The sequence below is a fragment of the Erigeron canadensis genome, chromosome 7 (genome assembly GCF_010389155.1).
Source record: "Erigeron canadensis isolate Cc75 chromosome 7, C_canadensis_v1, whole genome shotgun sequence".
Taxonomy (NCBI): Eukaryota; Viridiplantae; Streptophyta; class Magnoliopsida; order Asterales; family Asteraceae; genus Erigeron; species Erigeron canadensis.
The window spans coordinates 5514268-5583738 of NC_057767.1; the positions used below are offsets into that span (position 1 = coordinate 5514268).

The 69471-nt window shown below is 32.6% G+C and overlaps 2 protein-coding genes across 2 annotated transcripts; both read left to right on the top strand.

Annotated features, from left to right (window-relative positions):
* Nucleotides 1-1836: 1836 nt before the first annotated feature.
* Nucleotides 1837-40148, top strand: LOC122607791 (serine/threonine-protein kinase ATM). The gene is given in 80 exon segments (XM_043780839.1): nucleotides 1837-2010; nucleotides 2091-2199; nucleotides 2769-2900; nucleotides 3820-3981; nucleotides 4086-4281; nucleotides 4406-4562; nucleotides 4647-4786; nucleotides 4878-4965; nucleotides 5812-5915; nucleotides 7738-7836; nucleotides 8710-8766; nucleotides 8908-8992; nucleotides 9057-9073; nucleotides 9322-9388; nucleotides 9721-9762; nucleotides 9869-9939; nucleotides 10676-10724; nucleotides 11287-11358; nucleotides 12548-12703; nucleotides 12792-12881; nucleotides 13668-13855; nucleotides 15172-15763; nucleotides 15847-15918; nucleotides 16376-16540; nucleotides 16705-16878; nucleotides 17019-17146; nucleotides 17400-17556; nucleotides 18125-18171; nucleotides 18240-18303; nucleotides 19103-19177; nucleotides 19248-19367; nucleotides 19953-20138; nucleotides 20729-20850; nucleotides 20940-21009; nucleotides 21115-21242; nucleotides 21588-21729; nucleotides 21815-21955; nucleotides 22087-22185; nucleotides 22318-22364; nucleotides 22622-22808; nucleotides 22903-23124; nucleotides 23360-23431; nucleotides 24638-24707; nucleotides 25478-25595; nucleotides 25686-25809; nucleotides 25946-26080; nucleotides 26227-26328; nucleotides 26435-26482; nucleotides 26616-26720; nucleotides 26811-26897; nucleotides 27749-28063; nucleotides 28228-28343; nucleotides 28875-28941; nucleotides 29024-29098; nucleotides 29917-30036; nucleotides 31135-31299; nucleotides 31389-31487; nucleotides 31700-31851; nucleotides 31952-32153; nucleotides 32421-32468; nucleotides 32583-32666; nucleotides 32763-32846; nucleotides 33921-34001; nucleotides 34105-34194; nucleotides 34281-34343; nucleotides 34422-34562; nucleotides 34923-34979; nucleotides 35077-35136; nucleotides 35467-35561; nucleotides 35647-35755; nucleotides 36523-36612; nucleotides 36742-36821; nucleotides 36901-36979; nucleotides 37615-37661; nucleotides 37738-37837; nucleotides 38154-38285; nucleotides 38385-38519; nucleotides 38900-38965; nucleotides 39106-39252; nucleotides 39837-40148. Coding segments are annotated over 80 exon segments (9126 nt in total). The 5' UTR covers nucleotides 1837-1941; the 3' UTR covers nucleotides 39915-40148.
* Nucleotides 40149-59494: 19346 nt separating this feature from the next.
* Nucleotides 59495-64782, top strand: LOC122608822 (indole-3-acetic acid-amido synthetase GH3.6-like). Its single transcript, XM_043781903.1, has 3 exons — nucleotides 59495-59796; nucleotides 62958-63883; nucleotides 64196-64782. Exons 1-3 carry the CDS (start codon nucleotides 59495-59497, stop codon nucleotides 64780-64782), a joined length of 1815 nt encoding a protein of 604 aa, XP_043637838.1.
* Nucleotides 64783-69471: the final 4689 nt, after the last annotated feature.

A 69471-nucleotide genomic window follows, 5' to 3' on the forward strand; every position in this document is an offset into this window, starting at 1 on the left:
TTATTTTTACAATAATAACCACACCATCACCACTACCACTACCAACCATCACCACCAACATCACACCGTCGCATTGTGCGGGTAAAATGCTAATTTCTTTTTAGGAAAAGGTTATATGATATTAACATCATGGTAATCATAGTTGTCGACTCGTGAATCACGACTCGAATTGTAAGAATTAGGATATTTGAAAATATGGTATTTTATAATTATGTGCAAGTATTTATTATAGACATATTGTAATGTATTAAGCTAAAAATAGAAGATACTATTGTAATTAAATCAAATTTAAAAACATATAATAGAGTTTTGTTTAAAATAAAAAATAAAAAAATTATTTTGTGACTCGTGACTCGACTCGTGACTCGGACATGACTCGGATCGATTCGCACCACAAAACACGAGTCATGTTACGAGTCTAGAGTAAAGCAGTCATCCCATCGAGTTGCCTCGTTTTGACTCGACTCGTGACTCGTACGAGTTTGACAACTATGATGGTAATGCACTCACACAAATTTTTACACATGATAAATATCCCAACATGAATTTAAAAGTTTATGAGGAAACATCATATAACTAAATGATGTTAACATCATATAAATTATCCTTTTTTCTTTTTATATCAATTACTTTTACATTAATAATTACCATCATATCACTGCATCAAGTGGCATGCATTAGTTAGATAAGGGAAATGATTAATCCTCATAACTAAAGAGCCTAATAATTCTCCTAACCAGAAGATGGTTACAAGTGGAAAAATCAAAGGACAAGATTAGAAAAGAGAATTAGTAAATGTCAGATGTCACATTCGTATAGTTTTAAGAAGATTTTTAGGCTAATTTTCAAAAGAATTTATCACTTTCTTATATATAATTTAGGAAGGAAAGAAGTACAGTTAAACCTTTATAAGTTAATACTCGATAAATTAATATCCCGATAAAGCTAATAATTTGTCCAATCCTAACTTAAGAAACGAATTGTAAATTAACACTCGATAAATTAATAACCCATTAAATTAATAAAATATTCCGGTTCCAATGCCTATTAATTTACGAGATGGGTACCCGCACAATGCGGCGTGACGGAAACGGGCGGTGCTAGTGGCGGTGGTGTTAACGATGTGATTATTAATCTTAAAGTAATAGATGTAAATGATAATGTAGTTATTTTATGGTTAAGAGATGTATATTTTGTAAATAACTTTATAAAAATATAATAGAGATATTAGGTGGAAATATTTAAATCAATTAGTAAATGAAATAGATCGTTTGGAAAAATATGGGTATAAAATATTTTAAGAATATATTGGATAGATTTAATGTGTGAGTTAGGAATGTGTTAAAAATTAAGGTTAATTTGTTTATTAATATAGTAAAGATATAGATTTAAGAATAAAGGGTTTGGTGGTAGTGTAAATTAAAAGGGTAAATTAGGAATTTTAAATGTAGAGTGTTTAATTTGGGAAGGGTAGTTTGTTTATATAGAGAGTATATATATATAGATAGATAGAGGTCGATTGTTGATCTTATTTATTTTGGGTATGTTTGGCACAAAATCTTGGAGCTGAGGCTGTAGTTAAGGGTTTGGGGTGGAGCTTGACGTTGGCGCTAAGGGCTAGGGCTTTTTTTCCAACTCTCTTCCTACGAGCTTTTATTTTAAAGACTTTTTGGGGCTTTTATGAGTTTTTCGGGACTGGGGCTTTTGATTTCTTATGTATTACAAAATAGGGCTATAATTTTCAAATGAGCTTATTTTTAAAAGCTAAAGGCTTTTAAGCTTTAAAAGCTCCTAAAAAAACCCTTGCCCCAAAAAGTCCAAAAGTCCCCAAAAACCATCTTTAGACAAATCCATCCTCCCGCCACTTAAAACCCTCTTTGAAACCAACCACCGCTCTAGAACCCTAACCACCCTCAACCATCATCAGTCAATCAATGCGACATGTTTACTTCCGACGATATTCACGATATCGTTTCTAAACTCTCTTCTGATAAAGCCAAATCTCGCGAAGTACGACTTCTTTTTCATTCCCATTTTCCATATTTCTTTTTACTTCAATTTATTAATTATTATATCTGTTTTTGATACAGGAAGGGATTAAGTTGTTGAATACATGGCTAGAAGGAGAACGGCTCATCGCATTTTCTCGATACATCAGTCGAAAAACCGAAATGCTCAAACCACATGAAGTTCCAAATGGTAATAATTATGTTACTTAATTTTGTTTAATTAAGTTAGGGCAAATGTGCATAAAAATTAAAATGCGTGTATATATATATATATCTATATGTATATATAACAAATTAAGGATGGATCATATCATGTAATCGATCAAACCAGGGCTAAGTGTAAGAAAATGTATCCACCGCTTGTGTATCGAAAATTCATTATTTTTTGCTATCGTATGTCGTATTTGGTAACTACTTGTAACTTGTAAACCGCAACGTCCCTGGTTTACGCGAAGAAGTCGTAATTAGATACAACACGCGACAGCAATGATATGAAGTTATGATACGCAAAGTACACATGTGACAAGCCGTAGATACATTTTGGCGATCTTACGCTTTGTTTAATTGATTACATGGAAATACATTATATTTGATCTAGAGGTGTTAGGAAGCTTATGGTCCATGAATGAGAAACTAGTTGAAAGAAATATCATATTATTCGATGTCATATGTGTATAAGTTAAAAACATGTATGGTACATATATTGTGCCGTATGCCTTTTGCAAGTCTAGGTGAGTGACAATGTTGTTGTTTTTGCAGCTGAAACGTGGCCGTTTCTTGTTAAATTGCTCACTAAAGCTATATCATTAGAGGTACATGCAAGCAAGAGGCGCTTGCCTAAGTTGGCATTTGCAAAGACTCTTAGAATCGTGGTACAACGAGCAGAGGATGGTATGTATATATGTGAGTAATGTTAGAATATGACTATTAGGATACATGTGTGTAGACCCTTTATTTGGGATAATGTAGTGCCACTATGCTTCTAATATTGATTGTTTTACATACACTGAGTTTATTGTAAGCTATATTTCATTTTATGTTCAGTTCTTGGTGTTTGCATATATATTTTTTTTTTACAGTAATGGTCTACAAAGTTATTTACGTTCTATTTGTATTGATATGGCAACAAATATAAATCATAAATCACATGAGACGAAATCTTAAAACATGTTGATAAAGACAGTTTGATAGGGTATTAGGGTCTCCATGTGTTGCTTCTTTGATGACCCAAGCTATGTGTTCAAGAATCTGTGTGGATTAACAAAATTACATCACAGCTGGATAGATCGATTAGAGTGGAGTAATAAGTCAGATATAGTGTATGATATGCAAAATTGCATTTGCATTACCACCTGTAAAATATTGGAGTACTAGTGAGCTATATTCGGAATAAGGAAGCTGATATTTAACGGCAGGTTGGATGAACAATGATGCAAATTCTGAGGTCGCAAGTCGTTAAAAATACTCTTTCTACACCATGAAATGAATTTCTTAATGCCAGATTTATATTTATACCCAAGAGAAATTGTTGAAATGTAATCATAACATCGTGTAATTTTTGTTAAAGTTGCCTAGAAAACCGAATGGTGTCACCTCTTTTCCAGAATCCAGATGAACGATGACCATAACATCTGCACTCTTCATGAGAATTGATTATTGACCTTCAGTAGTCAGTACATGTTTCATTAGTTTTTGCAATAGAACTATAGAAGGATTCAGGATAAGCTCTGAATGCACTTTATGCGACAGTCTTATGTTGCACAGTTGCACCTAATAAAATGGCGTTGTCGTTTTTTGGATCCATTGACAGGCAAGAGTTTGCATCTTCTATCCGTGGCAAAGTTACTCTTTAATCATATATGGGATATTTTAAAGGATGTTCCAAGCTTCCAGTCAGAGTATGGAACTATTCTGCGACATCTTTTGGCAGTTAAACATCTTCAGTTTCACTTGAGGAAGCGTGTATACTATAGTGAGTACCTCTTTATTTGGATTGAAGGGCTACAAAGGTCCATGGTTTTACAGAAATAAATGTCCAATCTGCATTCGTCTTATAGTTTTTTATAATTTTGCAAGGTCTGGTACTTCTATATATGGAAAAGGTTGAGATAAGCTTAAGTGAGCGCAATGCCGGACAATTAAATCCCAAGGAAGAGGTCTTTCGGTCCATCCTTATGCTTCAATCACTCCTTGATAGTCCTCCTGGAGATTTTTCTGATGATATCCGGGAAGGAATAACAAAAGGTTTCATAAATATCTTTTCTAATCTAAGGTAATACAAATATACAATAGATAATCAGTGCTTCTTTGAATTTTTCTGTTTGGTATGCCCTTTGATTGGCGTTCTCTTCGCTAATATATTCGTTGGACATTGCATTATTTTGTGTCATTTTCAGGGACGAGGGGAAGCTTTTGCGAAAATTGGTGGAATGCATTAATACATATTTGATAAGGGATGGTCCAAATTTGGGCAGTTGGTCCTTAGAAATTCATGATGCTGTACATCAATTTCTTTTCCGTGTTTGGGTAACAACCCATGATCGTGGTCTGAAGGTTGTTCAATCATTCTTTATGATTTAATTTATAATAGCATGCACAGCTTTGAAATAAGGCACTGCTTCTCTTTCTTATCCACAGGATGCACTTGTTCTATACGCCAGGTTACAGTTAAAGTTAGTAAGAGGTGCTACTGACGGAAGTGTTTTATTGGAACAACTTTTGGACATTATAGTAAAGGAACTAGATCAAATTAGTTGTTCCAGCACCAGTCTGCCATGGTAGGTTCTGTTTCCAAGTATTTCATATGACCTTCATCTTTACTGCAGTCGTTGTTATGGTCATGAACTCATGAGTATGCAACCTATTTAGGAGTGAGACAACCAGGGATGATAAGCGTGGTACCTTGGCAAACTCACAATCTAGTTTACTGGAGCTTGCTGCTATCGTCTTTTGCCGGGTCCGTAATTGCCTATTTAATTAAGTTCAAAGTTTTACATGTTACTTATTTTCTTTCCTTCTGTCACTTAACCCGATGCAGAATATTTGTTTGCATCATTTTGTAGGAGTATTTGGATTGTCGTTTTCACTTGTATACCTACCAAATCTTAAAATTATTTTTTTCATCGTGTCTGATTTTGTGTATGTCTTAGGCATGTGATGGCATGAATTCTTATAACAGTTATTAGTCCAACTCAAATCATAGTTGTCAAAAGCGAAGGCGACCTCAAAGCGCAAAGACCCAAAATAGGGCGAAGGCGAGAGGCGCAAAAAAAGCGCACGTCCGAAAAAAAAGGGCACTAAGTAAATAAATATAAAATATTTATATATAGTGAAAAATAATAGTAAAAAAATCAGATGTCAGTTATAAAACCAAATATCATTAAAAAAATATAAGCTTTTCAACCAAAAACTTCAAATTATTATAAACATATAAAAAATGTAATAACTTTTCTTTCCCGCATTTTATATTTTCACTCTCTTCTTTTATCTTCTTAAACGATTATGGTCACTCATTTTGGCCGGAAAACATCAGATCTAGCCACGATTTGGCCAGATCTTGAATGATTTGGTCGAATCCTGACCCATTTGACCAATTTGACCGACGTTGACCGCCTTTTTCATGGTCGACTCCGGGCCTAGGGTTTCAGGCGCTGGAGGTGCGCCTTACCCGCCTTTTGCGCCTAGGCGCAAGAGGCGCTCGCCTTTGACAACACTGACTCAAATGCATCCTTATTCCAAGTTTTGAAACATGTTTAGGTTTTAAAAGATTCAATAAAAGTGACTAGTAACAAATTTTTTTCAGGCCTGCCTTATCTCATGTAGAGCACCTGTAGCTGATAAGCGAGCCAGGAGGGAGCATATTGTTGTCTATTTAAACGAACAAATCGTTAAAGGAAAGTGGGCTTGGTAAGTTCTTAATTGCTATCTAGTCACACTGCATATTAATGACTTATATGCTTTTTTTTTTCTGCTCGCATGATAACATTGTGTGGATTTACAAATTTCCACAGATCAGTCCTGGTTTAAATAAGACAAACATTAAAAGACTTTTTAAGAGAAAAAGGGTATAATTGAGCGAGTCCAAACGAGTGATATAAGTGAGTACCTGGGTAGCGGGAGCTCGACCAATGGGTAAGAGCTTAGTGGTAGAAGTGATTTGGCTCTCTGTTTAATTTTATTTTTTTTTGTTTCTGTTCCTCCTAATATTTCTGTGCAATAAGGTGCATTGTTGGGTTCAATATGGCAACAATGCAAGTCAAACCCTTCTGTAAACTACAAAAGATTCGGTTCATAGTAACAGAATTTACCCAAATTGCCCCGAACTTTCTATTTGGTTTGTGCGAACCAATTCGCGGTTTGAACACGATTTAGGTTAGCCTGGGTTTGCGATTGCAAGGCTTTGAATGGCGTGTCGGGTTGCACGAATTCAGCGACTTTTAATGGTGTTGGTTTGCAAATTTCACCAGTACAGAATGTGATCCAGAAGGTGTTGGTTTAGCTAACCAGTACAATTTTTTTTTTTTAGATATTAAAGATAAAATGGGTATTTTAGTGGAGAAATAGAGGCATAGCCATAAAAGAGAGTAGCTAAGATTTTACTCTTTTCTTATTTTTTTAGAACGGCATTTTATCATACTCTTACTCCTAAATTACACGCATACAATGTGGAAAATCTACTTTTGACCTTGAGTTACCGATGGATAAGGTTTGATTACATTTTACAATTTACGTTTGCCCTTGCTTTAAATAATATATATTAAATGAAAGAGCTAAACGGACATTATATAAGCTGAAAGTTGGTATGTACTATTTAACAGGAAGTTTAAACTAAAAGCCATCCTTAAATTCCCATCATAAAGTGTCAAAACGAGATATAGTATTTAAAATAATTATAAAAAATCATCACATAATAAGTATAAGTACATGAAATATTTCAGTTTAAATTATATTTTAAAAAATTATCACATTCAAGTAATATGTGTTATTTTTATGGAATCAGTTTTGAACTTTGAAGTTTAAAGACTTGTAATCTCTTTTGATTTATGAAGCATTGAATATACTTTTGAATTTTGGAGTATTGAAACTTCGAATCTATTATCGCATTACAACTTCGGGTACATCGTACCGGAGCGAACCGAAATGACCCTACCACCCCCTCAAACCGAATTTTAGGGACCTAGTAAATTGCGATTCTGAATTGTGAACCAGGTGACTATGGTTGGGATCATTATAAGAACTATCGTATATATTGAACATTCATCAATTTATTCACAAGGAAATACCCAGATTATTAGTATTAACATATTGTCACCAGAAATGCAGATGTGTGTATCACTCTGGTTAATTAACTTGTCATATCAGGATACCTGACATGCAATGGTATATGAATTAAGGCACTTTTATTTCTAGTTTTTATCATTTGAATAAAATACGGATCCAAATTTCTTTTGATAAGCAACTGTTGCCCATGTTGATGCTTGATAGTAAGGAGGGTGTGGGGGTTGGGATGAAAAGTAATGATGAACTGGAAAGTAGGTCTGCAGTTGGCATGCAAGTCAATTAACCACTGAGCTGATCAGTAACCTGGTGGGGCATGAGAAATGGTGCACAGTGCCATACATAGTATTAACAATGTTTGATCTGTCTACCCTTTATATTGGCTTATTTTTTATTATCAGTGTCTTCTTATAGTTTAAAATACATTCTGAGGATTTTGCTCCTATGACAGGAATGCTGCTTTTTGCTTCCTTGTTCGCAACTACTCTACTCGTCTAAAGTATGATCATATCATGTACTGGTTTGAAGGATTATCCACACACTTTGAGAGGTGAATTTGCTTGAATATGGCATTTATTATGCTAGCTTACCCCACCCCCACCCCCAAAGCCACACACACACACACACACAGAGACACAAAGGTGCTTAATATGAACACGATATGATGTCCAACTGTCCAAGAATATATACTCGATATCTCTTATCCTTGGTTTAGCCTAGTTGTTTTGGTACTAAATCCTTTATTTGGAAGGTGTATAAATTCTATTAGCACTTGGCAGTGCTATTGTTCTTACAATGCATTCAAACACATATCTCTGTCCAGAGTTTATCCACTGGAGTTATCTTCATTTTTTTAGATAGTGAAAAGTTAGCAGAACAGGTAGTGCTACAGACTTTTTGTACACTTGTAAGCTAGATGTCGTTTGACATTTACATGCACTGCTGGATAAGGAAATGGTACCTCTTTCATAATTCAATGGTCTGAATAAATGCCCATTTGCTGCCTTCTGTATCTTATTGTACAAAGAAAGAAAACTTGGCGGAGATAATAAAGTATGAAATTCGAATAGAGTCATATGGAAACACGAAAGAGAAATTCAACAAGACAGCAAACTGAAGAACTTCTTATGTTTTCGATATTCCACAATGTAATCCTAATGTATATATGTGATTATCTAACCCTTATAAATATTTTAGTTCTTCATCCTAAAGTAGATAAGAATGTCCAGGAATGAGTATTTTAGACATGTCTTTATGTATGCAAATGTGCTTTCATTTGTAACTGAACCTGCTATGATGATATTACTATTTTTGCTTCTGGTATAAGTTGCAGCGTTCTCTTTTTATCTGGTCCTCTAATCTTTATTGCCAGTCTTATTCCGGTGTAATATTGCTTGTATTGTAACTTTGTGGGTTATTGCAGAATAATGAATGCTGCTACTATGGAGCATGCTTATGATGGTTTTCTGTGGACTCTGCGGTATGCTGTCATTTAAAATTCTTCATGGCTGTTTTTGATGATTGACCAACTTGAACCATAACATTACAAACCCATTGATATATTATACCAAGATCCTAATTTTTGTATAAACTCTTGCTATTGCCCTCTTGCATTTCTTAGGAGTCTTCAAGGACTCTCATCGGTGCTACTGTGTTCTACTTATGGAGGCGATGGCTCAGCAAAAGTGAAATTCATGAATAATCAGGTGTAGTGTAATTTCTTTGCATTTAATTTGGCTGGAAAAAGCATGGCTGACAAGTTATGTGTAGAACTGAACGTTGTATAAGTGCATATATTTAAATCTATAAATTTTTTTAATTGAGTTCCATCTTTGTGCTTACGTTGACATTCTACTTACCATATTCTGTTTGTTGCTGCTTTTTTTGCCGCATTAATTCATTTGGCCTAGCTGTTTGTTAAAGCTATTGGTTTGAATAAGTTCTGATTTGGAGGGAAAGTATTACATTTTCGGCTTCTCTTCCTTTTTTTATTCTCTAATCGGCAACTTAATCTTGTAAATCTTCAGTTGGACAGAGGCTGGCATACAATATGGAACACTCTGCTACGTGGCTTACCTATGTTCAATAATGTTACATCAGTTGTAAGTAATATACTTAATATGGAAATGATAAGTTTGGTTTATAAACTGTGCTACATAGTTTGTCTGTATGAGATTGCATTTTTTTTCTTTTTTACGCCTTACATTTTACCATGAAATGAATGAATCACCTCATATAAATATTAAATAGTATATGTGGGCCTCAGCTGTTACAGATGAGTCTTCACCAGTTTGTTCCAAAATATAATGCACTGTCGGTAACTCGGTATAGATCACTGAACACAGATCCACGAGACAATTGAAATAAAAAAAATTATGGTTACATACTGATATAGGGCTATAATGTTATTTACTTGTCCCCCTGCTTCATTCAGGCAGATGCTGCTCTTATTCTCCTTGGAAATGTTAATCTAAGTGTAAGCATGCCTTTCTGATGGTCTTTCCCCTTTATTTGGTATCTCCATTAAAGGAGCATTTGCTAATTCTGTTTCTGGGGACTTCTGTTATGTATTTTACTCTTAGGATCCAATGAACAACTATATTGTAGCTCATGATGTATGGGATCTCCGCTTGTTCAAGAGTTCTCCATCATTGTAGGTTATTTACTTGTGGACCTTGCTAGTGTATATCTATTTAATTATTGTTACTCATCTTTCCTATTGCCACCACATGCTTATGTTTTTGCATGGTAATTTCGTTTTTAAAATCCATCTAAGCAGTTTTTAACTGTTTCCATGAAACCAAAGGAAGCAACACAACTATGTTATAGGTTTGACTTGGTTCACTTGTTTGATTTCCACATCCGGTCAATTATCTATTGCCCAATTTTACTTGAAACATGAAAAGATTGACTTAACGTGAGCCGAGGATTAGGTTTTGCTTATATAAATACCAAAAACGAGAGCATATGCACAATTTGATGTTTATTGGATATTTTGGATTGCTTTTGGCATTATATGCTCCGATTGTCTGAAGATGAAAAAGTAAAAGTAGAGCATCATATTTCTATTTTATAAATACGATAGCAGTAGTTAAGAACCACCTTTAGAATAGCAAGCACTTTAGCAAATTTACGTATTATTGATTCTCCGCACTGCGATTCTGCAGGTTCCATGGCTTATAATTCTCTATTGTTTTAACATAAATAATGGTTCAGTTCTAACTATATTTGGAAGCTATATTATCATCAACCAGTTATTACTATTGTCAAATGCTCTTAAGTTTAAACCTTACTATTAGCATTATTCTGTTCGTATACATTTGGGTTACCCTATTTCTTTAATACCCATGTTCTCACAAGTGTGTTGTTATAACAATAACAATATTCAGGTCTCTTCTACGCTTTATATCTGGCTATTTTTCAAAGAAAGGATCCCATGTAAGTGGTTTCCTCTAGTTGCTTTTTTATTCTTCAAATGCTTCGCATTTTCACATGGTCTACATTATGATATGATATTCCATTAGAACTTAGTCCCCTTGTCAGCCTGTTATAAAATTTGCGTAGTCCATATTTAAATCAACTTCTATGCTCAGCTCAATTAAATTGATTTGAACGCAAGACTAGCAGGAGTCTATATCACTAGCCAAAATTGGGTGACTTATTGCCTCAATACCGTCAATACTAAAGACAGGACCTGCAGGCTGAAGTTTCACAATTTACTGAATTTGAATTATGAGGGCTTATATCTATTATTATGAACTAATCCGTGGAAATGTGAACGCATTGACAATGAAAATTATATTAAAAAGGAATTGCAGAATTGTTAAATATATTATATAGCTCAGCATTTTCACTTCATGCATTCACATGAAGTAAAAATGAATATACTTAATACTTCATATAGTACGATGTGTACAATGCGCTTATATAGGTGGTCAGCTGATTGGCTGATTTTTGTGAGCATCGTTCTTATTTTTATTTTCTATTGCTAACTGTATAGGGTGATATGCGGGATGCTTTACACTTGAGAAAAGATCTCTTAAGGACAGTTATGAGCTTACTTAACTGGAAGGTTCGTTTTTCATAATGTGCTGCAGAATTGTTTTCTCTGATGTATCTTCAAAGTTGTTATTTGCTTGCTGCCTATATGCTAAAACTTTTTTATTGAATGCTGATCTTTTATCTCATAGAACGGTAAATATCTCTGTTCGGAGTCTGTTGCTCAGATACATGTGCTGATGACTACAAATTTGTTTTGGTAGCATATTGGTTCAGTCTTTTTTGGTCTACATAAGTTAACTACTTTGGGTTTAAGCTTGCATGGTTTCTGTACAAGCATAAATGCTAAATGGTACATATGAAGATGTCTTCAAGAGTATTCCAATTTGATTGTAGTTTGATATGATAGTAATAGAGTTGTCAGGCTCAGACTTTGTGAAAGATGATGTTAAACTATTTCCAGCTTCCAAATTCTAATTTCTAGCCTCATAGTCTTGACAGTTTTTTGCTTTCTTTTAAAGTCCCTATAAATGGTGACACATCTGTAGTCTTGCTGTTTCACAGACATGCTTTAAAGAGAAAATGTGAGCATGAAGTTAGATGTACTTTTGATGCATTGGTGCACGACATTAGTTATTTAAGCTTGCTAGTTTGCTGTGTTTATACGTCTTTCATAATATAAGTATGATATACAAAACCTTACAAATGTTTTAAGGTAGAACTTTTAGCTAACGTCAAATAACATACAAGCTACTGTTAGTGAATCACTTTTTACGGTGGTTAACTCATTTTTACCGTTAATGTATGTTGAGTTTTGAAATCAAATTAATGCATAATATGATTTCATGCTTATTAGGCAGATTGGTTTATTTAGGGTTATATTTAAATCCAAACAATCACCAATACTTACATGAAATGATCAATGCATATTGATTTTTCAAACCTAAATGACTTACATTTTCAATAATGTCTGACCTTTATTGGTAGGTCATGTGATTGATTGATGGTAGTGACACCCATTATATCATCAAGGAGACAGTTATATGCAACTGTCCACGATTACTTTTTAAGAAGCAATCCTTTGAAACATTGTGATGAGGACATGCTACTGAGACTAAATGCTTTGTAAAGTAGATCTAAAAAGTTCATTGTTGCATGTTGGTCTCAATTGTGTTCTAGGTGACAATTTGTACACTAATATGTGGTCAGTATACTAGTGGCAATATTATGGTATGATTAAATACTGGTGACATCTTATTCAGGAACGTTTGGTCTTCAATGAGCATATGGTTGCATTAATTCCCGCAGCTGTATTCTCTCTTTGTGTTGGCTCTTTTTCTTTTGCAAATTGTGACAAAGGATCTACCTTGGCTCATCTTATTATAGATATCCCTGTTACCGTCGATGACAACACGGAGGTACACTAATCATTGTTTTTCATTATGGATATCTAGTGTCAGTATTTGCCATCTTAGTTGCAAAACTGAATATTCAGCTCTCTTATAGGTTGAAAAACTAGAGCCGGAAAGTTCCCATGATCTGTTAGATTGCTCAGTAGAAGTTCTTGCTGATATTTTCCTCAATCTTCGTGCAGAGGTTCCAGCTTTTCACTTAATCTACTATCTTTTCTGCATAAATGCTTTTACCTGCAAAGTTTCTCTATGCTATGTTGACATCTAAATATAGTAGAGTTGGAAATTGAAGCCTGTTTACCTAGAAAACGGTTTATTCGGGTTATATATAACCCTCTAACGGGTCAAATGGATAACCTTTGGAGCATGGAGCCTCATTTGTAATTGTGTCAGATTGATCCAAAATGACACCAAATGCTTACCTCTTAACTTACTTTCAAAATAAATAGATTGTACTTGCAAGTATATGCAAAAGCTGCCCTTTTAAAACTATTATTCAAATAATATATTCATGCTAAAGAGGTAAGTTTTAGATTTTAATGTGCATTAAATGCTATTTCAGTTATTTTAAGAAATTCTGAGTTCATTAATTAACATATGTTTTGGGGGCAGAAATTATCAACAACCAAACACATTTATGTACCCATACCCTTTATTAATTACCATTATTATTATTATATTTATCTAGTTAATTGTGTATTCAATGCCAGGGAAAAAGTTACACTTTATCATTTAAAAGCTTTATTATGTAAATCTATTTTCAAAACAAACCACGATTATTATGGGACACAGGGAGTATTATTTTTAATTTACGAACTTAGGACAAAAGTTATCGCGGGTCAACCTGGCTACCCCGTTCACGCATACTAAAACCACCTGTTTTAATGTAGAAATTTTAACACATTACTTGACACTCCCGCCCTGTCATATGCCCACCTTGAAATTACGCTTATCATTTTATTGTTTTCAGGTAGCTCAATTTCCCTCTGACCAGAAAGTGCGGCTTCCTCGTAATATGAGGGACTCACTTTTTCATGAAATGGAGCTCCACATTCTTGAAGTTATAGCAAATAAAGAGATTGAAAAGATGCTTCTCTCTGATTTATTTTTCTTATGTGCTCTTTTTTCGAATTTCATGTATGGCACATATGTTATAAGGTATGTTCCAATTCTCGTAAATTTCTGTTAATATGTTCATTCTCATGCAATGTTTAATACCTAATATACTAGAACAGTTTACACTGTCGTATTATCCGCACAATCTTGATGTAAACCTCTGAAGCAATGGGCTTCCCCAATACCTTCATATGAAAAGTTTATAACTAAAATCATGGTGGAAGATATTGTGATAGAAACCAGAATTTGATTGATTAAAATAAACAACAAGGATAGTTGGCCTGATTAGAGATAGGCATATCTCCAATTACAAACAAGAGTTTGCTAACTTAAGTATATAAAAGACAAGACATCCTAAAAAGTAAAACATGCTGGCCTATATAAAGAAAATATTGGAGCAGTTATGCTGTAGTGGGGCCGGGCAGTTATTGTCAATTGAAATTCTTCCCATTCTGTTTCCCTCCATCCGGCGCATATAACTTCCTTTCTGTTTTCCCCCAATCCCAGCACATAAATGGGTCTAGTCCAGCATCCCGGGTTGACCCACAGTTCTGGGTTCGTACAATATTGGTAGCCCACAACTTAAAGCTTAAAAGAGTCTCAAGCTTCTATTCTTACTTTAATGTGGTACATGTTATCACAAACTCTTTCTCTTAAACTGTTGACATTCTTGTCAAGCTTATACACCCAATATTCTTCCCCAAGAGATGCTTGAGTTTCTGATACCGTTAACACTCCAAACCCCAAAGTGATGGGCTGGTCCAATACCTTCAGATTACAACAAAATCATGGTAGAATATATTGGTAATCCACAACCTATAGCTTAAGGGCCTCAAACTTCTTCTTTTTATTTCAATGTGGGATGAGTTATTTCACTTGAAGTACCAAATAATGCTACTAATTTAAATGTCTAGTTGTCCTCTAGGTTCATCTTTGGATATTGGTTTATTTTTTCATGTGGCATGATGGTGGATAGATGCAAATTTGACCCGTTAACATATGAATCTTTCAATTTCAAATGGTCCAGTTATAAAGTCAATGGAATGGGTCAGATTGGCAGATCGCGTTGCAAAGTCTCTCAAAGTCCATTTCATTTCATGCTGCTTTTTAAATCAATTTATTCAAAATTTGTTTATCATTACTATAGTTTTGTTATCTATAATCATATATAACACGTACCCAGCAATTCCAACCCTCCCATCATGCCACCTCTAGTGGTTAATTTGTTAAACTGCTAATTTTCCACCTCTTTCCTTTAAATTCTTGGCATATTGCCATAAAGTGGATAATCATCAATGCTGTTTTTTTCTTCTTCTCATGTTCAATCATCCACTAATACTTGCTTGTGTTGTCATCAGTCTGAAAGAGGAAAAAGCTGCTTTCCTCTCCAAAGTCGGTCAATACATCTTAGAAATGCTGGGTCACGCTGTTTCCATTATTGAAAAATGTTCCAGTGAACTACGAAGTGGTTTGTTTGGCTTCAATGCTAGTCTTGATGGCATGGACTCTATATTAACTTCTTTAAAAACTTTTGTTGGTTCGCCAATCTTCAGCTATCAGGAGGGTGATTCTATTTTCTATAATGATATTGTCCAATCAGTCAAGAGGCTTTTGAAGGCTCTGAGTAGACTATATGAAGGATTTTTTGATAACACAAATGATATTCTGTCTGAGATAGATCAGCCAGATTGCTTAAATTTGGACATTTCTTTTCAAGAATCTCGCTCATCAAAGATCAGTAAATCGGCGGTTTTGGATGAAGAGTTGGATGCAAATGACGATTTAAAAGATGTTGAAATTTTGAGTATGGGTGGAGAGACTTCCCGAGTGTCTCCTATTGTTAATTTGAAGCTGAATATTATTTCGTTAACTACATCCTTTTTCTCGGTTCTTCCAGCGGTTACATGGGATGTTTTATTCAGTTTGATCCGAATAGAAAATGATCAAAGGGTAAGTTATCACGTTTCTTTTTTGTTCATGCATTTGTGTAGGTGTAATGTTCATGATCTAATATTCTTTTTGTATTTGTTCAGCTAATTGAATGCCTTCTGCTTAACCTTTGTCAACATCCTTGCTGGTCGTCTTGCCAAGGGTTTTGTGACATGGTATTCTCTTTACAGAATATACTGGGCTTTGAAGGTTACACTTTTGACCCATCTACTTATGGATGGGTCATTTCGGGTTGTGTTGTATCGCCAATGGTTTGTGTGGGTAAATTAAAGACTTAGTTTAGAAAGAAGGCTAGAATTCACGCATAAGTGTATATTTAATTCAGGCATTCACTTAATTGTTTTTGATCGTTACCAAAATAATAGTCTATTTAATTATATTTAACACACCAGTTATTTTTATTTAATTTTTGACAAATGGTGTTAAGGGTCAACCTAACATGTGTTCTATCTATACCAAGTTTTACCTATTTGATCTGAACACATTACCTATCCTGCCCATTTTGCCTTCTCTACTGATTTTGTATGCCTGAGATGGACAGTCAACAGCTCATGACTTATATGCGTGAAATATTTCTTTGTCTAGCTTTTAACTTGATTTATGGTTTTGCAGGTTTCGTCACTGGACAAAATGGTTGATATGCTTTCAGACATTAAACTTCAACCAACTAAGATACTGGCTGCTATATCTGTTCTGTTACAGACATTGGCATCTTTACAGAGAGTTCAAGTAGAAAAAGATCTGAATCGTTCTATTCATTCAGGATTGTCTGAACAGGTTTGGTGCATTAACTTGTAATATTAACGTTTGGATGCACATAACCTAGACAATAACAGACAAAATCTCAAGTCAGCAAAATCTAGCACAATCAGTATATTTATGCTATACTACCTATTGGTTGCTTTCCATAAATTTGTTGTAAATTTGCTAATGTCTAATAGGATGCATCACGAGCTTCCATGGAGTTAATTCTTGAGAATGAGCCTGAGAGTTTGGTATCATTGGGCGATCTTCTTAACAAAATTGCTGAAAATGACCAATTTGATTGGTTTGATCGTGTTAAGATCATTGATTGCATATGCAACTTTGTATCACTCAGTCCTCAAATCGGTCAGGTGCTTACAGTTGTCTTGCTTTGATAAGTATATATTTCCCCCGTCTTAGTTAATAATAGTATTAGTGCCATGATTACTGTTTTAGTCGTTTATTATTCATTTTTGGGTTGCATGGTAATTGTTGTCTCATTTCTAAATAGACCATGATCGAGAAGCTGCTACTGATGCTCCGAGATCCTGACTTCCGAGTTCGTTTTTCCCTAGCAAGAAGGATTGGTGTTCTTTTCCAAACATGGGATGGCCATGATGAGCTCTTCCAAGATATATTGTATGATGTCAAATGAATATTACTTTCTCATAAGTTACCTTGTTGTATTAACAGCTTGCATTGTTTGTCACACAGTTTTCTTGATTCTGGGAATAAATATCGTTTTTTTAGAAACTTTTTAATTTTTGGAAAACCGAGTATCATACAGTTCTTATAATCAATTAATCATGCGAATTGTGTCATATAGTAGCTACTTATCTGTTTTTATTACTGAAAGATTTAACATTCTTATGTGTGTTTCTTCATGTTTCAGGTCAAATTTTAGTGTAAAACTGGTAGTGCATTTCAAGGATAGGCTTGTTAAAGCAAAGGAAGTTTTAGCTGCTGGTCATCAACCGCGTCCTATAATGGAAACCGTTATTGTTACCCTCACGCATCTTGCCTTTTACAGTGATAAAATTGAGTTGGAGGTATTTGCATCCTTGATTTTAGGAAGAATTTTAATTTTATTTTTTTATTAATAAAGTAGACACGCTTGGAAGACGAACCAGCTAATGTTTAGAAAATAGGGTAAGTGGGTGGGAACCCTGTGGTCCCATTTACCGTCTTGGTACCCAGAGCGCACACCGCATAGAGCTCATGCACGGTGACTCACCGTCCTCACACATTAATCACAAGATATAGTTTCTCCACTTGCCTTTGGCAAGTATCGAACCTGTGACCTGTAGCCTTTATCTGTGGGTCCATGTGGTCGCATGGTGGCGGTACCATTGAGGTTTCACCCCATTGGTAACCAGCTAATGGTTTTTGAACTCCTGAAGTATATTATATTCAATTTTAAATTTTAGAATCTTCATTAACATAATTCGCCGACTGGTCTTTTTGTAATTGGTTAGTCTAGCTTTTGATTTATGTTAAAAGTATAATCGTTGGCATTCAGCAAGTTACTGAGCGGACTTCTCAGTCTTAAATCGTTGTGTATGGACGAGGTTCTGTATGCTTCTGTTGACATTAATCAACTTGTGATGGTACATGCAGGCTGTTTTTATGATCTGTGTTATTTCTGCAATTGATTCTTCTCAGAGGTAGTACTCTTTTACTTTTGTACTAATCAGCAAAACGCTATATATTTACTGTAATGGTTTTACTCCAGGGAACTGGTTGGAGCGGTGCTTGATAATCTATCTGGAAAGCTACTCTACAGCTCCAGATCAGAGGTTCTTTTTGCAGTTTATCTGTAATTGTTATTTTTTTGATATTAATGGTGAAAAATGATAGATTGGCCTAAATTGTGTTCCCAAAGGTGTGCAGTTTACAATCTTCTAGTTCACCGTATTAAAAAGTATGAATTATTAATTTATTATCATCTTAACAAGGGTAAACTGCATGGAGTGGTAACATAGCTTGGTTGTGCTGGAAAGTTTTTTATTTTAAACAAGAATTTAATGTTTAAAACTTCCATTTGTGGGTAAACTGTATGGAGTGGTAATTGTGCATGAAAATATGTTCTATTTGCATTAGAAGAATAATTAATTTTATTTGGTAAAAGTAACAGGTTTTCAGCTGCCACCTATCGTTTTGAAAAGGCAATGGGTGATATATCCATATGTTGAAAGTTTGATTCTTTTTATTAATAGAACTTTAAAAGTTTTTTTTTTTTTTGGAGGGAGAAATTATCGTATGCACCAGACTAGAAACTTGATAACAGATCTTATGATTTTATGCAGTTTTCTCTACACAGCCAACTTAGTTTTTATAATTCTCCTTTATATGGAAAAATTGTTGACAGACCCAACCCAATCCAACCCATATGGACCGATATTTTTTTTACTTTTTTTGGCCAGCTACTCAACCTCCCTGTTTTGCCACATCTAGTGTTGTCCATCACTGAGTTGATTTTTTATACACAAATAGTATTTAGATATCTGTACTTGTATTTATACTTAAATAAATACCTAATTTTCTGAGGTTATTGTATTTAAAGGCGATTGGATTAGAGCTTTTAATTTTGTGCAGTACATTGGAGAGCTTATAGCACCAATTGTTTTCTTCTGGGTCCATTGTGGCGTAAGCTTAGCAGCATTGGTAGAGGTAATATGGTGACAACTATTTCATTAAAATCATCATAGAATATATACTTAATCTCATAAAATTTTTGCAGACTCGGGAACTTTTTGTTCTGAATGTGGAAGCTAGTAATTTCATTCTATATTGCTGCCGTTGGCTTCTTCCAGCATTGGTTTTGCATAATGACATTTCCAGCTTGAACTGGGTTGCCAAGGTGGAATTTTATATCTCTGATTTTATTTTTATTTTAATCTTGGTTCATGGTGTACTAGTTGTTTTATTGTTGTTGGAAGTTTTATTCTTTAAGGTCTATACTCCATATCACACTAAGATGTGTGTTGGAGCTTAATGAAACTTGAGTAGGTTGTTGACCTGAACTTCTCATACTTAACATGTTTGAAGTCTTTATAGTTTGTGGTATTGGTTATAACTGGTAGGTTAGCATGGGTCGTATTGACCCTAACTCCGTTGTCCCTTTTTATTTTTATTTAAAAAGCTTTATATAATATAGTTTTGTGTTGAATGGGATAGAGTTATATTATTCAATAATAACTTTTTTCTACATAAAGTAATTCAGGAGGTTTACTTTGGGCAACTTTCGCTCTGTTAAACTCGTTTCCCTTCTAATCAGTACTGTCAGTTTGAATTTTTTTTGCACAATACATTCGAGTTTAAACATAATCTTGATCGGCCTATTCATATTGAGTAAATTGGTTGAAAGTGCAACCTTTAGTTCAACACTTTTGAAGGTTGAATAATGTTTTCATTATGTTTTTGCTGATATTCTTTCTGCCTGCAGGTTGCCGGTCAACCTTCTGCTTCGCTTACCAAAAGTCACTTTGTACCGATCTTTTCAGTATGCATAGCATTACATTGCAGTAAAAGGTCTGGGTGGGAATCTGGAACAACAGTACTACAGAGCTCAGTATTAAGTATATGTGGGATATCTGAGAATGAGAGGGACACTCTTATCAAGAGACACATGGTTTGATGCTATACCCTAAATAATGAATTTGTCATTGGTTTTCCTTCTTCAGTTTTCTGTAATGCTTAGTTGTACTTGAGAAAGTAATTTTTTTTAATGCTTATATGGTTTAAATAAAATCTAATAGAGCCATCATACGGACCTTGCTAATAGAGGTGCCAAAAGAGTTGGTTGCATAATAGGTCAAAACAGGTAGTTTCTTGGTAGTTGGTAAGGTCTGGATGGGTTGATCGGAGACACTTTTTGTTTTTATTTTTTTTAGAAAATGGAAGTGTCAAAATGGAATTTATCTTATTTTAGCTCAAATCTAACCTTTTCAATAGGACTCAAGATTTGTTATTTTTTGCAGTACACTTTGTGCAACTTCTGGCCCATTTCTTTATAAGTTGACTTTACTTGTTTGACCTGTAAGAGAAAAGAAAGTAACCATAATCATCCATTCATACCACATGAATCTTTAAATATTATAATGAAATATTGATCTCTATATGTATTTCTCTTCAGTATATATGTGTGTGTGATGATGATGATGATTATACTTATGTCAAAGTACCATCTTGATTGTAATCTTTCCTGTTATATGATTGCAGGTTTCAATTGTCAGTCACATCTTATCACTTGCTTCAGGGTTATCAGATCCTGCATTACCATTTTTCGCCAAGGATACAATTCAGTGTGCTATTCAAACAGTTGTGGATGGTTTTTTGAACATGTGCATACTTTCTTGTACAATTGGTGAATCTTTATCTTTCAAAAAAATTAGGAAGTTCTGTCTAACGATTATGTTATCTTATTTTGTAGGCAAGAATCTCCTTGCCGAGCTGTTGTAGTGGACAAAATTAACGTCTTCCGACCTGATAGAGTGTTTATGGTGATATGAGTTTTTGATCTTTTTCGTTTTTTGATATTTTCTTATATTTCACTTAAGCATAGGCATCTTTACAGCCTCACGACAATGGCCTTTCGTTGTGTGCAGTTCATACTTGAAATGCATCATAAAATCACAGCGTCTATTCACCATAGGCACAGATGTAACCGGTTGTCTGGGATTGAGGTGCTCGTTAATGTTCTTGGGCATAGAGCTGCAGTTCCAAGCACATCCAGGTTAGTTAATAAATGTGTTCATTAACGGGTCAGAAAAAATAGCTAAAAGGGTAATGGGTCAAGATGATCTAACAGAAAAATAGCGATATGGGCAATTTCACTACCAAGATGATCTGATAGCATAGGTTTGTAATCACATTTAATGCATTAGCTATTAACAATAAAGAGGAAAATTGATGTGGTATGTGATCTGTGGTATGAACAACCCGTTTCAATTCGAACTCTTTTGAGTAGTAGTTTTGATCCTTTATCCAAACTGTCCATATATCCACCTTTATTCATGAATAATGCATATCATGTTTGAGATGTAATCTACTAAGAGAAAGCTTCACTATGAGTTTGCAGTTATCTTTTTAATTTGGTGGGGCAATTCATCGATTATGGTCCTTTACAAGACCAATGCTGTCAGATTCTTTCTGCATTGCTCAAAACAATTAAAGATAACCAGTCTAAAGATAGTATTTATGTTCTGGGTGAACAACTTCAGGTTCGTCTTTCGTTTTCCTAAATAATCTTCCATGCTCATTATTATTTGTCATCATTTTCTAACTTATGCTATTCTTGTGATCCAGTTTTTAGTATCTAAGCTAGTCGAATGTTGCATTCAATCAAGATCTGATTTCAAAGATTCCGTCACTCAACCCTCTGAGGCATTGTCACTGCTGCATCAGCTTGTTGTGGATTCGGATTCATCTCTTCACAAGCATATCAAAGTATGATACTTTAGTTAGGACAAAATTATTAGAATCTTAAATCTACAGTCTTATACTATCTACAAATATATGTGTTGATTTTAAGAATGAATGTAAGTTTTGATCTACAATAAGCAAATGTGCTATTTCAGGAGCTCGGACCCTTTCCCCAGTCTGATATGTTTGATAGAATACGTAACTTTCACCATCAACTGTGTGAAGATTATTCTGCAAGAGACCACTTATTAGAGGTAAAATTGTGTACTTATTAAAATATATTTATTTTATTTGCTCCCCATTTTAGTTCAATTCTTAGTGGATCATTTTCGCAGTTATCTCTGTAAATGTTCTGCCTGCTTTAACACGTCTTTTTTTGCTTTCAGTTTGTGAGGAGATCTAGTCATCTTCCACCGCGGTTGGTTATATGCAGGTTGTTTATCTTGATATATTTGATTGTGGAAACAGAAACTCATAATCACTTGATTAATTTTTTTAGCATGCACATTTACATGAGATAAGTCAGTTACACGCATTAGTAGAGTTTACTTTCTCCCATGCTTTTCTTTGGTCACGAACCAAAGTCAACTATTTTTTTGCTTAGTCCAAAAATAAAGAAAAGAAATTTGAAGTGTTACTCTTCTGGTTTATCAAATAAATGCATGACTTTATTTTGGTTTATTCTTGCAGTCTCAACGCTTTGCACAGTATCATGTTCACAGGGTTCCGGTGTGAAAAGAATGCACAACATTTTTTTGGAGATGCCTTTAGGCAATATGATGATGAAATTGTACACGCGGTCTGGACTCTAGTTCGGATGGCTAGTTTAGATGCGACCAATAGTTTTGGACCATATGTTTCTGATTTCTTATCAATGGTATCATCACTAAATATCTATATCTTAAATATTGCATAATGTTATACTGTTGAGAGAGTTTCAGTTGATAGAGAACTGTCAATTCTTGTTCCAGATCGGTATTGGGGATCCACATCGTGTTGTTTTTCATCTTCCTGGAGAGTCAAACCGGATACATGTTTGCCGGCCACTTGAGTTCAATGGTGTTAATGGCTTTAGTTTTCATATGGATTCGGGTTTGTCCGAAGAACTCTTAATTGAAGTGATGAAGCTTTTGAAGAAGTATTTAATGGATGAATCTGTTGAGATAGTTGAGATGGCCTCAAGAGCATTACGTGTAAGTCAGTTACCATTTATGTAACCTGAAATAAATTATACTTGAATCTTGAGATATGTTTATTGCTCGAGTTACACATTGGCTACTTGATTTTGTACTTTTTAATATATCAAATACAGAGGATTCTCCGCAAAATCTTGTGTATGGCCGTGTGAGGTTGAGTTAAAGATTTGCAGATATATTGTTGCCCTATATTCATTTTTTAAATTTCGTTAACATACTCTTTCATTGGCAGGGGATACTTTCAACTGAAAGGGGTCATCGAGCTTTACAATCTCTTAATTCTTATGAGAGGTCTATGCTTGAGGTAAGAAATATTAAATGTCATTGTACTATATAATGCTGTTAGCTATAAGTCTTATTTAGTGGTTAATAACCCACATCTACTCATTAAACGACTTCGGTACAAGAAATTATCATGCATACAATCATGTAATTCGTTACTTTTAGCTTTAGGGTAGTGCAATGGGTGTTTCTGTTACCCTTGATGTTGCTTAGTTCAAATGTCGTCACAAATATGCGAATATGTGTGAAGTTACTGGTATATTTATAGATAATTATTTACAGAGATAAATACGTATATTAAATTACGATATAAATTTACATATACATGTACACATACATATATGTAATACTATTTGATAGAGATACTTTTTTACAGTGCAGTGAATCATAATTCGCTGTGAAACATAATTTGTAGCTAAAAATTGATGCTTTTATTTATACATTAATACATGTGTAACCAATAACCATATAAAAGAAGATTGCATGAAAAGTTGAAAGTGGCTGGCCGAAATAATTGGTGACTGGTAACGTAGGTTAAAAACTGAAGGCCGAAATTAATCAAAGGTTATATCATAGTAAGCGAAGCAAAAGCTTTCATTATCCAGTGTTGTAAATAACGGCCTTAACGGTTGTTATAACAGCCTTAATGACTGTTATAACGGACGTCATAAAGGTAACGGAGGTCCATTGTCACGTGGTTAAAGGGGTTGTAGGGTAATTTGAAGGTCTGAGTCTATAACGGATTTAACGGAGCTTAATGGTCAAATAACGGGATTTAACGGTCAAATAACAAATTTAATGGTCAAATAACGGATTTAATGGTCAAATAACGGATTTAACGGCCAATAACGGTCAAAAGACATCGCTTTTGACTATTTTTGTTAGGATATTGCTAATATATATATTTTAAATAAATTCCTTTATATTTTACAGACTCCGTTATAACGCTGTTGTAACTCCGCGAAATGAGATTTAACCTTAAAGATGGTCGACTCCCGAGTGGCCACCGAACGTTATTTACAACCGTGTCATTATCTTCATCATTATTCATATCTTATAACCCCAAACCAAACACCTCCTTAATGTTAATCTTGTTTCACTCGATTTAGCCAACTTTTAAGAACACTTTGTTAATTTTTTATACTCAGTATAAATTGTTTTTCACTTGCGCGGGTGATTCAGATTTTAAATTTGGGGGTTGCAATTTCTTATGTTTCTTCACATGCAGGTTCACTCTAAGGGTGTTAATAGGGAGCTGGTTCAGAGTTTCCTAGTGGATTTAGAGAGGAAGTTCAATGGTAAAGTCCCCCGTGTTATAAATTTCCCCTCCTGAAAGATTAGATTGTGTATTTTTGGATTATATTGCTTTATCATCAGTTGGATGCCATAAAATATTGTATTACATAGTGCTTCTTGTATGTATTGCTTATTTCCCTTAATGTTGTCCTAGAGCTGTTTAAAGTCATCATTTCCATGTAACCAAAGTACAGCTAAACTAGACTACTGGTTGTTTATATGGATTGTAGAGTGTAGATACGGTCCCTAAACACTTCAAATTGAGAAAATACCTATCATTCCATCCTTGAAATTAGAGGCGTTCTTCTGTTGCATATAATGTGATTTTAGTAGCGGATCGATTTTAACAAGCCTTTTAAACTAATGCCTGGGATGTGGCTAATTGTTTACTCATGGTTTAAATGGGTCACTTTTAGCATGGGTTGAAATGGGACAGTTTTAATGGGTGGCACAAACACTTTTTATAATTTTATATGAATAATTATGCTTTAATAATGATTACAATTACAAAAGCATTTTTATAAGACGACTCTAAATCTTTGACTTAGATGTTTTAGGGGGCTGCATGAATTGAAAATATGCATCTGAATATCCGATGACTTCAACCGACTGACCTTTTCAATTAATTTGACCTATCAGCCCTTTGCTATTTTATTGGATTTGTTTCATTAGAGACTTAAGATAAAATCAACATTCGTAGGTAAACGGGATCTCTAGCCAATTTTTTTTTTTAATATTGATCATGCCTTAACTTGTTCAATGCTATTTTCAGGTCAATCAATTTCCATTGAGAAGTCTAATACATGGGAGACTCGTGACAAAACATTTGAGACATGGATCCGTCAGTTAGTTTATGCACTCGTATATTTTTGTGATGATACTATCTTAAGGTTCCATTCCTTACTTGTTTGCAAGTAATAGCTATGTCTGTTCATGTGTTATCGTTGTTTGGTAAATGTTTGCTTGGATATGGATAATAGGCTATGTCAGGATATTGTGCTGCTGAAAGCTGAAGTTGCCGAGCTTCTGCTGTCAAATGTTATGGTCAATCTTGCAAAGAGGAGAAGTTTAGAGATTGATCTTTGCAAGCTTATCTCTACGAAGGTTATCTATATCTGATATTTAGTGATGATAATGTGGTTTATGTGTTTGCTTCTTTATTGGATTCTTATGCATAAATTTGCATATGCTATCTGATATAATCTCAACAAGGTGATGCTGTCTTCAATTTTATATTCAGGTGGTGGAAGAGATAGTTGTTGAGTCTAATGGCTTAAAAAGATCAATTCAGGTTATTTTGGATGCACTGAATGAACTTCGACTCTGTCATGTGATGGAGAGAGCCACTACTCTTTCTTCTAAAACTGACTCAAAGGTAATGTGTGCTGTCTTTCATAGCCTTATGTTTGTTTGCTTGTGGAACATTATCTTTTGCATATGATCTTGCTTTGCTTCTTTTTCTTTTTGCTATTAATCTACTCCGGAAAAGAACGCTAATGCTTAATTCTGTATTATGCAAAGGCATCTAGTTATAGTTCGAGATCTCGTTCTACACCACATAAGTCAAAGGACTCTATTGCAACATCTGGTCAACAGCTGACATCTACATTGACTTGGGAAAAGGTTGGCGTTTATTTTACAGTTCGTTTGCTTGCCGTTATAAATAACTATGTATAAAAACTAACTAAATATCAATACTTCATTTTGTGATTTACTTTATATTGTTCAGGTTTATTGGCTTCCGATTGACTACCTTGTTGTCGCTAAGTCGGCTATTGTAAGTTAATATTACTATAAAGCGTTGATTGACTGCATACTATGATTACTGTCTATGTGATATTTTTTGTTTTCTTAACGTACACAAGAAAACTTATGCAACAATGTCCTGTCATGCTCTACACAATCGTTAGGGCTGTGGCTCATACTTCACTGCTGTATTGTATGTGGAGCACTGGTGTCAAGAGCATTTTAATAGCCTTACATTAGGGAGTCCTGATTTTTCTCATGTAGAGATGGTAAGTTAATCTTCTGACTTAATAAATTAATATTTTGGTTGATATAAAAGTTCACTCTTATTGAAATTTTTTTCTTTATATTGTTACCAGATGCCAAATCACATTGAAATTCTAGTCTCAGCAGTTACCCAAATAAATGAACCAGACAGTTTGTATGGTATCATCCAGTCTCACAAGGTACAAGTATCCGTGGTACACATATAGCTTTATATGCCGGATGGGGAAATGCTTATGTATCATGTCACCTTTATTTTAGCATCTATGCACACTTAACTATACTCATTTTGCTTTTCTTTATCAGTCTGGAAATGGGGAGAGGTTAAACTTCTGCCCCCTATTCTTTTCCTATAAATATTTAGCATGTCGAATATGACTTGCTACGTTATATGATTTCAATATTCATAAAGAGTAAGTTACATAGTTAGTCCCTATGGTAGGCTCAAAATAAAACTAACTGCCTCGCACACAAAATATTGTCATAAATCATTCCTACTTGCATTGCTAGTTTCTTACTTGCAAAAATGGTCCCTGTCTGAATGAAATGACCAAAATAGCCGTCACTTCTTCTACCTTTAACTTATTATTTTTCCTTACCTACTTGTCAAAATCTAGTTGGTCCACATTATTTTTTCACCCTTTTGTTTTAATTGATTTTTATATTTATAATTTCCTCCCTGTCTTCTCCAACAGACATGCACCTAAATTACATCCAAACCCCTGATTTATGTAACTTACTCTCTTTCAAAAAGAATATGATTTTTTGGAGGTTTTTATTTTTTAAATTTACTCTGACTGACCATTGAACCATATCCTCTTGGGCCTGTTTCTTGATTTTACCCTTTTGACCCGTTAAACAAATAATTCATAACCTCTTTTCTTAGGTTTAGCCTTTTGACCCGTTAATCTTTCCATCATGGAGGGAGGTTGCATGGATAAGTATTTTTAGACAAAGTTAACTGCTCAAATATGTAGGTTCGGTATATTATCAGTTCTCTAGATTGTCTTAGGTCATTTTTGATGGTGTGCAGTTGACGTCCCAAATAATCACCTTTGAGCATGAGGGTAACTGGAGTAAAGCTCTTGAGTATTATGATCTACAAGTACGGTCTGAATCATCAATTGGGGTGGGTAATTGTTCCAGGGATGTACCTGAAAATTATCTACCATCCTCATCTTTATCTTGTTTCAAATCCGAAGATGAAATGAGGCAAAGAAAACCACAGAAAGGGGTGATTAAATCCTTACAGCAAACTGGTTGTACTCATGTTTTGGATATGTATTCACAAGGATTAATGTATCGCAAATGCCGATTTCAGGATGATGTAGAGTTTAATGAGCTACAGGTTTGCCCAAAACCATCCATGATGCACATTTTTTCTCTTTCTGAAGGAGACCACTTACTTTTAAATTTTTATATTTTCGTTTAAATTGGTTCTTTTTTCCATTTAATTGTGTGTAGTGATGTTTGACTTCCTTTTAACTTGAATGCATGGGGTATTCTCTGTAGTTTGAAGCTGCTTGGCGTGCAGGAAATTGGGATTTCTCCGTTCTGTATTCTGGTTCTAACACTTCTATCTCAAGCCGACAGATCAGTCATAACCATTTTAACCAAAGGTTGCACAGGTATCGGATACGACCAAACTGTTTCAATGCTACAGTCACACTTTACAACAGGAATCTCTTTATGGGATGCTTAAGCATGTAATTAGATCTAAAAGTTAGAGTCACATAGAACTTTTATGTAACCCTGTAGATACCACTCACTGTTAGCTTGGTCTTTAGCTATTTGGTTAATGCGGGTGGATTTTGGTTTCTAGGGGAGTTCATATTCCTCATAGATTGCCTGACATGCTTGAGTGTTCTTTAATGTTCAAACCAGTTAACCGGAGAAGAATAGCCACACACTAGGGCAATGAGACAAGAAATGGTTAGGAGTTTTGCTGCCATAAATAAAGATATGAAATGTGCCTATAGGATTAATGACATACTGAGTTTAGTCTTTTTTTGATGCTATCTAGTTTCTACTGAATCAGCACATCATTAATTTGTACATGTATGTTGCTTGTTAGTACTTGTTAAAAATCATGAAGCACGTGCATCTTATTGATTTTGAGTTCTTTTTCGCAAAATTTAATCATTCTACTTGTGATCTAGCTGTTTAAGGGCTTTCCAAGAGGGGGATATCAATGAATTTAGCATGAACCTGAAAGAATCTAAGCAGGTACTGGTGGATTTGTACTGTAGTTGGAGCAAGTAAGGTTTTCAGAAATTCAACTTATGAGTTGTCCTCCATATTATTTTAGGAGCTTCTTTTTTCTATCTACCATGCAAGTGAAGAGAGCACGGAATATATATATTCGACTATTGTGAAGCTTCAGGTATGCTATTTTCAATTGGACACGGCTTTTTGAGTTTTTCGCTTCATTAGGCACCTTTACTATGATTGTAATAAATAAAAACAAGGAAAGGAGGACCATATTGGTAACTTACTATCTCACAACCAATATCTTTAAAGTGTGATCAATACTGTGGCAACTGGAATCAAAACTTGCACATGTGTTGAGCATGCGCCATTTTTGGTTTAATAAAATGCTGTTCATTATTTACATGCATGTCTTACGGTGTGATAATTATCATTACATTGTTTATATGTTAGTATGTTACTTTGTTGGGGAAGTATATTTTGTAATAACAGTAGACTTGGTTATTACAAATATGTTATCATTATATAATTATCATTACATAGTTTTATATGTTAGTATGTTTGTTGGGGAAGTCTAAGACTTCTATGTCAAATATGGAATGCAGATAGCTGTTATCTCTTCTATTTACAGTCTTCGACCTTTTTTGTTTCTTATACAAAATATAAAAATGATTTCCTGTTAAACCGAGACATTATAAAGAGATAAATATGGAAGGCGTGGTTCCAATTGTTTTTATACTTTATATTCCAAGAAGGAACAAAATATTTGTGATTTGAAGGTATAATATGAGAAGATTTTTTCTTTATATTCGGCAAACTATCGTACTTCTAGTCCTAAACTAACACAAATGCCTAGGATGAAACCTAGGACTTGACAAAAATACCCCCCTCTCCCAAGACTTGAACCTGGTGGGAATCCCCAATTATATAATATAGGTAGTAGCTAAATGAAGATCATGAACTTTCATATTTAATGGCATTATTTTTTTGCAGATTTTTTGTCATCTTGGGTTAGCCTGGGATTTGCGATGGGCATGGTTGGATGGGAAGAAAGAAAATCACACCAAGGCACCGACATTGTTATCTGGACCTTTAACTCCTACGATGAACCAGGTAATATTCTCAATTACTTATGCGAGTACTTATCTCTTATCAGAAGACATGGCAATTTCAACCCATTAACTTAAGAATGGTATGACTTGGGTGGGAACACGTAAAGTATAAATAAAAAAAGTTCAAATGTTGTCTAAAGTGTATCTATTATATAAAACCTTATAAATCAGCAGACATCATCTGCCTGGGTCTTGCTGTGTCAACAACGATCAAAAAAACTACCAAATGGAAACAGCAACTGACTATTGCTCTTGGTGGGCCCAGACAACGTCCTAGGCGTAGGGAGATCGGAGCAACAGGTAACGCCTGGATGACGTTTTCGTCATGGGCTGCAGTAAGTAGATTGAGTGGTCATTTTGCCCCTTTTCCCCGAATATGGGTAATATGTTCTCATACAATGTTGCTCCAATCTGACCTAGCTGCCAAACGATCCCAGTTCGCGACAGAGAACAAGATTAAAAAGTTGAACTATTGCTAAAGGAATACAAGTTTTTAAACCATTTCCAGCACTATCTCTTGCTAAAAGAATGACATCTTATTCTTTTTACCTCAAGCATAGACCTTGTCATGCCACCTCTACTTATTAGCATTAGATGCATCTTATATCCAAGCATTTTATTGCTTGTCATGAAGCTTGATTTATATGAAACATGATCGGTGATCCCCTTAGTTTTCTTAAGCGTTGTACATAGCAGAAGATTATTTCTGGCTGCTAACCTCAGACCTTTGGGCAGTATTTAGAAAAGCAAGTAATTGATAGAACATAAGAGACATGTAAGCATGAATCATCTGTTTAAGTTCCTCTTTAATGGGTTACATCTAATGTGAAAATAATATAGGTGATTGAACATTCGTAGATCGTCTAAAAGCTTCTATAATATACGTTTCTTGAACACAGTGATTTATTAACTACTGTTTCATGTAGAAGTGCCACAAAATGGCTGTTATATCTTCAAATCTGGCTGTACTTTTAATAATCAATCACTGTATCAGTTATTCATCAAAGTAAATGTTTCTATGTGGTAATTTGATTCAGTTGGGCAAGGTTGCAGGAAAGAGAAATATAATGCTTATAAGTTTATTAATTATTTTATGCAGTTGACATGGTTGAATATGGAGTGGAACTGCATTCTTAACCGTGCACAGTTACATATGAACTTGTTAGAACCATTCATTGCATTCAGGAAAGTCATGCTGCAAATTCTAAGCTGTAAGGACTGTACAGTCCAACACCTTTTGGAATCTTCATCTATTCTTCGTAAGGTATGCTTTTTCAATGTAATGTCTTTTTAAGTATGGAACCGCTCTTCAAGTGTTTATGATCGTTAAATAGATTTATCTGTATTTTGTAGGGATGCCGATTTTCTCAGGCTGCTGCTGCGTTGCATGAGTTTAAGTTCCTCTACATTGGCATGGGAGGAGAATATACTAAACTGTATTGGCTTGGAAGGGTATGCCTTGAACATTTATCAGTTAACTCACTTCTGTGTTCATTCTAACATCAATGTTTGTTACCATCCATGCTATTTTCTTAAACGGCGTTATAATTCTTCCAAGTTGTACTAAAGTGTTTCCATTTTCTTAAGATTTTCATTTGACATGTTACCTAACCCATCCGATTTGCTCATTTTTCTCACCTCGTTTTTTTGTTATAATTGTACAGGTTGAAGAAGCAAAGCTTTTGCGAGCCCAAGGTCAACATGAGATGGCAATTAACCTTGCAAAGTATATATCTGAAAGTTGCACGTTAAATGAAGAAGCAGCAGATGTACACCGGCTAGTTGGAAAGTGGCTGGCAGAAACACGCTCTAGCAAGTTAGTTATAAAATAAACCTGTTACTCGTTATTGCTTTGTCTCCATGCTTTCAATTGGAAAGTTTATCATTACCTTTGACCCTGCTATTTTACTGTGTAGCTCTAGAACTATCCTGGAGAAGTACCTGAAAAATGCGGTTAACCTTGCAAACAATGAACAGGCGACCGATAAGAAGTCTATTGCAAGACAAGGTCAAACACATTTTCATCTAGCTCATTATGCCGATGCTCTTTTCCGTAGTTATGAGGAACGGCTTACTTCTAACGAATGGCAAGCAGCATTGCGATTGAGAAATCATAAGGTACTCTTAATAATTTATAGTTCAGCTGGGTATAAGTTAGAGGCGGAAAGAACCTGGGGTGTGGGGGGTTCTGCCACAGCTTGAATCGTATTGGATTGTGCTGAAAAATATGGTTAACCTGTTTGAGTCACTAGACTTGTGTTCTTTTGAACTAGTGTTTTGATTTGGTCTACTTGACCTGAAATTGACGCCTCTACTTGAACTAAAGGGAAGGTTTTTGTTTGGCTATACCATATCTTAATGTTTTTTGATGGAGAGAATTCGTAGACAAAAGAGCTGGAGGCACTATATAGACGATTGAAGAATTCATCAAAGGCAAGTCAATAATTTCATACCTTTCTTGGTCATCTGGTCAATATAGTTTCAGAAGATACATTTTCTTCATTATCCACATATAATTTGTCATCTTTCTTTTTTTCATCTGTTTAGGGTGAGAAGACAGACTATTCAGCAAAAATACAAGAGCTGCAAAAACAACTTGCAATGGACCAGGAGGAAGCTGAAAAGTTGCAGGTATAAAGCCGGCTACTCTATTGTATGAGAGTGATAAGGATTTCGGTTAGGGACTAGTATAAGAATGTTTTTAACTGTGTTACCTTCATCTTTCAGCAAGATAGGGATAATTTTCTCAGCATAGCGTTGGAAGGATATAAAAAATGTTTGGTTATCGGAGACAAATATGATGTGCGAGTGGTATGATCTTATCCAAGCGAATCTCCGATACAAATGCATGATATATGCTTTTTTTACTTGTACCTAATTGTACGACCTTCTTTTTGGTGACCGAGTCCAACACCAAGTCAAAGAAGTTATAAAATGGTTTTTATATTAATAAGAGAATTGTATTACTACTTTATATTATACAAGGTTGGGGAACTCGCGACTCGGACTTGGCCCAGAGAGGGGCTAGTCGCGAGTTTTTGGCGATAGGGACTCGGCTTGGGGTACCCAAATGGAGGTTACATTTTAAAAAATATATAAAATTTTTAAGTTGTATGCAATGAAAGATATACACTAGAAACTTCAAATTTAAACAAAATTGTTCAAAAACGTGAACGTAATACTTCAAGTATTCAAACTTAACTGTTTAAATAAACCAAATACTTCAAAGTTCGAAAATATGAATATTATTTGATAGCTTAACAGAGAAAGTAGTGAGAAACACAAAAATAATTTGGTAATAAAACAAGAATAAGAAGATAAAATGATAATCATACTTAAAGCTTTATTTTGAAGAAAAAGAAAAATTTATTAAAAGATTCACCTAAGTTTATTCGAGTCAGCCAAGATTTACCTGCATTGACCAGCGTTTTACCCCCCGTTGTCCAGGTTTGTAGTCCGTGTCGGGATAACTCGCTCCGTTTGTCAGTCGAGTTCGAGTCCTCGGCCGAGTCAGCCAAATTTTACAACCATGATATTATATAGATGAATGGACTGATTTTGTTTCTTTTACTTTCTGGTTCAAAATCAAGCTTAAACAGATTAAACAGGTTTGATTTTGAAAGACACCCATCGAGGAATTTCTAATAACTATAATATAACTGTTGTGAATTGTGATCATATATGACACGCTAATTATTTATAACTTGTTGGAAAAAGGTTTTTTGTTCAACCAGAGCCTCTTTGACTGAGACAAAGAGCTTCTGTTTTGATTCAAATGCTTCGAGTTATAACACATTACCGAAGCTTCCCTAAATATTGCCACTTGCACTACTATAGAATGCCATTAATATTATTTCTTGACTAGTTGATAATTGTGTTTCTCAGGTCTTTCGACTTGTGTCTCTTTGGTTTGGTCTATCCATGAGACAATTTGTTGTAAATGGAATGCTCAGTACAATCAAGGAGGTACATAAAGGGTGACAATATTAAATAGTTTCCGTATCAATAAACAATTTGGACATGAGGAAATGATTTCAGATACATACTTGAGTTACATTTGTATTTACAGGTGCAGTCTTACAAGTTTATACCACTTGTATACCAAATTGCTTCAAGGCTGGGTAGCTCCAAAGATAGTCAGGGACCTAATACTTTTCAGGTTACTGTTTAATGAGTTTCTGCAATGTGCTATAATTTCTCTTTTTAGTTGTTTGTAATTCATTTAATTAGCTTTTCTACGTGTAGTTTGCTTTAGTTTCTCTGCTAAAAAAAATGGCAATAGACCATCCATACCACACCATATTTCAGGTAGCTTACATACTCTTCTGCACAAGTTTAGTCAATTCATATTGCAATCAAGTTTTATCTCCCTCCTTCTATCTCTAGCTTTTGGCACTGGCAAATGGTGATCGTGTCAAGGATAAACAACGCAGTAGAAACTCTTTTGTTGTTGATATGGATAAAAAGTATGCAGCAGAAAGTCTCTTGAAAGAACTATCTTCACATCACGGAGCTGTTATTAGACAAGTATACCTCATCTCTCTCTCTCTCTCTCTATATATATATATATATATACAGGAAAAAGTTAGATCGAGATTCAAGAACACCCCTTTTAAAAAGACCAAACGAACAATTCTCAGCCACACATTTTCCTCCCCTTTCTCCCGCTTCACTTGCACATGTGTAAGTGACGCGGAGGCATTTTTGTAAATAGTGACTCCTTTTATTTACTTACACATATGTAAACCAATGCATTTGATCTTGAACAATACTGTTTTACACGTGTGAAATTAAATAATACTGCTCACCCGTAAATTCAGTATCAGATATTATTCATAGTCCTGAAGAAAATTTAGGGGAATTCTTTATGCTTTGTGTATTGTATAGATGAAACAGATGGTAGAAATTTATATCCGGCTTGCTGAATTAGAAACAAAACGAGAGGTAATTCCTAATTCTCATCTAGTCATTTTCTTCAACTGGTGGTTGATCTTCTGATCAAATTTTCAATTGATGCATACTAATCAGATACTGTTAACAGGATACCAATAAAAAGATTGCGCTACCAAGAGAAATTCGCAGTGTTCGGCAACTAGAACTTGTATGTAAAGCATTCTGGTACTTTGGTACAGTGATATATGCTTTTAATAGACTCTACTTTTTTTGTTGAACCTATAGGACATTGACTTTATTTCGGATCATAAGATATGTAGCGACTAATAATATGATTTGCTAATCTTTTTCTGATGTTATTTCTTGGCATTCGACAATATATCTTATTCAAAGGAAAAGGTTTACTTTATTTAAATTTTCTTTTTGAATATATATTTTATTCCAAGGAAAATGCCTTGTAAAGTAGCCCTTCAGTGGCATATGTAGATTGTAAGTACTCTTTTATAACACTTTCTCTATGTTTTCATTATAAATGCAGGTACCTGTGGTGACATCAACTTTTCCGATTGACCCCAGCTGTCAATATAATGAAGGGTCTTTCCCTCATTTCAAAGGTTTAGCAGATTCAGTCACGTAAGTCCACGAATTGTGATCACTTTTGTGTATTTTTGCCAGCGTAACATGTTAACTTGGAGTTTGCTACTTCTAATATATTCAGGATCATGAATGGCATAAATGCTCCAAAAGTCGTTGAGTGCCTTGGTTCGGATGGTAAAAGATACCGACAGCTAGCGAAATCTGGAAATGATGACCTTAGACAAGATGCTGTATGGATAAATGATTCATTTACAATTTACAATATAAGAACTATATATACTACTGGTTAACAATATGATTTAAAGATGTCTCAAGAGTAGTTCTTTTGATATCTCTTCCAATAGATTATCCTGGTAATCTTTTTCAAATGGTTGGGTCGATTAACCAGAAATAGTTTCGTCAAAAGCTTTGGACTTCTAGCTTTATATATATATATATATATATAGGGAAAAGTTATTTTGAGTCCAAAAAGGGTCCATTGATTTTCTTTCATCTCCTCAAATCCCAACCACCTCCTACCACCACCACCATGATTTTCCGGCGACGGCGACCACCGCCACCACGACTTACACATGTGTAAGTTATATGGACCCTTTTTGGACTCAAAATAAGCTGGACTCTAAATAACCTGCCCCTATATATATATATATATAGGGACTCAAGTATGATTACACGTATTATTTCATTCTAAAATAATCAAGTTTTTGAGTAGATTAATTTAGGAAGTTTCATACATTTAAACTTCACTTTGGGTTTCTTTTTTCTATCGATTTATCTGCCACATGGTTTTTGTATGGCCCATCTGTTTTGTTTTTCTTTTTGTTGTAGCCATTTGACGCGTTAGAGTTAGGACATAGCCCTGGACTGTTTATAAATGAAAAAGCAAGAAAAGGGTGTTTGAAGAACCTTAGTATGAAACCTTTTACCCCCCAAAAAAAAGAACCTTAGTATGAAATATTTACTGGATCTGCCTATATGTATAATAAATCAACTGCAGGTAATGGAGCAGTTCTTTGCTTTAGTGAATACTTTCTTACAGAACCATCGCGATACCTGGAAAAGGAGACTGAATATACGTACATACAAGGTTCATTAATACTTGATTTTCTCAAATTGTTTACTTTACTGTAAATGTCACTGATGCTTATGAAGTTTTTAACTTGTATAATTTAGGGGTTAAACCATTACAATGATAGTAATGTTTTTTATGAAACAGGTGGTACCTTTTACTCCAAGTGCTGGTGTTCTTGAGTGGGTGAATGGTACATTACCTTTAGGAGATTATCTTACGGGAAGGTTAGTAGAAGTATGTGTTTTTTTAAATTACGCGGGTCACCAAACAAAGTAACATTTTATCATAATTGGCAATTATCAGTTCACGAAGTGGTGGGGCCCATGGACGTTATGGAATAGGAGATTGGTCATTTCCCAAATGCAGGCAGCACATGGCTACGGTAAGTTTTTGTTCATCCTAATTCAGTTATCAGTTGTTCGTGATTTCTTTTCTTCAATTCAAAAATTTTAGAGGGTAGTTATTGATAGTTCTGGGTGAATGAGAATATGTGTAGCAGTATGGCACCGTTTTATTTGATTTACTTTTATATCTATTTACTTGCTTTAAGAAACTTGACATATGCCTTCAAATGCTTCTGCAATTACACAACCCTCTACCAAGTCAAATAATATTTGAAAGCTATTTTGTTGCATGGAATTGAATTTTACTTCTGGATTATATAAAGTACCCAATTGGATGTGTAGATATATATTTAAAGATCAAATGATGCATTCTTTTCATGTTTATTTATTGTATCAAGTATTGTATAAAAACAATTTCTTTAATCTTTTTATTTAAAAAGGTTATATTTTGGGTTTATGACTGTTACTTTTTTAATTTATTTGAAACAGTTGTTATATGTAACCTTTTAATTTTGCACAAAGTGTTTCCTACCTAACCCGTTTTGACTCATTTAGAGTTTCTGGTTTGACGCATTATCAAATCCACCCGATCAGCACATTTTGCAACCTCATGTATAAAAATTTGTACTAATTTCTGTGATCAGTGTAGCTTACATATGTCTTTAATTCTCAGGAAAGTAACAAGCGCGAGGCATTCCAGGAAGTTTGTGACAATTTCAGGTTTGTAGTTTCATAAACTATCTGTCACATATACTTTATTCATTCATATAGTTTTTTACAATTCTGTTTTCTTCAGACCTGTAATGCATCACTTTTTCCTGGAGAGATTTTTACATCCAGCCGACTGGTTTGAAAAACGACTTGCATATACAAGAAGTGTTGCTGCCAGTTCAATGGTATCAGATTCTTTCCTTACGTGTCATTAGCTTGTTTAAAGGTTCTTACTGGCAAAAAGTTTTATTTTTCCATGCTAGAGTTCCAACGTGCTTCCCCAGGTCATACTAACATCACACACTATTTTGGCTCAAGTTTCTACCTTCTTAATGTGACAACTATGATTACAAATAGCATGTTAGCTAAATATTTACTTAATTATAGGGGTTGTCTAACGTGTGCCGTAAGTTCACACATAAGGTGCAATAAATAAATCAAACATCCGTCTTGAAAAATAGGATAACTTTGCTTATATGAATGTTTTCTTCTAAAATATAGGTGGGTTACATTGTGGGTCTTGGAGATCGACATTCCATGAATATCCTCATTGACCAAGCAACAGCAGAAGTTGTACACATTGATCTTGGGGTTGCCTTTGAGCAAGGTTTGATGCTGAAAACACCTGAACGGGTGAGTCTACCAATCCTTTTTTTTTTAATTTCTGCTTTCAAGCTTTACAGCTGAACCCTCATTAATATTATGTTTTACATATATAAATGCTGTGAGTAGGTACCATTCAGACTGACAAGGGATATTATCGATGGTATGGGAGTAACGGGTGTTGAAGGGGTTTTCAGAAGGTGTTGTGAAGAAAATCTTTCAGTCATGCGAACAAATAAAGAAGCTTTGCTGACCATTATTGAAGTAAGATCATCAGCGATTACCTTCAACCATGGAAACTAGTAGTGGCAATATCTACCCATTTATATAATTTATAAGAAAAAATTGCTACAAAGGAAACAGGGTCAAGCTGCCAATGCTCGCTTATAAGGTGTAAAATGTTTTAAGTCATTTCTCTAAGAATATTTGCTGTATTTAGCAAATATATAATTTTACTCGTATATGTATCACAGTTTAAAAAAAAAAGAAAAAAAAAACCTAAACAGTTACACATGAAATGTTTTATACATTTTAGTGTATCATGTACTGGTGGTGGGATTCTCTAGAATACTACTAGTCTAAACTCTAAAGGCCTTTGGTATAAAGATTGTTAATGTCCTCAAATGTGTTCAAATCCACTGCAGGTTTTTATTCATGATCCTTTATATAAGTGGGCTCTATCACCTTTAAAGGCTTTGGAGCGTCAAAAGGTGATTACCAAACCATATCTTTTGCTTGCTCTTTGTCATTTGTAAACATAGTATCTGGTTAATTACCCGTAACATTGAAAGTTTATTTTGATGAAAGATCATATCATAATTGTTCTTTTAACAATGCTGTTTTCTTTTAGGAAACTGATTATGATGATCTGGAGACAAGTTTGGAGGACTCTGAAGATGGATATGAAGGAAATAAAGATGCGGCACGTGCTCTTTTGCGTGTTAAGCAAAAACTTGATGGATATGAAGAAGGCGAAATGAGAAGTGTCCATGGACAGGTATTTATCAACTTTTTTAAGAACATCACCTGAAAGGATAATTAATAGAGTTCAGTTGATAACGAGTTATCATAGTCTCATAGATGCCACTGTAGATACTTGTCTATGAAATTTGCATGTTATAATTGGAGATGATATATTCAACCCATTTACTTATGCGTGCTTCAAATCAGGTTACCTGTTTTTTCTTTGTATAGGGTAAAAATGGGTAAAATGAGGGAAAGTTGAAACTCGCCTAATTTATATTATTAGTGTGACCCAAAATGATATGTTTAAACCTCCACATTCAGAGGAACATAATATCTTCAAATTTCAAATACACTTAATGTATACCTAAGATCAATAAAAGATGCAACACTTCATAGTAGTTAGAGCCTTAGAGGTGTTTAAATTAAGTGATGAAATCAAATCTAGTGTGATCAACTTTGATAGATGGGCTGCAGTTGGTAGTGTCTGGATGTGCCATGTTTAAAGTTGTAATAATCTGGGAGTCAATGGGTCTAGTGTTTCTGTGTTTGACAATTCGTATTCTTCAGCCACCTAATGTATAAATATTTTTTCGTGGTCGTGTTTTGTTTTTGTAGGTTCAGCAACTCATACAGGATGCAATCGATCCTGATCGCCTGTGTCAAATGTTTCCTGGATGGGCATCTTGGTTGTAATGGCCTGAATATTGGTCCATGCCACCTTACCAAAGTTTTGTGTACAGTTTTTTGCTCCTCCAGGCTCACCCATGTACATGATTTGAGGTTTTTCATAAGTGTATAACTGTTCGGCTGTTTCATATTTTACTCTGTATAGTCACTCTGATGTAAATTCACATGGTAGCCAATTTTGAACCACTGAATTGGCATTTTATTCCATGCCAAGTGAAAAAGAAAATAATTTTGAAGCAACTTTTTGCCAGTGACAAAATTACAACAGGTTTGTAGCTGTCTAGTATCACAGATGTTGCAAATTAAGACCATTGGCAAAATTTGCAGGTATGGGTCAAGGCAAAAAATAAGACCATTGGCAAAACAGGTATGGGTCAAGAATCAAGATACATATACATCTTGCCATCTTGGTTCTGAATGGGTTGACATTAAACATTTCTTACTAAATTTCTTTTTGCTAATGTTTAGTGTTCCATGCATCTATCTAACGAATTATATTACAGCTTTACGTAAGTTTAAAAACAATATGACCTATTATATTAGATAGTTTCAGTAATCTTAATTTGGTTAGTAAGGCGTCTAATCATCAAAAAATAAGTTCAAAATGTATAACCATGTTGGAACATATATTATATATGTTTAGGTTTACAGATGATGAATGAAAATATGAAACTGAACTAGTCCTATTACAAATGCTATATATTGGTTTTGTTATCAGGCCTAATGTTAGCCCATCTTTTTTTTTGATATAATTTATGTTGGTTTTCTGACGAAAGCATGAAACCAACATAAGTTACTATGGTTGATCAAAATATACCTGTATGAATCATGACCCTATCGATTTTTGCAATGGGGATATGGTAATTTCCTTAGGAAGCATGTACTTATCAACCATAGTCCTACATTTTATCATTCTTCAACATGTCAGGCAATGATAAAGAGTTTAATCAATTGCATGCATATATGTTTCAAAGTCGACAAGAAGATATTACTATTAGTCCCAATAAAAATATTATAACATATCAATAATCAGTGCTTAAAATCTTAAATTAGCGAACAGTTACATTTGACTTATACTTTATTAATCTTTAACCCCTGAAAAATTACAGACTATATAAGTTAGTAGTCTATAAGTATTTGAATAAATAAAATAAATTCAAAATTTTGTTTGTATAAAACACTTTGTATCATATTCATATCCTTTAATTTGTGAGGCATGGTAATTTTATATTTTGTATTCGTTACATTTATTAATCTTGGAATTGTTATAACAGTTTTAAAAATAAACTTAAAGTAACCAGGAATGTATACATTAGTCAATTTTATGAATATAAAGATAATTTATATAATGGAATTGTTGATATCTCAAAATGGGTATTAAATCATTTAGAGATGTTATTAAGATTTTAAGCACTGATTATTATAATGAGAAAAATAAGATAGTTTAACATTAAGATTAATGATTACATAAATTAGCTTTATCTTTTGGTATGAATAAATTTTGGCTCACCCAAAATACTATTTTATCACTTGTTGTGTTTGATAAATTCTTCAAGACTTCAACCTACTTTAGATCAAAATGTTGGCCTTCTTTCACTATGTTTGTATTCCAAGATATGATATGATATATGTTTTGATTTGGATTTTGATTAATTAAGACTTCTTGTTCCTTCTAGATGTCATTGTTTATTATATAGATATATGATAAATATGATAATAACCGGCTATAGATTTTGTTCTATAAGATTTTTATTATTTTGCCTTCTAGATGTTATGTGTCATAAATAATATCGTACATAAAAGGTAAGTTGATAAGATGCTTAAATAATTATAATACAAACACAATCTTTCCTGGGACGTAAAAGTTGATGTCGACCGCACATAATTGTATGTTTATGCTTTTGAGTTTTGACATGTAAATATAGAAACTGGCCGGAAGAGATTATATTTGAGTAGATAATAACTTTTTGTATTGTTTTCACTTAAAGTGATAAAACTATTACAAATTCTTTTTTGAACGTTGATACGTTTTACTATGATAACATTGACAACAAAATAGTATTTATGTTACTTTTTTTTTTTTTTATATTATTATTACTGGTATTATATATGTTAGCTTTACTTTATAAGTTGGTTTACCACTTGCACCGGCGAACAACCAAACCCTTGGGTGGCATTATTAGTTGATAAACACATAAGATTTTTGCACTTTATCTTATTTTTTATTTTATTTTATTTGAATATTATTTTATTTGATTTAACATATGTCATATGTGACGTCATAATGTAAATAGTTATTGATTGTTAATTAGTTATGAAAAATAAAATTTATAATTATTTATTTGAATTTAAATCTCTATATAACTAACATAACATAATATTGTTTTTAGTTTGCATATAAAGTTAATTATTATTTATTCTATTTACATGACATATGTATAATCATGTCATATTTATTAGTCAAATCATAAGTCAATTAGTTAAATATTTTGTCAATCAACTTCAACATAATTTTTAAAAAAAAATTCTTATTTAGTCTAAGCTTATTTTTAAGTTATAGGGAACTCAATTCGATTTTTTAACATCAATATCAATCTTTTGTTTATATTTATTGTCTATAACTTATAAAATAAATATGTTCAAATGTTTTGTCTTTTAAATTTTACCTCTTGTTTTATTGTCATTCAATGATTCTTTTTGTTGATAGATTTCGTTTTTTTTCCATGTTATGATCGATTCAAATAATGATGCAACCCTTGTGAGATGAAATATTATATTTAAAACTTTCGTTTTAATCACGAACTCAAGGTCAATTATATGTCTTATTTGCAAAAGTTAAAAATTAAAAATATTTGAAAGTTTTGGTAAAAAATGAGATCAGTTATATAACTAAAGTTTTTTTTAAATAAAATATTAGTTATATATAATGAACTTGTAAATTGTGATATTTTATTTTTAGTGAATAGTTATCTTAATTATATCTTTTAATCGTATAACAAAAAGGTTTAATCTAATAACTATTGTATAAGTGTATACTAGATTTTAGGCTCGTGTCTAATGTACGGGGCTTACAATGTTATCAATATTTGATGTTAATTTATTGTAGTTTAACATTTAATATACTATTTTAAGTAATAAAAAATTGATCTATATATCAACACTTTGAGATTTCTATTGAAATATTTTAAAAAATATATTTATCTAATTTGTTTAATTTTAAAATCTTAATATATTTATATTAAATTTTATTTATTTTTAATTAGTTAATTTTATTTTTATATGATAGAACGTACTATTCGATATATATTAGTTATTATTTTATTAGATAAATATTAGTTATAATTCTATTGGATATATTTTAACTATTATTATTTATCTATTATATTACGAGTAATTTTTTTGGGTAAAAAGTGTAAATTTGTGATGAAAAACAAAAAAATGCAAATTAAAGTCAAAATTGAAAACAAAAGTCAACTTTAAAAAATCAAGAACTGTGATTAGTCAATAAATTATTAGATTAATTGTGCTTTTATATAATGTGTTTTTGTATAATAAAAGATGTGAGGAGGCATGTGTTATTTAATGGACTAAACTTTTAATAACATATTATATATATATTATTTTTGTATAATATGTCTATTGCATGACTTGAACACATAATCTAGGTATTGATACCAATGAGCCAAGAAGATTAGTGACATGCCTAACTAATACCAAAAAGAAGAGTTATAATTAAATAAAAATAAATTCTAATAAAAATATATAAATATTCTAGAAACTATAAATTTTGTTGCAACCCCAAAAGGTCGAGAGAGGATTTGTTATACGAGTGCACTGAATGGCTCTACTTTTCCATATTGTAATGTAATACTATAATCTTATAATATTTTTTTAGTACCAATATATATAATCAAAAATGATATAATCTTAATAATATATCTACCACATTGAAAATAAATTTATATTTTATGAATACACGATGATCATATACAAAGAACTTAAAGTTCAATTTCAGTTGCCCACTGACCTATACGATCTTCCAAAGCAAAAGGACAAATGGACAAATCGATTCAGTATTAATTTCGAACAGTCTATGGGCTTTAACTAAGGAATTGCTCAGTACTGTCTTCTGCGGGTTTTGAGCCTAATACCTTGACGGTATATGAGGATGTTAAATTGTAGGCACTATAAACAATATTACATTTGTTCACATTTTTAGGTGATTATGAACAAATTATAAATTTTGTCATGCTTTTTAGTGTGTAGAAATATATTGAATTAAAAGTACATGAAAATTTCTACACACTAAAAAGTGTGTAGAATAAAAGTTCACACTTTAAATTTTAGTGTGAACTTTTATTTCAAACACTTTTTAATGTGGAGAAATTTTCACACACTTTTAATTCAATATATTTTTACACACTAAAAAGCGTGACAAAATTTTTAATTTGTTCACACTCACCTAAAAGTGTAAATAAATGCAATATGATTTATAGTGAGGCAAACCTTACCTCTACCTAAGTAGAGAGGTTGCTTTCATGTTTTACCTTACCACTGATCCAACCATGTTCCTTTTAAAATACATAATCTCTTTTAGTCATATAAAAAGAATTAAATTTGCATAATTACTAAAATTTAATGTTGTAGGATAGATTTTAGAGAACGATATGATGATAATATTAATTTGATTCAAGATTTGCACATTTTTTAATTTTGTTCAAAATGATTGCGATCTAATTTATTTGATTCAATATTAATTTGTACAATTTATTATTATATAATAATCTTGTAGGTTTACGATATGATGCAACCGACTTAATGTGAATAACAAATAATCGAAGAATTTATTTTTATTTTTTAGAAATAATTAATGATAATTAGGATTAATAAATAGAAATAATTTAAATGACATAGATAAACATATAACAACTTAAAGTTAGAAAATTAATAAAAAAAATGACAACTCATACAAAATCCTACATGTCATGCTCCTACAAATACCAACTAAGAAAAAACATTCCTCTCTTAGTTATATAGAGAGATTATGTAAAATGTTCAAAACTAAAATTTATGTGAAAACTAGAAAACTGACAAAAAACACTGTGATCAGAATATAACACAATGTAATAATATAAGGGTGGATGAGAATATAAGGCTGTTAGGTACCTAAGCTTAGATGCCGGACACTCATATATTAATTTTTTTAAACCATAAAAATCATGGGACTCAAACATTTATTCATTAAACAATAAATAATAAAATATTAGTATGTGAGAAGTTTCACACCTAAGCTTAGGTGTCGGACAACCTTATATTCCCTTTTCCCTAATATAAGTGTGTTTATATCTTTTTCATTCGGCTTTCATGGTGTTATCCAATTTGGGTCATTATGATTGTAAAAGACGAAGTAAGACAACATATAATGCAGAACATCCCACTTTTTTTCATTATTTTTTATCTTAAAGTTACATAAATTTTAAAAAATATAAACACACTTATATTATTACTAGAAATTTTTTAGAAAATACATCAGTATACCGGCCTAAAACTACATTAAACATGTGAAATTACAAATACATTAATAATAAACAAAAAATACATTTTTTTTTTGTCAATATGGAACAACGATCCTTGCAACATGCTTCACGGGATCCGTACGAAGGTTGTTGTGTGTGTCTCGTGTAATTCCTGTGTATTTTCGAAATTTACTTGATTTAGCTACGCAAAAGTACGTCGTTCAACCAGACGAGGTAAACGAACTTCGTTTTCATCAAAATTCTCAATATTACGACCTTCATTTTACGCATTAGTTATGCAATATGATGGGTTTTCAAATAATCACAATTCTTAGTGATTTTTTACAGTCCGAGCTCTTATTGGAGCTTCACCACGTATTTGGTGACTCCCTCAATATCCTTTCTTATATTTTTTTGCACCTTTTAAACTTGACCCAATTTTAACCAATGTTTGATAATGATTAATGATTTGGATAATGTTGACCACTTCCGTTGGATATATAATATGCCCTTTTTGTAGGTTAATTACAATGTTAACCTCAAATAGGCAGTCGGAAGCAATATCATTAAGGATATCAGTAAACAAATGAGAGATTAATTTTGAACATTGAGATGATTGTTAGCACCTACAACAAAAGGCAGAGCTTGTTTGAAATATTATTATTCTTATTGTTATTTTGGTTCTCGTGACAATTCCTTGATTATTCATGCTTTTCATCTCAAGTTCGCCACTTCTGCTACAACAAAATCATGCTATGTCAAATCCAAAGATAGTATAATGCAACGACTTCTGAAATTATTGTAGGAGAATTGTGATTACCTTCGTTTATTGAACTTGCCATGTATTGGCACAGTTTTTCACTCTCAATGCACACAATCAATGCTCCACTTCGATCTCCATTCATACGTCTTCCTCGTGTTGGTAGCCTCGAGCTTTCTTCTTCGTCGTCTGTTCACTCAAGGGCTTAATAGCTTGTTCAAACTATTGCGATGATTTGTTAATCTCTTTCGAATGAACTAGATGACGACGATAATGTTACAATATGATCACGTAAAATGAACGTATGTCCGGAAAGTATTTAAGCTTACGGGGTCACACCTCAACGTGAATGTAACTATAATTAATTAATATATTAAATGTAATTTATTAATTAATTTGATCACGAAGAACTAACGGAGGTCCGTTAAAAGGATTAATAGTTAACGGTACTTAACTAACGGACTTAACGAAGAAGAGTTGGAATTAGGAAACAATTAGGAGGCCCTCTAGAATGTTCCTAGAGGGGCTGGTCGAAATTGGGCTAGGAGAGGGTTTCACAAACCCTAAACTTGGTCATCAAGTTTCCTAAGTCTATAAATAGAGACCTAATCTAATTGTTTTCTACACACAATTCATTAGGTTTTCTAAAACCCTAAAAATCTCTTCTTCTCTCTTCTTGGTTCGATCAACATCAACAAAAACAAAGGGTTTCGGGGTTTTGGTTGGTTCGAATTAAAGAGATAGCAACAAGGGTTGTTCGGTTCGTGATCAAGTGCTAGCATACATACATTCCAACGTTGTGTGTGCAATCGTATAGAGGTTTAATTCAAACCTTCTCATTAAGGTTTCTTACTTAATTCTCTCCAATTTAAGGTACACATTCTATACTTTGGTTAATTAATTAAACTACATAGATCTTATCTTCCGTTGCGTGCTTTGTGATTTGTTTGATAATAGTTATATAACCCAACAGATAATTCAGTAAATGATTTTGAAAGAAATAAAAAAGAAAGAACATAGTAAAATGTGGTTTTGGATGCGTGAAAAATGATAATGGACATAACGATTTGACGACGGCTATTTTTATTTTTTTAAAGCTTACGTTGAAAAGCAAGAAAAATATATGAAGAAAAAAGAAAGAAAGAAACTGTTCAGTGTTGCTTTTTGCGGGTTTTGAACCCCAATACCTCAACGGTGTATGAGGAGGTTAAGATATAGGCAGACCTTACCCCTACCTAAGTAGAGAGGGTGCTTCCAGTTTCTACCTAAATGGTAGAAAAGGCCCTCCAACCTTCGCATGACGGGGAAGAAACCGGTAATGAACTTTACCATCTTGTTCCCCACCCATTAGGCGCCTAAAGGTCCGCGAGATGTACAATTACGCAAAAACTGGGGCCACCTTTTTCTCCGGGCACCCCGTATACAGTAAGCGTTAATATATATATATATATATATATATACACTAGATGTATGCTCACGTGATGCAACGATGATGGTGGCAACGACGACGGTATACCTGTAGGTAACGGCGAAAGTGGTGGTGGCGGTGGTGGTTAATTCGAACCACTAACCAACTAACACACCATTTAAATAAAAAAGTTAAAATGTTTATTTAAGGGTTGTAGGATCTATGTTGTAAGTTATTACATTAAGGGTATCATAGAAATATAGATAAAAATGTTTAAATTAATGAATAAAGAAGAGAGCTAATATGATCATTTCAAAATCTTAATTGCTTAGAAAGGGAATGATAGTTTGTTTTATATAGTACTCGTAGTATAGAAGTATAGATATAGACGAGCATGGTACCGTCGCAATGCGGTGGCGATAACAGTGACAGTGACAGTAACGTGGTGGCATCGATGGGTGGTGACGGCGGCGGCGACCATCGGTGGCGACAGATGCGTCAAGTGGTGTAGGTATTTGATATAAAGATATTTGATTTAAAAGAGTAGTAGATATCTTTTAAAAGATAATAGAATGATTGTGTAAGTTAATTTATTGAGGATAAAATGGTAATTTTGTATGTCTCGAAATTCTTAACTTTTTAAAATGAAGGTATAATTTTTATATAGCATATATATATATATAGGGATAAGTATCTTGTAATGTAACAAATTTTTATATAGTGTATATATATATAGGGATAAGTATCTTGTAATGTCTATATATATAGGGATAAGTATCTTGTAATGTAACTAAAGTTGTGTGTATTGTACGTAAACAACTCGAAAATAATGTTTATTGTATGTAAGAAAATGTATTCAATCAATTAAAATCAGACAAGTGACACCTCTATATGGTTGCCACGTATGTTTAGTCTTACATACAATGAACATTTTTTAAAGTTGTTTACATACAATACACAAAACTTTAGTTACTTCTTACCATAGACATTCGTTCAAAGTTTGTTACAATCCAGATTACTTATCCCATATATATATATATATATATATATATTTCAACATTTTGGTAAGTTTTTTCAAAAGGTGGGTGTTTGGGATGATAGAAGCATCTACTTTATGTTTGCTTCATTAAGATAAGTGTATATACATCTTATATTTGCTTCTAGAGAAGGCATTTTGATATTTTAATGCCAAAAATATTAAGATTCTAAGAAGCTAGGAGTGTATCAAAACAAACAAAAGATGAGAGTATGTAAATGTAAACTTGCTAAACACCCATGTGTCAAACTCTATTATTAAGCCAACAAAATAGGTTCGTCACTGATTACTGATACATAACCGTGAAAGCAAACAAATTAAATTGTACTATTTATTATCGTTATTATTACAAGAATATATATAAAGGCACCATCAATAAAATATAAATTATGTACTTTACAGTTATATATATCTGGCAAACGAGGATCCATGGAGTAGATAACCCACCAACAAGCGGCCACATCTCATTCTGTGTATCATATATTATCACGTTCTATGTAATGTGCATCATTCCTTTTCTTACTTTCTAGAAGCAACAATTTAATTAGCTTTCTAAACTAGTGACAACAGAAAATTAATGTTTGTAGATTGTAGTGTGATTGGAGTGGCTGAGAAAAGTTATGTTAAATTAATTTCTTAATGATAATTTATATAATAATAATTTGTGTTGGTTGGTAGTAAGCCTAAATATTATTCTGTAATCCCTTATGATGCGTCTGGTTCATATAATATTTTTGTAAAAAATAAAATCTTGTAACGGAATTAGATTCCGAAGCAATTAAATTTGATGCAATGTTTTTTGTTTTCTTAAAATTCAAGAGAATGAAAGAATCAAATTCCATCCAATAACCCCATGGATTGGAGATTCCATCATTTGAATCTCCATCATCTTTTGACAACCAAATATACCACGGAATGAAATTCAATTCCATCAGATTCCATCAGAATCTGTGAACCAAACACGCCCTTACTATTTCTGTCATTGACTATTTGAAAATTAAGTTTAAATGTACAAATAAATATAATCAATTAACTTTTTAAATAGTTAAGTGTAAATTATATGGAAATGATAAGTGTTACTTGTAGCATTATTTTTTTTTTTTATAAATTAAAGTACTTGTAGCATGATCTAAATTAGATGTTTCTAAGTCTAAGTAAGAAGCTAATTGTGTGATCAGTATGTAGTTAGCCCTTCTTCCTTTGTTTCCCCTGACTCCGGGCACCTTAGAATAGATTTGATTGGAAGAAGGGTGAGGAACGAAGACAGTGGTTTAACTATTGGGATCCCAATAGGCCCGTTTAAAATAGTTGGGAATTAAGAATATAACCTTTTTTTTTTAGTATACTTCCTATGTAATGTAATACGAGTAAAAGATAACAATTAATTATAGCTTGTCGTTATGGAAACCTAAAAGTTAAAAATCATATCATTCTAGACGTATTAAAAATTATTTATATACTTTTGAACCGTTGAAACTACACCACATCATACAACTAATTGACTCTCAGCTATATATATTCTCACCCGCATCCATTCAACCAAAACAAAAAACAAAAACAACATATATAACAAACTCAATTACAAGCCATCAAGAAATGGAGTCACCTAGCTTCAATACACATTGTTCCAACAATATTGCGGATATCGCCAATAGAGTCGTGCAAGAACTTCAAGTTGATAAGAAATTTAACGACCTTATTTCTTTTAGCGACGATGAGGTAAATGAAGCCGAAGAAAACACTCAAGAAGACGAGTTCGAGTTTCCTCTTATATTTTCTGGCTTGAATTTGTCTGATAACATAATCGACAATGACCATATCTCACCGCGATATCCCTTATTTGATAGAAGTTTATTGTTAGACTTAGATAGTACTTTTATTAGCAATTTAGATTCCAAATCAGCTCCAGCTCCAGCTATAAATGAAGATCGCGATACTCAAGCAACGCGGTTACCATTAGGCAAGCTTTTAAGTGAAGCTCGCAAATCTATTGATCAATCGTCATCATTGATTTTAGAATCAAACGATTTGAACACAATTTCGCCAGAAACATATTGTGTATGGAAACCACAAGAAAAGGAGCATCAACCGCCACCAAAGCAACATCACTCACGAAGAAAACATAAGAAGAGCAAGTCAATATCAATAAGCGAATTAGTAGTAGACACGCCATCTAAACGATGGAAGGTTCGAGATCTTCTCAAACGAAGCTATAGCGACGATAGCAAGCATACGTCGTGTCTTGCCACTTATTCACCGCCTTCTAAACGAAAAGATGGTTCTTCGGTTGTGGTTTTTTTACCTCCTATTTCGTCCAAACAAAATAACGAAAAGGTGAAAAAACCCGAAAAAGCACTTAAAACAACTGCTTCAATGGGTGGAAATTGTGGTGGTACTGATTGTACTACTAGCCATAAGCCGGAAAATAAAAGTCCGGCTTATAAGGCGAAAATAGGAAATATTAGGCTTCCGGCTTTTCTTCCATATAGGCAAAATCAGCATCAGTTAGATGCATTTGCTAATAATCATTATAAATGGGTCAAATAAAATTATGTAACCGTATTTTTTAGTGTTACATGTTTCTTTTGTTTTGTTTTATGTAATTTGTTGTTTTTCTTGAAAGACTTTTCTATTATGTCTTTTTGAATTAGTTTATAGGCTTCTGACAGTTATGAAATTGTATCTGTTGTCTAGCTACTTGTCTGTAATCTTTCATATGCTTTTGAGTCATGGAGAAATTATTGACTACATTAAAGTGTGGGGAAAAAAAATGTATAAAATGAAAAGGGAACTAAATCAAATAGACATACCCAACGTAAATTATAAAGTATGTAATTGAAAGTTATTCCCATATAACATTTTAGTTTGCATACAATGCATGTTATTATGTTAACTTGTTCATCTATAAATAAATAATAAATAAACTATATATATATATATTAAAAGAGTAGTTAACCAAACTTTCTAAAGCACTCCTCAAAACCAAAGCTATGTTCAAATATTGCCACATAAGATTTTAGCTTACATGGCATCTCCATGTTTTTTTATAATATTTATAATACATAAATAAATAAAATTAGATAGATCTTAAAAGATTTGGCAACAAAATTTTAATCCCAATTAATTTCAACTATATATTAAGAAATCTATATATATATATATATATTAAAAGAGTAGTTAACCAAGCTTTCTAAAGCACTCCTCAAAACCAAAGCTATGTTCAAATATTGCCACATAGGATTTTAGCTTACATGGCATCTCCATATTTTTTTATGATATTTATAATACATAAATAAATAAAATTAGATAGATCTTAAAAGATTTGGCAACAAAATTTTAATCCCAATTAATTTCAACTATATATTAAGAAATAAATTATAGAAAATTATCTAATCTTATATTAAATCACGTACTAACCAAAAATGAAGACTATTTATATTTATATCCATAATTACAAATGAATTGTTACTTAAATAATATTTAAAAAATATAAAAATTCTCTATTCTAACTTCATAGGTAAATTACTTTTTAATATTATTCATCTTAATTATAATTTTTAATATTTTTCATATTGTACTTTTTCTAACTAACCAAAAATGAAGACTATTTATATTTATATCTATAATTACAAATGAATTGTTATTTAAATAATATTTAAAAAATATAAAAATTCTCTATTCTAACTTCATAGGTAAATTACTTTTTAATATTATTCATCTTAATTATAATTTTTAATATTTTTCATATTGTATTTTTTTAACATATATTTATCTATGACATTAAATTTATGCTAACTAAACTATTTTTATTGGTTATCAAAAGCTTAGTTAACTACTCTTTTAATATATATATAGATATATATATTTCATAGCTAATTGACAACATTATTCCTTACAAAGGATTACCTTTCATATCATCATGAGAAAAAAAATAATATGTGAGATAAATTGGGATGATTATATAGTAAAAATTTTTTTTAATAATAATAAGATGAAGAATAACTAACTAAAAATAGTTTCCTAGCAAATCTTCCGAAAATCTCAACACACCTCTTTGCGTGTGGTGTGTCATATCATTTTGGCTCATATTCGAACCCATCAGATCAAGTATATTATCTAAATACAGGAAGTATATACATTTTATAAATACCTTGCTATGTTGTTCATTTTATTAATAAAATTTTGCCGTTCCAGAAAAAGGAAGTATATAGGGCCGATTAATTATGTCGTCTTTCTTCAAAGTATACGATCACACCACAAATTCATACATATAAAGTAACAGGGCATGCATGCAGTGATCAAGATTTTGGGTTTGTTGTAGTGAGCCAGCTTTTGCCTTAAGGCCACTTGAGAAAAAACTTTTTATCCTCGTATATATCCAAGGGGAATTTCCAAAAGTATACTTGAGAAAGTTACCGTTAGTGTTTAGTTTTGCTTGGGGTTAGTTTTTTGTTTTGTAGTGTTGGTTTTCTCAATTAATAGATTAATATACAATAAGTTTAGATTATTATTTTGGGAAAATGTTATATAATGCAAACATCCCTTGCCCTCATATTAATTTTCTCAGATGAAATAAAAATTCAATCCCTTCCTTGAATGTAAGATGAAACAGCAGATAACCATTTGCTGTTAACAGAACCCCTATTATTATAGCTTAATTTGTTTCCTTTTTAAACATTTTGGTATCTTTTAGCCAGTATTTTTATTTTGGTCGAAATAAGAGAATTGAATTTGAGATATGATGATATAACAAATGTATTTTAAATAAGTGCAAAGAAGTTATTTAATTATTATCAAAAACATTGATATTTTAAGAAGTAATTAAGGAGTTTGTGTATCAAATCAATCAATATCTGTTTGACATTAGGCGATGTTCGAGAAGTACAGTTGCATAAAATGCCCATATGTCTAAACAAAACAAAATAAGGTCCGTCACTAGATACATAGCCATGGAATCAAACAAAATAAATTGCTAATTAAATCAGGAAAATGATTAATTCTTTTAACTAAATAGCCTAATGATTATCTTAATCATGAGATAATGATACATAGAAAAATTAAAGGGCAAAATTAAAGAAAAAAAATTAATGAATACCACATGGGCTTATTAGAATATTTGATTAGGAGGATTTATCATTTTCCAATCAATTAACATAGTTAAAAAATCAAAAGTATTACCTTTATAAAAGAAGTATTAAGACTAGCTAGACTTTTAGGTATGGATAAAATATATACTCTTAGTTATTTACATCGATCTGGCAAGAGAGGATCCATGGAGTAGATATAAGCCAGCACCAAGCAACCACCACATCCTATCATACCTTTTTTTGGTTTCTAGAAGCAAAAAGCTGCTAACCATTAATTGCGTACGTCTGGATTAGTCTTGTATGAAAATGAAAATCGAAAAGTTAATAAACATATACAGTATTAATTTAGATCAAAATCATTAATTGGATATCATGAACTATAGTTTATTCATTAGTATAAAAGACATGTTGGTTTGTATTTGTTTCTTTTTCTAGATTATTATAATTATGCTACCCTAATAGAGATCGGATAAGGAGATCGATTTTACCATCATTCGGGAATATATTGTTACCCATATTGAAAAAGGCAGAATGTCAGTAAAAATTGCAATGCCTTTCTCTGAAAAGAATGTTATCGGTTCAATCCCCTCGCCCATCAATAAACGGCCGAGTCGACCCCGAAAAGAAAAAAAAAAAGAGTTGTTTAGTCATATATGGTTAACATAGTTATACTTATTCAATTCGTGTTAACTATAATTATTTTTGTCATACATATTGAATGAGAATATTATAACTTTTTCTTCAATCATAATGATCCAGCGAGTTCACCGCATTATACGATTGAAGTGTCACAAATTTACTAACATCGTTGAACTTATGAAGAGAAATTTACAACCTTAACAATGATTTAGATATGTTATTGATTAAACTTATCTATATCTAGAATTTTTATCTAGGCGTTGCCCCGGATCACTGCCGCATCATGCAAACATATATCTAGTATTACCAAAATGTTTGGATACTTAATGTTTATTATAAGGGATAGAAAGTAAAAAAAAATGGGTAGCAAAAGTTGAAAAAACCAAGAATTTGATGGTGAATGTTAGAAACCTCATAATAAGAGATCGAAAGTAAAAAATAAAGACTTGATGATTAAAGTTAAAAACCCAAAAGTTAATTGACAAAAATTAACTATGTTATAAGGTTAATTGGTAAGGTCTTTGACCTTGAGGAAATCCACAAGGGTTTAAATCTCACTTCCTACATTTCTAGGAGTGGATTATTAGGGGAGTTTTCGAGAGTTATGAGTTTCATCCTAGGCATGCGTGATTTGAGCTCTGCATACTGCCCAATTGAATGTCACTGTGGTGTCTCGAATGCTAACTGCTAACTACTAACAACTAACTCGCTATTAAAAAAAATACTTAAGTTTGTACAAGAAGAAAGAAGTGTTAGACTAAAATTAAAAAAACTAATAAGTTAAGTGGCAAAATATGAAACTCTAAAAGTATTTTATATATTAAAAAAAAAAATAGTTAAGGAAAAGACAAAATATATAGTTGATGTCTGCATAACTCCTTCTGTCACTAAAAAAGGATTAACCTGTCACTTACTATTTCTATTGATTTGGAACTGATAATGATGATGGAACATGTTGATTTTCTCCCAACTTTAACCCTCGAAGCGAAAGGATCTTACAAACGGTTATGCATACCGTTTGGGGGAGTATTCGGAAATATCATAAAAAAGAAGTCTTTACCCCAGATAAGACTAGAGCTATGGTTCTAGTCGACTCGATTCATGTGTAATTTTATATTCTGGTATAGTTTGTAGGGAAGATTGATTTTAATAATCCTCTTTATTAGTTAAATGCGTTGGGAACGGTTCTGTATGCCAATTGACATACGGGAGATGTACATTTTGAAATTGGAGTAAAACCTAATTCCTTTCTACAATTGCCCCTTAGTACAAAACAATTATTTTGAAAAATCCTTTTTTATTAGTTAAATGCGTTGGGAGCGGGTTTTGTATGCCAATTGACATATGGTAGATGTACATTTCTACAATCGTCCCTTTGTACAAACAATTATAAGTGTGATCTATAAATACTACCTTCGTCTTGGTTGCATCGAGCTTTCCGAATGAACTAGACGTCAACAACATGTTTAGTAGATGATTTTGAAAGAGAGAATAAAGTAGGCGTCCCAACCCTGAACCACGACCATCCTCTTAGTGCCAATTCCGGGTTGGGGTGTAGGACCCATAAAACTTATAGTTTCCTAAACATGTTTAAGAACATAATTAATTTGCAATATCTAGTTTTTCTGAATTTGAAGATTCCACATATGTTTGACGTGTTTCATATGTTTTTTTTTTTGTGTGTGTGTGTAGATAATGTTTTTTCTCCGATTTAAAATAACTCATTGGGCTTATTGATTGAAAATAAGGTGTATTTGTAACTCAAATGCCTGATTTGCAGTTACAACACGTCTAAAAGTATGAACTCTGCATACTACTCCATAAAATGTCGCTTGCTTGAGAACGCACGATTGAGTTTTCCCTTGATAAGCTTACCTTCCTAAGTCATGGTACCTGGCTAATTGCCAATGGGGTTGGTGACCCATTGGTAAGGTCTTTTTTGACCTTGGTGGAATTCACTTGGGTTTGCATCCCACTTTTCACATTTATGGGGTGAATTGATAGGGATTTTTCGAGAGTCCTGAGTTTCATCCCAGACATGCATGTAATTTTGAAGTAGAAGTAGATTAGAATGTCGTTCTAAAAATTTTTTAACACCTGACTAATTTATTATTCTAACTTTTTATTTATTTATCCGGGATAGTGTTCACAAAAACGTTTCAAATTGAAAAAACGAACCCTAGAATTATGTCACCTGTAGGTTTTAAAAACATATATACTTAAATGATCCAATTTCGCCCTTTCATATTGTTTGTTTTTGTATCATGATATAGATAACCTTGATTTTTATCTCCTGCCCATCCACACTCCTTTTTATTTTTATTTTTGGTGTTTCAAGAACATCCGTCAACTCATCATTCAAATATATTTTTTTTCATTATAGAAGGGTGGTATATATCTCGCAGTATAGTATATAGTATGTATGCTTTGTGTAAAAAAAACGTAGAGGAGAACATCATGTCCTCGGAATCACTATGGATTCCCATATGTCTATATATGTTTTGGGGTAGGGTTAATGTGAGAATCAAAACTTGAAAAGAACCATAACAACTACTAGTTTTCCTCTTTCTTCTTCTTTTTTGTGTGATTTTTTATTTTTCAATTTTCTTTTAATAAAAATCCATTCCAGGAAAAAAAAAAATTTTTTTTGTAAAAAAATCATATGGGTTACGTGTTGAATACGTATAGATATGGTACGGGCGTTGCCTTCATCCGTTCTAAAGGGGTTGTCACCAGACACATATGAGATTGGTATGGATTTGATGGGCGGCGATCCAAGAGATGATGGTGGTTGGATACGGTACGAGCATAACTTTTAACTCTAAGGGTTAAACCCTTAAAAATGGTTTTGTAGTGGTTCTCACGGTTATCTCCATTATTTTGATTCTCACTTGATCACTTCACATATGTTTTGAAGGTAATATAAAGGTAGACCTATAAATAGTCTTGTACCAAAGTAGATCTTTGAATTCGGTAATTGGTATATATTCTAGCACCTGATACACCGAGTGACAAAACCAGAATTTTACGTTAACGGGGGCTAGTTGCATAATATTTCATTGTAAAAAAGCTCTCTCACTAGTTGCAATTGAAGTCGGAAGAGTTAGTATTATGCGAATCAATCGGTTAATTAGATATGGAATTCTAATATCTCACTTTCAAAAAATGTTATAAATAATTCGGAAAACAAATAAGGTGTGACTCATATGAAATAGGGGGCTCGTATCAAGTATTATGAATTGAACCTTAAGTTCAATGATCATATTGGCTAGCTTGGGGAGGCTGAACACCCACCAGACCCCGCGAGCCTGACACATACATGTACAATTGAAGATTTTTTTTTTTCGTTTATTTTTTGATGGACTCATGAGATCTTGTTTCCCATTGGACTCGGTTCAAACTAAAAAATTCATCTAATTTAATTATCATCGTTGGGCTTTTTTGGTTGGGGTGTACAAGTTAACTCCGGCCTCTAGCTAGAAGGTTGGATCCACCGGTGATCACATGTGATTAGGTTAAGCCAATCATACGTAATTCTGTATCCAATTACATTTGATAGGTTCGAGTATTCTACAAATATTTAATTTTTATACTACCAATCTCTTCTCTTATATAAATAAAATAAAATTCTAATGACATCATGATTTTTTAAATAATTCTTAGTTTCATCATTACATTTATTTCTATCAATTATATCTTTTTTATTTTCTTGATTTATGATATTATTATATAAAAAGTTTAAATTATTTTTTAATAGATTTATGATATCTTTCATTTTTAGCTTAAGTTCAATGTAAAATAAAATGTAATTATCTAAATTTTTTTAAACGACTATATGTCAATTTTTAAATATAATATCATCATCTATTTTCGTCTTAATATTATCAATCAACCCGTCAATATTAAATAATAAAATAATTGTTATAAAATCATCATTTAAAAAAAAATTAAAATAGCTTAATTGTCATCTCTAAATTCTTTTTAAAGTTAAGTTTTTTTTGTTTAATTTTCTTAGGGTATTATAAGCACTTTCCTTCTTTAAGTTTATATAATTTTTATTTTTGTGATTTATGATGTTCTTTTCTATGTAAAAAAAATAAGTTTTTATTTTTCTTTGAAAACTCTAATATTTTATACATGGTCTTTTAATTTTTCATCATATAAATTGTTTTATCATAATAGATTTTTAAATTACCTGCATATAAGATATACTATTTCGAAATATAAGATATACTATTTCGAGATTATAAATATGGTTAAACTATCTCATAGTTCTTAAATATCGACATAACTTAATTTTACAAAAGTTTTATTTATAAGCCCGGGTTAAACCCGGGTTAATTGGCTAGTATATGATTAACTTGTAATGTGGGTTATCTGGCTTGTCAAATCAATATTTATATTCTAGGAATGAACGAATAGCTTACGGGTTTATGGTTTGGGTTTTTAAGGTTTAATCAACTATAATTATAATGTTTAAATAATACAAGTTTTGGCTCATGCAAATATACAATGTCCAGTCACTTTCTATTTTCAAAGTAATAGTAATGGATCATAAAAAATAAATGGCACAAAAGAAATGTCACCGATATAATCAAATCATTAACGTCATTTACAATTGAGCAAGATTGATATAACATATCACGAGTCTAATGATGGTGCCTTTAAAAGGTGTGAATTAGTTGCAAATATCGGGAAATATAACATACGTTGTCTTAATTAGATCTGCGTTATAGAGCATGTCACCGAATATATATCTTCAATTTAAACCTCTTGATGAGAAACCCTTACCATCTACTCAGGCTCACTATAGGTGGAAATTAAATACCTGTGGGCACCCTAAATATATATCCCTAGGATAGAATTTGAACCTCTAACTTCTTGGAAAGAAAATGACTTCCTTGCCATTAAACCATTTGGAGATGGCTATGAGTCTAGTGAGTAGTGATGAAACTATTTATTTTGAATAAAAATTAAAAAAAAAAAACCATGTTTTACTCTTTGGCGACTTATTTAAGTCAATCAACTTACTCTGTAATATCGATCGAGCTCCCACATAACACAATCACAGTATGTATAACTACCAACATGCCTGAGGCTCCCTGCAGTCCTAGGATTATATATATATGATCCCTCCATCATGAATATTGACGACAACACTGATCTCTATCAAAGAAACAAAACAACTCTTGAGTTTATTGAAGATGTCACCTCAAACCCGGACCAAGTCCAGCAACGAATCCTCTCCGATATCCTAATGAAAAATGCAAATGTTGAATACCTTAAACGCCACGGTCTTTTTGGGCACACAGATCGCGACACCTTCAAGAAGCTAATACCCGTTATCACTTATGATGACCTCCAACCTGATATCACTCGTATCGCCAATGGCGACAAGTCCCCGATTCTTTCATCTAAACCCATTTCGGAACTTTTAATTAGGTAACTTAATTAGCTTATACTATTATACGTACATTGCATATATATTTGAAGTACATATATGTATGCATGGTTGTTCCGTTATTAACTGTACGTAATGAATACCGTGCATTTAAAAATTACTTTTATATTTGTTACTCTTTAGTCCAAAAATGTGATACTTTTGACTGTTTTTCATTTAACTTTGAATGTTACAATATTTTGATTGTATAATATTATAGGGTTTAGTATACAGGAGTCTAATTAAGTTTGTAAATTTTTTTTATTGTATGTATACATTAAAATTTTTGAACATTTTATGTAAGTATCTCGTTAAATTGAACACTTAATGTAAAATTTTTACGTTAACCAATAAAAAACTTTTACGTGGACAACTCATATAGTTACCACGTATGCATTTTTACATTATACGTTCAATTCAGCGAGATAATTACATAAAATGTTCAAAGTTTTTGATGAATACACACAATAGAAAAAGTTGCAAAGTTACTTACATTTCAGGATACTTAACCCTATATAATATTGTATGTAGTTAATGGAACATAGAGTATATGAATTGATTAAGTTTTAAATGTATTTTTAATGAATATAATTTTGTTCTGTAACACAAGAAATATATTTACGGTTAAATTTAATAAAAAAAAAGGGAAAGATAAAACTACATAAGTCAAATTAGAACATTTAGAATCAGAGTAAATAATGAGGTAAATATTCAATATATCACGACCGGTAATAATTAGTACGGATTATATATGATATGATCGATGTTTATATAATCAAGAAAATTTTGTAGTCCTGGGACGTTAGGTGGGAAGTTGAAACTCTTGCCAACTGATGTGTGATTTTGAGTTTTAAAATTTATACACGAACTACCTACCTACTGTCTACTACACACTTGCGGGCAGTGTACCCGATCGTATGCAGTATAGTTGAATTGGTAAATACGATGTCGAACACAAAGACTAGTTAAGCAATTGTTGAAATAAAGTAGTTCAAGAAATAGGGGGGTTTTGTGACCGAATTGTCACATTGCACAAGTTAGAAAATAATTAGTAATCCCAAAAGATTAATCAAAAAAAATCCGGTATGACCGGGGCAGGGATCGTCCTCAAACGGTAGTTAAAATATTTTTATGACAATATAAATTTAAAGGTCATCCATCTTGAATTCGCTCAATAACATATTCAGATTGCACATAAATGAAATTCAAATCCAGTTAAGTTGATAATGATAATTGTGACAAAATAAAAACACAAACTGGTACCACCAACATTTGTAAAATCATTTAAATCACCCAATTAATCAGTTCCTTTATAAAAGCTGGTACCACCAATGCTTAAAACAATTCCCTTAACCAACCAGTTTATTTAACTATCAAACTAACAATTGTGTTTATTCGAAGATAACGTGGTACCACCAACCGCTATACAACACGTTGACAAAATAATTCTTTTTATAAAAATAATGTTCACTATCATACCATGAACTAGTGACAATTTATTAAAGATAATTAATTGAAATCACATATATGTTCAACTAGTACTACTAACGAAGAACATACATATTACCAACATCATAAAAATAATTGATAAAGAATTAAATCATTAAGATCACAACACAACGATAATTGAAATCAACTTTGAATTAATAAAATAGTGCAATCCTTACATATTGTCCCAATTCATCAAGATGGATGATAAAGTGTTTAGCTACTCATATTGAAACAAGCAAAAATAGAAACGGGTAAAGTAAAATAGAGGGGATGGGCGGGAATGTAGTCTCAAAAGGGGTTGTGGTGCTTCAAATGCTTCTTCAGCATCTTGTTTTAGTATAGTAGTATTAGATATGTAGGTATGTAAATATGACCTCTCCGTGAAACATGTTTTTGATGTAGACATTTAGCCCTAGGACTTTAATTTGTTTTTGCTGGAAGTCATTTTTCTTGTAGTCGTACGTTATGGATTTATGGTTTGGGGTTTTTAAGGTTTAATCGATTATAATCATAAATGTTTGAATTAGACAAGCTTTGGTTCATGCAAATATGCAATTTCCAGTCACTTTCGATTTTTCAAACTAATGGAGTATAAAATAATGGCACAAGAGAACTGAGAGGTACTTAATTATATTAATTAATCTCACCGAATCAAATCATTAACATCCATAATTGAGCAAGATTGATTTACCATATCATATATATCTAATAATGTAACTATATGTTTTGAATTAAAAAAGAAAACATGTTTTACGCCCTCTTTGACAACTTATTTAAGTAAATCAACTTTCTCTGTAATATCTTCCACATCAAAACCACTGCCACTGCACAGTATGCCTACCAACAACATGCCTGAGGCTCCAAAGATCATATATGATCAGTCCATGAATATTGACAACACTACTGACATCTCCCAGAGAAACAAAATAACTCTCGAGTTTATTGAAGATGTCACCTCAAACCCGGACCAAGTCCAACAACGAATCCTGTCCGATATCCTTATGAAAAACGCAAATGTTGAATACCTTAAACGCCACGGTCATTTTGGTCACACGGACCGCAACACCTTCAAAAAGCTAATACCCGTTATCACTTATGATGACCTCCAACTTGATATGACCCGTATCGCCAATGGCGCCAAGTCCCCAATTCTTTCATCTAAACCCATTTTGGAACTTTTAATTAGGTAACTTAGCTTGTACTATATATCATGGGCATATCATATGTACAACATGTTGTACGTATGATGGGTACTGCCATGTAAAAAATCAGGGGGCATTTTTGATACATATATAAGTTTAAGGGTCAAAATATAAAATCAAAGGTCATTTTTGTGTGTGTAGTACACAACCTTGGGTACAGCAGCATCATTTTCCCATAAATTATACATTGCATATTTGAAGTAAATATATGTATGCATCCGTGCTCACAAAATTATCAACGACTGATTGCAAACATGCTTAGTCGTTCTGTTATTAACTGTACGTAATCAATACGGTGCATTTAAAAAAGTACTTTTATACTTGTTACTCTTTAGTCCAAAAATGTCTACTTTTCTGTTAACTTTTCTGTTAAATATTTTGTTTGTATTATATAACACTTAATATAATTAATATAGAGTATATGAATTGATTGAGTTTAAAATGTATTTTTCATGGATATAATTTTGCAGTTCTGGGACGTCAGGTGGGGAGTCGAAACTCTTGCCAACGATTGAAGACGACCATGAAAGAAGATCATTACTATATTGCCTTACAATGCCGGTTATGAACCAGTTTGTGCCGGGTTTAGATAAGGGGAAAGGGATGTATTTTATGTTTATTAGATCCAAATCCAAGACTCCCGGAGGGCTAGTAGCCCAACCCGTTATGACCAGTTACTTTAAAAGCTCTCATTATTCTAATCAAAGACAATACGACCCGTATGCAAACTACACCAGCCCGAACGAAACCATTCTCTGTCCTGATTCTTTCCAAAGCATGTATTCCCAAATGCTTTCTGGGCTTTGTCTCAATGAACAAGTTCTTCGGGTTGGGTCTGTTTTTGCTACTGGATTCCTTCGTGCTATCCGGTTTTTAGAGAAAAACTGGACCCTTTTGTGTCATGATATCCGAACTGGAGTTTTAAATCCCAACATAAATGACCCGTCTGTTAGTGAAGCCGTGGGTCGGATCTTGAAGCCCGACCCAAAGTTAGCTGAGTTTATCGAGCATGAGTGCTCTAAAAATTCATGGCAGGGGATCATAAAGAGGATATGGCCTAATACCAAGTATATTGATGTCATAGTTACTGGGAGTATGTCACAATACATACCAACTCTTGACTACTATGGCAATGGTCTTCCTGTTGTTAGCAGCAAATATGCTTCGTCTGAATGTCCTTTTGGGGTTAACCTTGACCCTCTTTGTAAGCCTAGTGAAGTGTCATACACCCTTATTCCAAACATGGCCTATTTCGAGTTCCTTCCTGTTCATCGCAACAATGATATTGATGATGTCATGAATAGTTCATCAATCTCGAAATCACAACAAAACTTGGTTGATCTTGCGGATGTTAAACTTGGTCAAGAGTACGAGCTCGTTGTCACCACTTATGCGGGTTAGCAATTTTTCTCGTCTGAAGTCGACATTTTCTTTATGCATACACCAAAAAACATGCAAATATATATACAGTGACAGAGGTATACGGTGGCCAAGGGTAGTCATGACAACCCCGTCAAATCTATAAAACTCTTGATTCTAGTACTATTTTTATGTACTTATTGATTTTAAAGCTAACTTGCAACTCCACAAAAATATACACTTAGAGATCCCATGCTAGCTTTCAGTTAAGCTTATTAGTATTATGGTAACCCCAGACTCAAAATCCAGGCTACTGTATATATAATAAGTACTTAATACTATGTTTCAGGACTATATAGGTATAGAGTTGGTGATTTGTTGAGAGTTGCCGGTTTCAAGAACAAAGCCCCTCAATTCAACTTCATACGTCGAAAGAATGTGGCCTTAAGTATCGATGCTGATAAAACCGATGAAGGCGAGTTACAGAAAGCAGTCGAGAATGCTGTGATTCATTTGATTCCATATGATGTCACCTTGACCGAGTACACAAGCTATGCGGACACAACTACGATCCCAGGCCACTATGTAATCTTTTGGGAGCTAAGCGTGAATGGATCCACCCCGATTCCACCATCAGTGTTCCAAGACTGTTGTCTAGCTTTCGAAGAATCACTCAACACGGTTTATAGGCAATTACGTGATTCAGATGAATCAATCGGGCCGTTAGAAATAAAGATTGTACAAACCGGGACATTTGATAAGCTTATGGACTACGCCATCGGTTTAGGTGCATCAATTAACCAATACAAGACACCACGATGCGTGAAGTTTGCACCGATCATGGAGCTATTGAATTCGAGGGTTGTGTCGAGTTACATTAGCCCAAAGTGCCCGAAATGGACTCCGGGACATAAGCAATGGGGCAATGTCAATTAGGGAAACTTTAGTTAGAACAAATGAATAAATGGCAACCATGATCATTTGTCATGTTACTATGGTCGTTTACTAGATTTTCATCCGCGTGATACCAAAGAATACCGAATAAAATTAGTTTCTTTATTTTTATGAAATTAAAATAATGGACATTTCAGTGAAAATACATTTATTGTTTACCACATTGGATAGAGTTTAAGGCCATATGCCATGAAAGAGGATAAGTTGCATAAATAGAGTATGTTTCGAAAACGACTTGGATCAGATTTCAAAATATAAATGTCATGGAAGATAAGAAGATACTCACGTAATGTAGTAGCCAAAGGCGGTACCAGAAAAAAATTTCAAAGGGGGCAAACTTAGAAAACCTATGAAAAATAAATCTAAAAGGGGGCAAAATGTCAAAAACCTATATAAATCTTTTTAAAATCTATGAAAATTTTAAAAATACATGGCAAAATTTAAATTTGGAGGGGGCATTGGACCCTCTTGCCCCCCTTTAGTACCGCCACTTACTAGTAGTAGCAGTGTGATCAAGTGATTATAGTGATTCAGGTAAAGCTAATTGAATTAAATGAAATAGTGTAGATATTTTAGAAAATTTGAGGCTATTGGTGTAAATTAAGTTCTTAAATGTAGGATGTTCATTTCGTATGTTTCTTTGAGTTAAAATTTTTATTAAGTAGTACTAACACGATACTTGTACAATGTAATAGCTGCGGTGTAGACTAGTGGAGATTGATGTGATGTAATTGATTTAAAAACAATAATAAAAATTTTCCAGAGAATAAAGGTTTAGGTGTGACTTAACATTAGGTTGTAATTTAGTTTATTAAAGACAAATTGAGTAACTTTTTATAGGATTAAGATCTTCTAAGTTTATTTTAAGTTTTACTAGTAAAGTTATTAATCTTAACCATTGGATTAAAATGAAGGATAAATAATCAAAGATGTTTTTTAAATCTTGACTTTCAAATTTAATCCAATGATCAAGATGTTTCTAACTTCATTAGTAAAGTTGAAAGCAACTTTAGAGGATTCTCATTTTTTTTATTATGTGTTTTGTAAGTCCCCACTATTACTAGATGGGTGCTGAAGACACTTCTATGCCAATGGTGAGTGTATTTTGCAACACTATTACTTAATCTGGACGTGACCAGTTTAGAGTGAGTAGTGTACCATGTTAACTATAATGTTACTTATTAAGGTGACAAGTTTGAATAAGTAAATACAATGCAATAATGTAAATGACAAGTAAGTAAATATGGTGAGACATTATGTATTTTTCAAGTGTATTTTATTTATTGATTGTTAAATAAAATACAAGGTTGTTGCGGAACCAAGATAATTCAAAGATGTAAATATCCTAACAACCTATGAAATACAATTGATCTATACTTGGAAATTCTCCTAACAATCGAAACACTTAAAGTTGTGAAATGTTCTTTTTTACGATTGAGAGAATATTGCACAAGTTCACCAATATTGCAGAATGTATGTGTTTGCAAAGTTGTTGAAATGCTTGGGCAAGGACCTCTATTTATAGTCGAAGTATGAACATTGGGATCTCAACTTCGATGTACAAATATGGTTGACAGCACACAAAAGTATTAGTAAATAATCCTTTGTGTGTGCTAAATAAAGTAAGACATAAGGTTACTTTATTCAACCACTCTACATCTTTGCACTTTTATCCACAGACAAGATTATTGTCCGGGTAAAAGGATGTAGGGTAAAAGGTCTTCCTCGTAATCAGTGTAAAGCTTTGTAAAGGCATCTACACTGGAGGATTCTCCAGTTGATTGATCTGGTAGAATGTCAACTGGGCTTCGCTGCCATTGCCATTCTCTTTCTTTCACTTGTTGTCTTCAACTTCAATCGGAATGTCTTTAGGTATACGTCTTCAGATCTCAACTGGAGGAAATCATCAGTTGCATAAACTGTACATTGCAACTGGACTTCAAATATTTCGGACAATTCTTCATGCTCTCTAGATGTAACTGGAGAGATCCGGTTTTCAGCAAAACTGGACCTAACATGTTTCCAAAAGTGAGTTTATTAAGGACAACTAAGTCAATTTTTCAATATCTTAATTTTTATGAAACTTTAATAAAAAAAAGATAAAACAAATTATTATTTTTTATAAGATACTATAGAAATATACTAGATTTTAGACCCGTGTCCAACACTGGACACAGGTTTTACGATATTATAAATATTAGATCTTTATACATTCAAGTCATAATAACTTATTGTTTTGAAGATATACGGTTCTAAGTGTTATACTTTGCAAGTTGTAGTACGTCAAATAATCATAGGTTCGTCACTATCATTATTAGCTAAGAACTATTGATGGAATTGTTTGTCGTAGTCATTCCACAAAGCACGTGCTATGATAATTTCTCTATTATAGAACTTTTTTTGAAACCATTTATACTCATAATGTGATATTATTATAAAAGATAATTAAGAATTAAATTGTGATCTTGTACTTGACATTCAAATATATGTATTTGATCATGATGTGTGCCATAACACGCATAGTTTATGTTCAATCACCTGTCCTATGATTATTAGATAACAATTAGAATTGTTTTTGTATTATTTGATAACAATTAGAATTCTTAATTTGAGTAACAATTGTAACTTTAAACATTAATACGCAAAACTAATATATAAAAAAGGAGCAAATTATGTACCTTTCTGATTTAGAAATAGAATGAATTTTGAATGAAGTTTATATTGATTTAGATTTAGTATTCATATAACCCCCTGTTATAAATTGTGTTTTGTTCTATGATCGTCCCATCTTTTGTGATTCTAATTCTGTTTAGGATAAGGATATTGTATATCATTATCTGTTATTATGTTTGAAATATATATCTAGAGTTGAAATGGTTTTTAAATATTAAACTAAATATTAATATTTATAATTTATAAAAATCTAATCTAATATTTGTTTGTTGGGTAATGATCAATCCTCTTAAATTATTAGCCTAAAAATCCTCCTAATTAATAGGATTGTGACATGTGAAAAATCAGGGGGTGAAATTAGGAAAGAGAAGTAGTGGATTCCATGTGTTAACAAGTGGATATATTAAGAGGATTTTTAGGATGATTGGTTAGGAGGATTTATCATTTTCCTTGTTAATAAATCATTATGTTTTGAAATAATTTTTTGTAAACAATATTTCATATGTTGAAATTTTTTTAGTTAATTAAATGATTTTAAATTTAAGGAACTTATCTCAAGTTGATAGTTAAAAGTAAATATAAATTAAGTATTCAAGGATAAATAGTGTAAATTATTGATGGAAAACAAAAAAAGTGTAAATTAATGAAACTTATCTACAAACTAATATACTCTCTCCGTCCCACTAAAAGTGTCTTAGTTTGAATTGTCAAAGTCTTTATATATAAACTTTGACTTTGAATATAAACTTTTGTGTCATATAAAACTTGATGAAATTATATACCATTAAAAACACGTCTAAAATACAATCGATTCATATAACTTTCATCAAGTATTATTTAACACAAATAAAATTATTTAAGGTCAAAGTTGAAAAATGTAGACTTTGAAAATTTAAAAGGTGACACTTTTAATGGGACGGCGGGAGCAAATACTAATATAATAATATATTTGGATAACGATTATTAGGACTTTTAGTTTAATTAATTTAAATGATAACATAAGCGAGAGTCAATTTGATAAAATTGAGCAATTTAATTGGTTAATAAATTATTAGGTCAACTGTCTTATAGTATATATTAAGATTAAGATAAGATTAAGATTAAAATTAAGATTAAGATTAAGATATATATATGATGATCGATAAATTTTAATTTTAATTATCATACACTCAACAGAAACAACAATTTTAATAAGGGAAGTGATCTGTACACCACCCGATTTTGACCGTACACCACCAAACATGCTATATAATATTGTATTGTACAACACCTTAAAACACATTTGGTGGTGTACGATCAAAAACAGTTGGTGTACAGATCATCTCCCTTTTAATAATATCACATGTATAATTAATACATTTTATAACAAACAATTTGATACGTGATAAGGTATACAAGGAAAAATAATATCGACTTATAAAGTAAATTAAAATATCGAATGACATTCTGTGGTATACATTTAAATTTAAATGTAATAATATATTGCTAGATTTGTATGATTTTTTTTTTCTATATTGCAATAAACTATATGAATAGAATTATAGTAGCCAAATCATAATAATAAAATTATATTGAAAATCGTATTTGCCTAATAAATAGTGTTATCTTTTAAATTTGGCTAATAGTTTTAGTAACACAAACCATATGCCATAAAAATGTGTTTTATCAAAATTAACGCAATAAAAAGTGCCTCAATAAGTACATAAGTTGCAGCGGCACAAACATAAAGAGCCACAAAAAGGCTTTAGTGACATCATTGTCGTGGCACTTTTTTAATATGCCATTGCATCCTAAGTTGGCTTTTGGTGATACTTGTTTTTTATTTTTGGTGGCATTTTTGATATGCCACTAAATTACATTTTTTTTTACAGGCAACAACGGATAAATGGCTAATATCCCCCCCCCTACGTGGATGCGCCCATGCCGGTTCGTCTCCTGATAATGCCTTAAAGGATTTGCTTCTCATGTGTTAGATGAGTATATCATTGTTAAGACTTG

Excerpts from the sequence above, each read along its gene's own strand:
- LOC122608822 (XM_043781903.1), top strand. The coding sequence starts at position 59,495 with ATGAATATTGACGACAACACTGATCTCTATCAAAGAAACAAAACAACT. Across the intron at positions 59,797-62,957 it reads ATTTCGGAACTTTTAATTAG|TTCTGGGACGTCAGGTGGGG; the intron begins GTAACTTAATTA and ends ATAATTTTGCAG. Across the intron at positions 63,884-64,195 it reads CGTTGTCACCACTTATGCGG|GACTATATAGGTATAGAGTT; the intron begins GTTAGCAATTTT and ends ACTATGTTTCAG.